The 56,421-nt window shown below is 42.0% G+C and overlaps 1 protein-coding gene across 1 annotated transcript; it reads left to right on the top strand.

Annotated features, from left to right (window-relative positions):
• Window positions 1-3,791: 3,791 nt before the first annotated feature.
• FAM169BP (Protein FAM169B) lies at window positions 3,792-53,362 on the top strand. The gene is made up of 6 exons (XM_002825878.3): window positions 3,792-3,927; window positions 4,982-5,070; window positions 10,221-10,398; window positions 40,697-40,879; window positions 51,420-51,511; window positions 52,832-53,362. Exons 1-6 carry the CDS (start codon window positions 3,792-3,794, stop codon window positions 52,949-52,951), a joined length of 798 nt encoding a protein of 265 aa, XP_002825924.3. The 3' UTR covers window positions 52,952-53,362.
• The last annotated feature ends 3,059 nt before the right edge of the window (window positions 53,363-56,421 follow it).

Raw genomic sequence — 56,421 nt, 5'->3', positions numbered from 1 at the left:
GACGGTGTGTAGAGCTGTTTCTAAAATGCCTTGAGTCATGTTACTCCCCATTGGCGCTGATGTCGGCTAGTGACTTCTGAGTGAATGAAGCCAATGTTTTGCTGAGATGGTGTTTGCAGCCCAGTCTCCTCCGTATTTAGATCTTGCCTAGCTACCCCTGCCGCTTGGGATGCCCTGAACATGGCCTGGGACTTACAGGGTGCTGTGCCTCTGCTCCCGGGTTGCCTGCATCAGCCTTCCCCACCGTCTCTGTCTGTTGAAACCTCACCCAGTGATGCAGAGCTGGTGGAGTTTCTGGGAATGCTTTCCCAATTCCCCTCGGCAGAGTCGACCTCCTCCTCTAGGTCCTCGTGAAACTCGATTCCAGCACCGATCACTCCCTGCCCTGTACTGGAATAGCTTATTTAGCTCTCTCGTTCTCAGTGGGCTCCCAACTCCAAGAGGCAAGGATGGAGGCTTAATCATCAGCTCTCAGGGCCCAGGACAGCACCCATCACACCGTGGAGAACTCAGCCATGGAGAGTTGAATTCAGCGGATCATGCGTAGCCTCGGGTGAATCCAGGCCTCTAGGAATTAGCCTTAGGGACCTCACTGTCTTAACTTCTTTTGGAGACCTTGGAGTGTCATAGAATAAAATCCATTACTGACATCTTCCTTGTGGTCCATGTCACCTGCCACTCAGGGACAGGAAATTGAATTGGCGTGGTGAGGCTGGCTCTTCACAATGCCCTTCCGACGGCTCTCAGCATGGCACATCTCTCTCTGCAGGTGTCCAGGCTCTTCTCAGTCCTTAGGTGGAGGAAATGATTGATCAGGACCATATTTTTCCTTTTTAAAAACAAGGATGTTGTGACTTTCATTTTCTAACCTTTGGAGGTTGCTGGCTCCAGGGTCTCAGCAGTGATGCCCTGAGGCTGGCTCTGTGGCACCTGTCAGCACCCCAGGAGCCGTCATTTGTCCTTGCTGAGCTGGGGATTGCCTCTCTCCAAGGGCCGTGCCACCATGTCTCCCTCCTGTGTTCTCTGGACGAGGTATTATACTTCACTGATCAAAAGCTACTGCTCTCCAGAAGGCTGATTCTATTTTTCAGGAGTTGGTTTTGAGGGCAGTTTGTTTTTAACTGTTACATGTGATTGGACTTCAGTTTCATTGTTATGTATAGCAGTTTAAGATGAGTTTTGAAAAGAAACAACAACAGTTCAGTCTTATTTGTGACAACTTGTGTGACTAGTTACTGGTCTGCAGTGCACTGTGAAACTTGCAAGGTACCACATAAACACCGAATCATAACACATTTCTTGTTTGAAACTGTATTAGCAAATTGAACATCTGTATTACAGCAATACAGCATATTAGTAAATTCAACAGCTTTTATTGATTCACCTTATTAAGCAGGAAAATAATCCTTATAGCTGATAAAGCTCCTGGAAGTTCTAGTAGGTGCCATTTTGGAAGTGAATTGAGTTGAATAAATGAAGGCAGATGTCAAACATTTGATTGGCTCTTTGCTCCCAGCTGGCTCTATCAATTTTGGAACCATTGTCAGAGATGATATAATTCACCCATATGAAACTGACAAGGTGGGTTAGATGCTGTTGGTCTCTAGGGAGGAGGGGCTGGCTATGCAGAGTTAATGTTTAATACCTGACTAATGCCACTTGTATTAGTCAGGGTTCTCTTTTTTAGTTTTTATTTTTTTGAGATGGAGTCTCGCTCTGTCACCCAGGCTGGAGTGCAGTGGCGCGATCTCCGCTCACTGCAAGCTCCGCCTCCCAGGTTCACACCATTCTTCTGCCTCAGCCTCCCGAGTAGCTGGGACTACAGGCACCCACCACCACACTCAGCTAATTTTTTGTATTTTTAGTAGAGACAGGGTTTCACTGTGTTAGCCAGGATGGTTTCGATCTCCTGACCTTGTGATCCACCCGCCTTGGCCTCCCAAAGGACTGGGATTACAGGTGTGAGCCACCGCGCCTGGCCTAGTCAGGGTTCTCTTAGAGGGACAGAACTAACAGGATATATATAGGGCATATATATATATAGGATATATATATAGGATATATATATATATGAGTTCATTAAGAATTTTATATATATACATAAAGGGGAATTTATTAAGTATTATATATATGTATAAAGGGGAGTTTATTAAGTATTAACTTACATAACCACAAGGTCCCACAATAGGCTTTCTGCAAGCTGAGGAGCAAGGAGAAGCAGTCCGAGTCCCGAAGCTGAAGAACTTGGAGTCCGATGTTCGAGGGCAGAAAGCATCCAGCATGGGAGAAAGATGTAGGCTGGGAGGCTAGGTCCATCTCTCCCTTTCATGTTTTTCTGCCTGCTTTATATTTGGTGGAAAGTGATTAGATTGTGCCCACCAGATTAAGGGTGAATCTGCCTTCCCCAGCCCCCGACCCAAATGTTAAACTTTTTTGGCAACACCCATACAGGCACACCGGGGATTAATACTCTGTATCCCTCAATCCAATCAAGTTGACACTCATTATTAACCATCACACCACTGTAGCTTGGTCTTCACAGAGTTTTCTACTAAAGTTCCTTTAGTAGCAGAGAGGACAGGGAGAAAGGCTGTGGCAGCTGACCCCAAGTGGTCCACAACATTTGTTTTAAAATCTCGAGGCTTATGTGAAATGTTCAAATGCTTTTGTTTTCTACTCCGTGTTCACACTTTCCTCCAAATCTCCATCTAAAAAGGTTTGACTGGGAAGAGGCCTCTTTTATAATTCTGTGGATTCTGGAACCCTCAGGCTCAAATACTGGGCTTCAGAAGCAGATATAAAAATGATGATCAAAGGGGTATAAAAAAGACACCAGAAAACAACCAAAGTAACTTTGGTGTTTAAAATGTGATTCTTATACATTTTAAAATAACGAAAAGAGTAGAATCAGATTGTTTGTGACACAAAGGATGTAATGCTTGAGGGGACAGATACACCATTTTTTGTCTTTCCTTTTTTTGTTGAGACACAGTCTCACTTTGTCGCCCAGGCCGGAGTGCAGTGGTACAACCATGACTCACTGCAGCCTTGACCTCTAGGACTCAAGTGATCCTCCAGCCTCAGCCTCTCAAGTATTTGGGATGACAGGCATGTGCTACCACACCCAGCTAATTATTTTGTATTTTTCACAGAGATGGGGTTTTGCCATGTTGCCCAGGCTGGTCTTGAACTCCTGGGTTCAAACAATCTGCCCACCTCTGCCTTCCAGAGTGCTGGGATTACAGACGTAAGTGCCCTGTTGGATACTCCATTATTACGCATTGCATGCCTGTATCAAAACATCTCAGGTATCTCATAAATATATACATTTACTGTGTGCCCACAAAAATTAAAAATAGAAAAAAATTAAAAAGGAAAAAACTTTAAAAAGAAAAAAATGTAATTTTTAAGAAAGGAAAGGAAAGTTGCTGAGTTGAGACAAGGGGCAGAGACCATGGTCGGATTTAGAGCGACCACGCAGTAGGGATGGATTGGCAGGGGAGACTGAGGTGGGAACCGGGCGATGGGCTGTCTCAGTCGTCAGTGGAGATGGTGGTGGCCTCACCCAGCTGAGATCTGGGGCTGGAACCAAGAGGACAGATTTTGTTATGAGGCAGCAGGAGGAACTGATGGGACATGGTGATGCCAGCATGAAAGGAAGAGGAGAAACCAACTCATTGATTAGTAGACACTGAGCACTTCCCGTGTGCCAGGCCCTGTGCTGGGCATTTCAGTCCCGATCCTTGTGGGAACTTCGCAGCCACCTGGGGTGATCGGTTTGGGCAACTCCGATGAGGAATGTGGGGCTTAGTGAAATTGGAGTCATGTCCAGGTCTCCCCTGCTGAGCAGTGGGACCCATGTCTACACTTGGAATGGTTCCGGGGATGCTTCTGAGGCAGAGTCAGCAGGACTTGGAGATGCCTGGGGTAAGGGTGGGGGGAGGAGGGGAGGATTTCCCTACCCTTCTCCTGTAGATCTTAGCCCAGGGACCTTCTCATCCAAAGACACCCCCTCCATCCCATGTGATTCACCCCATTCTTAACACCAGACCCATCTCCAGCCTCTTAGAAGGAGCACTGACTTAGGAGTCTGGTGGCCCAGGGCTGAACCCCACCTCAGCCCCTTCTAGCTGATTGCCTGCAAGTCATTTCACCTCTCAGACCTTCAGCCTCCTCCTTAGAAAGATGCTGGTAACAGTTTCATGGTGAGAATGAAAGAAACTCATGTAAAAGAAGGCAGCACCAAGCCCAGGGCCAAGGTGATGCTGAATACACAGGTATTAAATCAGTTTGTTTAATGCGCTTAGCCCATGTTGAATTTTACTAAATTGGGGAAATTCTGGGCTGTGACACATGGTTGGACTTTGATAAGTGTTTTTAACGTGAAAAGAGTTGGCCGGGCACGGTGGCTCATGCCTGTAATCCCAGCACTTTGAGAGGCCGAGGCGGGCGGATTACTTGAGGTCAGGAGTTTGAGACCAACCTGGCCAACATGGCGAAACTCTGTTTCTACAAAAAATACAATGATTAGCAGGGTGTGGTGGCTCACGCCTGTAGTCTCATCTACTTGGGAGGCTGAGGCAGGAGAATCACTTGAACCTGAGAGGCAGAGCTTGCAGTGAGCTGAGATTGTACCATTGCACTCTAGCCTGGGTGACAGAGCAAGACTCTGACTCAAAAAAAAGTAATTCTTACCCATTGGATTTGTCAATATTGGTGTGTATCCCATTGTGTCCCCAAACATTGGGATATATCCTGTTTTGGCATCAACAACAGGCCACCTTTGAAACATCTGTGAAGCCCCCTTCATGTGAGAGTGGTCACTCTTTCCTGGTCAGGAAATTCAGCTCTAAAAATATCACCTGCTTTCCCCACAAATCATCTTCCCTTTGCACCTTGTCAGTGGCTCTGTGCTTTGAAGCTGCCCCTCTGTTGGCCAGTTTGCTGTGTGCGCATCATCCTCTTTTGGCTTTCTCTCTAGTTGTGGCTGTTTACATAAAGGAATCCTGGTGGTCCACGGAGGAAGATGCACTAAGAACCTCTGATCCTGCGAGAGAAGGGTTGATGAAGGTGAGTTGATGCAATTTTAAATGAACGTTGTAAAAGAAGTTTTAAAAGTCACAGTGCTTACTTGATAATTTGATAATTTAAAGCAGTCTAGCCATGTCTTCATTTCCTAGTACCACAGAGTACCACAAAACAGAAATGTATTGTCTGACAGCTCTGGAGGCTGGAAAGTCTGAAATCAGGCAATCAACAGGGTTGTTTTCTTTTGAGGGCTGTAAATGAGAATCTGTTCCTGGCTTCCCTCCTAGCTTCTAGTAGCCTCAGGGGTTTCTTGGCTTGTAGATGACCTTCTCCTTGTATTTCCACATTGTTTTCTATATGTGTGTCCGTCTCTGTCAAAATCCTCCTTTTTTATAAGGACACCAGTCATATTGGATTAGAGACCACCTGAATCCCCTCATGTTGATTGACCAGCAGACTCTATTTCCAAATAAGGTCACATTCACACAAGTGGGGGTTAGGACGTCAACAGCTTTTTGGGGGTGACAATTCAATCTATAACACCCTGCTAGCAAGGAAAACAGCACTCAGTGCCATGTATAACAGATATGTGGCTACTGATAAGTCTATTTTACTTTCCTGAGTGGCTCCTCATGTCTAAGTTTTAAAACTTTAATATACACCATATCTCTGTTGAATGGGAAACTTCTGCTTAGCGCATTCAGGTAACGTTTATTGGCTCTTTGCATGAGTTAGAATTGTAGCAGATATTATCTTGTATGTTACCTGAGACTCTATAGGGATTATCTAATGTCAGAACCTTCAAGGCATTTGTTTTGCAGATGAACACATTGAAGCTGAGTCACACAGCCAGTAAATGATTTAGCTGGGTACAAACATCTGTCTCCTTGACATCAGACCTTGTGATCTTTGAAGAGCTGTGCCTCTGTTGAGCAGTTGTAAAGCAGAGACCTGGGATGGCAGGTGTGAAGGCAGGAGCCAGAGGAGCTTCTCAGAGGTCTAGGTGGCATCCTCTTGGCTGAACTTTGGCTGGGGCAGAGGCTAAGGAGGAAGCCAGTACCCAACTGAGAGTTTGGACTGTGTGCCTCACATTCACCCATTTTCATTTAATTGGTATATTTATCTTAATTCCATAGGTGGGAAGAAGGATGATGCTTCCCTGCAGTCTTGAAATGTGTGATCTTGTTTACAGTTGTCTGGAATGCCATTCGGTTCCCTTCATAGAGCCCTGTAAATAATGAATGAAATATCAGTATTCTTTCAGGTTCAGTATGGAGAATGGCTAAGAAACAAAATACAATTAAAAGATGAAGAAAAAACGTCAAGACCTAAAGTTCTACAAACAGAGAGGGGAAATAGTCCCAGGCACAACACTTCAAAGATCTCCAGCCTGATGTCAAGGAGATGGAAGTTTGTATCCAGCTACATCACTTACTGGCTGTGTGACTCAGCCTTGATGTCCTCATCTATACAACAAATACCTCGAAGGTTCTGAAATTAGATAATCCCTATAAGGGGTCTCAGGTAATGTTCCCAAGTTGTTAATCCAGGTTTTATTTTATTTTTATTTTTTTTCCTGCTGAGCAATTAAAAAAATTAGTTCTTGATTTTTTTCTAAACAAAAGCTTCATTAAGATAGAATTCACATATCATAAGCTTCATTCTTTTAAAGTGTACAATGCAGTGACTTTTAATATATTCACAACATTGTATATCAATCACCACTAATTCCAGAACATTTTCATCATTTTAAAAAGAAGCTTTCTACCCACTAGCATCACTCCTCATTCCTGTCTTTCCCCAGTCCCTGGAAACCATAATCTGCTTTTTGTCTCTATGGATTTGCCTATTCTAGATATTTCCTATACATGGAATCATACTACAGGTGGTCTTTTGTAAACAGCCTCTGTAACTTGGCTTAATCTTTTCAGAGTTCATCCATTGTAGCATGAATCAGTACTTCATTCCTTTTTGAGGTGAATAATAGTCCATTGTATGGATATACCACATTTCGTTTATCCATTTTTCAGTTGATGGACATTTGAGTTGTATCCACTTTTTGACTATGATTAATAATACTTCTATAAGCATTTGTATGGAAATTTTTGTGAGGATACATATTTTCAGTTCTCTTGAGTATATATCTAGGAGTGGAATTGCTGGTCATGTGGTAACTCTATGTTTCATATATTGAGGAACTGTCCAACTGCCTTCCCCAGCAGCTGCACCATTCTGCACTCTCAACAGCAGTGTCTGAGGGTTTCAGTCACTCCATATCCTCACCAGCACTTGTTATTGTCTTTTTAATGTTCTCCATCCTAGTAGGCGTGAAGTAGAATCTCACTGTGGTTTTAATTTGCATTTCCATGATGGCTAAGGATGGTGAACATCTTTTCATGTGCTTATTGGCCATCTCTAGATCCTCTTTGGGAAAATGTTTATGAGGATCCTTGGCCCACTTTTTAATTGGGTTATTTGACTTTTTACTATTGGGTTTTTTGAAACCCAATGCATATGAACTATTGAGAGTTTTTCATATGCAGGGTTTCATGTGCAGAGTTTTTCATATGCATAATCCTTATCGCATATATGATTTGCAATTTTTTTTCCCATTCTATGAGTTGTCTTTTTTAGGTCTCGTTTTAATCGACTCAGTAGATATTATTTTGAAAAGGTTTTTCTTCCAGCACATTAGAGATGGCCTGAGATTCAGCAAGTGAGCATGATGTACCCAGTGTGGTGCTTGGCATCTTGGTTTGCGTTGCTGCCCCAGCTCTGGTGCTGCAGGTGGGCCAGGTGGCCACTTAATGACTGACTGTTCTGAATGCTATGAAGGATGTGAATGGCTCCTTAAATAATTTTTTCAGAGCAAGAGTTGTTACTTCCTTCATTTGTCATCTCTTTTTCTAAGTGTAAATGAGAAAACCCCTACATTTTCTGACAATGTGGCCTATATTATGAACAGAAAGAAACTTGGGTGTTATTTCCACTTAATGAACCATGTTGTAAAGATCTATCCTACCCCAGTTGTACATAGGAATATTTCTCCTCTGTTTGTAGAACTTTAGGTCCTGACTTTTTTTCTTTTTCTTTTAATTACGTTTTGTTTCCTAGCCAGCTCTTCTTCACAAATTACCAAAAACACCCCACAAGATTTCTTAATGTTTTTCCTGTTAACTTAATTAGTGGTCCTAATGAGGGATGTGAACTGGAACTTAGTTTTGTGTTTTCAGAAACATTTCTGAGTCAAAATCACATGTCACACGTTTTCCTCCCCAATAATGAAACTGGACAAATTAAGTACATTTTCTTTCTCCTCCTTTTTCTCCTGCCAGTTTTTGATTGGATATTTCCCTTCTGCCAGATGCAATCTGCTTTTGTCTTCTGGCTTTCTTCTGAACTTTTTGGTTTTATAAGTTGAAAAATATAACCTCCCCCACGACACCAATCTGGTTTTGTGACTAGCTAGTTATTCTTAACGTCTGAACTTGATTTGGCTGCCGCTGTCTGAGATACAAAATGTGATGGCTTCTCAGAGCCAAGCTAGTGTGGTTTTCACTAATCTTTTTCTCATTTAAGACTTAGCTCCAGATGAAGGTGAAATATTTTACATTCTGGCCAATTCGTGAGTTTATTGGCACTGAACAGTTCGTGCCATTTGCTGCAAGCTGCCTTATTTTTATTATCAGAGCATTTGAAAAACATGCAAGTATTTTAGAGACCACATGAAGGATCTTCTCCCTTGACTGGAGGGGGAAACCAAGACTCAAAGAGGTTGTGAGTTGCTGAAGATCTCCCAGCAAATCCAGGGTAACAACCCACAAACCACAAATGATGACGATGATAATCCAAGGGTCAAGTATTAAATATAAAACGAAGTATTAATATTTGTATTATCCCCTTTCCCCAAATCTCATTTCTAATGGATGAAGATGAAGAACGAAACCGCTGGCTGGACTGGAAAGCCCCAGCCTGTTGTTTTGTGCATGCCTCTGACAGACCCCTCGCCCAGCTGTCTCAAATCCTCTTTGAAATGAGGCAGGGAAATCAATACATGTAATCACCCTCTTTGAGCTTCAATTTCCCCACCTATGAACCAAGACCTCCCCAGCAGGTGGTGAGAATCAAATGGTAGCATGTAGGTGGATGTCATGGACCAGTTAGTGGCCTTGTTGATCTGGAGGTAATGCATAGGATAAAGTGACAAACACGCACGCAGAGGCTGTCACCTAGCAGTGTTGCAGAGTAAATTCCAATACAACAGCGTTGTCACTTCGTAAATAGCTGATTGGTTTCACCTCGTGCCACATGTTAGCAGTTGCTCGTGACTGTCTGAAGGGCTGCGTTAAGGAGGCTTCTGAGACCGTGTCCACGCTTAGCTGGACAGATAGGTCTGCTCTGAATCCAGGGGGGGGAGACCTTGGTTTCTGCCACCTATTTGCCATCCGTGGGCTACACAAATGCAGAGCATTTTAACAGGCAGGAGTGTGAAGTCATTTTGACTTGCGAAGGGGAAAGCTTCTAACTGTGTGGGCCTGACTTTGACCACAATATAATTTCCTTGCTTGTGATAACTTTGCTACAGGCAAGAGATGGTTCCATTTTACAGCCTTAGAACGGGGTATGCCCTGAGTCCCTGTAATTCTCTGGGATTAGGACACCAGTGTGTGCTCTAAATCTGTCACAAGCCATTGAAACAGATCATTGCTTTTGGTGTAGCAATTGATCTCCCACATCATTTACCCTCCTTCTGACAGCCAGAATTCCAGGGCCTGCTGTCATGAAAATGGCAGATTGGGTTTATTTCAGGACACATCCAGCAAGTCAGTTGAAATGAGTTGCCCCAGCCCCCCAGTGTTAATTTCCTGTTTTGTTACCATGTGATGGATTGTGCTTTGTCGTCTCACATTCCTGGTCCATGGCCCTGGGGACCAGGGGCTGCCCCTGGCAGCGTTCTCTGCTCCTGGAGGCCGCATGGTGCGAAAGGTCAGTCGTGTGGAAGCCTCTGTGAGATGCCATGATTCACGTTTTGGCTCTTTGAGCACAAAATGAGTCTTCGATGGAGGAACTCACACCTGGCCCCAACGTGTGGGTCACATCCAAGCGCAGAATTTATTGCATATGATTTTCCTCTCTTGTCTCACTTGACTGTCGTTGTTCTTTTTCTTTCTTTTTTTTTTTTTTCTTCAAAGGTTCAGTCATTTGGGGAAAGGATTGTGCTTTTCATTCTAAACGCCATTATTTTTGGAAGACTGGAGAGAAATTTGGATGATGATGACATGTTTTTTCTACCTCACTCTGTGAAGGAACAAGCTAAAATCCTATGGAGACGTGGAGCGGCTGTTGGGTTTTACACAACCAAGATGAAAGGTGAGGGATGCACGGCCACCACTTCAGGCTGGACTGAGCGGGGCTCTCTAGGGGTCTGCCTGGCCTGGAGGGCTTCCTCAGCACCAGCTATGTGGAGAGAATCTTCTAGCACAGGAAGTATCATGGATTAAGTTGGGTGTAAATAAACCCCACGTGTGGATCCCATTTCCACCACATTTCTCATCTCAGTGGCAAACGTGGTGAAAAGCATGTCCCTTTGATTTCCAGGCAGTGCCATGTCCCCTCTAAAAAATAACTAATTGTAATTAATGGTATAAAATTTCATTTCTTTCCCTCAGTGTTACTAGTTAGTTGTCAGGAAAAATACCACTGCTAATAGCTGACATGTGGAGCCAAAGCAGCTTGGATGCCAAGATTTATAGACATTAGAAGAGAGGGAGTCCGGCTGTGATAACAAGGTTACGGTGAAAGTCTCTGGCTTGAGGGGCAGTGACCAGCGCTAAGTGTGGGACTAGTACCATTTTGCTGAAGTGATTTGTCTCTTCTTTTTTTAAATTTTTTTTTTTTTTATTTTTTGAGGCAGGGTCTTGCTTGATGTCGCCCAGGCTGGAGTACAGTGGCACGATCATGGCTCACTGCAGCCTCAACTTCCGGGCTCAGGTGATCCTGCCGCCTCAGCCTCCTGAGTAGCTGGGACTACAGCCACGTCTGGCTAATTTTTGTATTTTTTGTAGAGATGGGGTTTTGCCATGTTGCCCAGGCTGGTCTTGAGCTCCTGAGCTTAAGCCATCTGCCTACTCCAGCCTCCCAAAGTGCTGGGATTGCAGGTGTGTGCCACTGTGCCTGGCCACTGGTTTTCTTCTTTAAAGTTGCTTTCTTTTTTTCATTCTTTCTTTTCTTTTTTTTTTTTTTTTTTGAGATGGGATCTCTTTGTCACCCAGGCTGGAGTGTGATGTTGTGATCATAACTCACTGCTGCCTCCAATTCTTGGGCTCAAGTGATCCTCCTGCCTCAGCCTCCCAAAGTGCTGGGATTATAGGCATGAACCGCTGCGCCTGGCCTCTTTATTTAATTTTTAAAGGCTGCCAACATCTCTCACCTAACTAATTCCAGCCCCATCATTTGGTTGTCAAAAAGTTCTCAATTTTAGCAAAAATTAATCTTCTCAGTAAACTGCCATGGATGTACTATGAGTTAGATGTTTTTCTCGGGCGCTAAAGAGGCTGAGTTTGGTTCTGAGCCGTGTTCACGCTGTGTGTATGCTTGACCTGTCCAGGATGCGATAAATTTGTGTTTCTCACTTTTTTGTTTTTTCCTCAGTGAGATACAGCAGTTTCTCATCCAAACCACTTCTTCATTTCTTGGTTAATTATTCGCAAAGTCAGTTGTAGCTGTAGCCCCTGTGTCTTTCAGCTCCTTTCCTCATGACAGTCTTTGTCCTCAGACTTTGATGCCCTTTCTCTTTTTTGAATGGTCATGTTCTTTCACCATTTAAGATAGACCAAGGGGCCTAGAGAAAAATTAAAATGAAAAGGAAGCTTTTTGTAATTCTTCTTTCCTGGGAGACTCATCAGTGGTCATTTTCTACCAAATGGCTGTTTTTGAATCTGTAACCAAATCATTTGTGGTGTAGACATCCTACTAATAATAACAAAAACTGTTAACAGATGCCAGCTTGATATGTGAAACCACAGGTAGGCGGCAGAAAGAGCTTGACCTTGGTCTTGCCTGGTCTTGCTGCTGTTCCTGGAGGCAGTGATACCAAGGGTCCTGATTCCGAGGAGGGATGCAGGGGTTGTCTGCAACTGCCATGCTCTTCCCCAGGTAGATTCAGGGCCTTGGAGGAGAGGGAGGACCTAAGGATGCTGAGCTGAGGCAGGTCAGGCTGGGCACTTGAATTCTGCCTTTTCATTTCTGGTGGATCCCACAGATTCAGTGAAAAGTTCCCTGAAGCTTCTTGTAAGGACACATTATTTTCATCAATGAACTGGTTTTTGAAGTGGCAACGGACTGTTAGTTACTCAGCAATTTAGTGGGTTTAAAAAGTGTCAAACATGCGTGGTGGCTCACGCCTGTAATCCCAGCACTTTGGGAGGCCAAGGTGGGCAGATTGCTTGAGTTCAGGAGTTCGAGACTAGCCTGAGCAGCATGGTGAAACCCCATCTCTATTAAAAGTACAAAAACTAGCTGGGCATGGTGGTACATGCCTGTGGTCCCAGCTACTCAGGAGGCTGAGGTGGGAAGATCACTTGAGCCGAGATCACGCCACTGCACTCCATCCTGGGTAAAAGAGTGAGACCCTGTCTTAAAAAAAAAAAAAAAGTATCAAACTTGTAGAAAATAAAATAAATGAAGCAAATGTATTTTTCAGGTTTTCATTGCCAATTTTAAAAATTATTACTGCCTTTTTATAAACATTTTTAGGGAGACACAATTAGGTTATTTCTGTGGAAGCTATATATATATATATATATTACCAGCAGCAATGTCTGAGAGTTACAGTTGCGCCACATCCTTGTCAGTACTTGATATTGTCAATCTTTTTCATTTTAGCCAGTCTATAAAGTGTGAAGTGGTGGCTAATTTTGGTTTTAATTCACATTTCACTATTTCACTAATGATGAATGATATTGAACATGTGCTTATTTGATGGTCATATAACTTGTTTGATGAAGCATCTGTTCAAATATTTTTGCCCATTTTTAATTGTTTTTTAAATTATTGAGCTTCAAGAGTTCTTTATATATTTTAAATAAGAGCTTTTTATCAGATATATGTTTTGAAAACATTTTCATTTTGATGACAGTGGCTTTCAAAGAGCAAAAGTTTTAAATGTTGATGAAGTCTAATTGATCAATTTTCATTATAATTTAGTTGAAAATATTTTCTAAAATACTTTGTGATTTCTGTGGGTTCTTTAAAAGTCAGTTTTTAGTTTCCAGATATTTGGGGGCTATCTCTGATGTTTTATTTTTTTGTTGATTTCTAATTTAATTTTGCTGCAGTAAGAGAATATAGCCTGCTATATTTTAATATTCTGAAAATGACTGAGAGTTGTTTTATGGCCTAGTGTGTGTGTGGTCTATCTTTGGGAACATTCTGTGGGGACTTAAAAGAGTATATTCTGCAATTGTTTGGTGTAGTGTTAGAACTGTCAGGTTATGGTGACTGGTGATGTCATTCATATCTGCAAGGGAGCAAGAGTGGGGAAGTGCCATGCTCTTTTAAACAGTTGGCTATCCAGTGTCATTTTCCTTCAGGCCAAAATACTTCTGATATAGGTTGGATATTTGTCCCCTCCAAATCTCAGGTTAAAATGTGACCCCCCCATTGTTGGAGATGGAGTTGGGGCCTACTGAGAGGTGTTTGGGTCATGGGGGCAGATCTCTCATGAATGACTTGGCACCTTCCCTGTGATACTGAGTGAGTGTAGCTGTATTAGTTCATACTAGAGCAGATTGTTTAAAAAAGCATGATGCCTCCCATCTCTCTCTTGCTCCCTCTCTCTCCATGTGACACGGCTGCTCTCCTTTGCCTTCCACCATGAATGGAAGCTTCCTGAGGCCCCACCAGAAGCAGATGCTGGTGCCATGCTTCTTGTACAGCCTGCAGAACCAGGAGCCAAATAAACCTCTCTTCTTTACAAATTACCCAGCCTCAGGTATTCTTTTATAGCAGCACAAAACAGACTAATACAGCTTCCCTTAGTATTTCTTATAGTGCCATTCTGCTGGCAACAAATTCTATTAATTTTTGTTTACTGAAAATGTTTTTATTTTATTTCACTTTCATATTTGAAAGATAGTTTATCCAGATACAGAATTATTAGAGATCACTTCTTTTCTTTCAGCACTTTGAATATTTTGTTCCAATATCATCTGGCTTTCATAATTTTGGGTGAGAAGTCAGTCATTCGTCTTATTCTTGTCCCCTCATAAACAAAGCATCATTTTTTCTTTGACTGCTTTCAAGTCATTCTCTTTAACTTTGACTTTTTTCTTGCAGTTGACTGTGATACATCTATATCTTAGTCCATTTGTGCTGCTATAACAAAACGCAAGAGACTGGATAATTTATAAACAACAGAAATTTATTCCTCACAGTTCCAGTTGTCTTCTTTTTCTGGGTTTGCAGCCATATGTATGTTAGGGTGCTTCATATTGTCTTACAGGCCTCTGAAATTTTATTTTTCTTGGAATATTTTTCTTTCTCCTTTGGTTTAATTTATCTTGGTCTATATTCAGGTTCATCTGCCATCTATAATCTGCTGCTAAGTCAATTGAAAAATTTAGTTATTGTACTTTTCAGTGCTAAAACTTGTATTATTGTGTATAGTTTTCAATTCTTTATTGAGATTCCCTATTTATTCATTTGATTATATCTTTTTCTTTAATTCTTGGAATTATTTTATTTTAATTCTTTGACTATATTTGTAAAGCTGGTTTGAAGTCATGGAATTATTTTAGTTATTTGAATATATTTGTAAAGCTGGTTTGAAGTCCTTATCTGCCAATATCTGGGCCTATGTAAACTCAGTTCTACTGACCACCATTATTTTTTTTCCTGAGTAAGGGAACTTTCCTGTTTCTTTGCATATTTAGTAATTTTTGGTTGAAAACTAGTCGTTGCAGCAACTGAAATTCTTTTTTGATTTCTGAGGATTTTAAGATTTTTGTTTTGGCAGGCATTGAACTTGCCTGGATTTAAACTGCACACTTCATCTTCCTTGTGATATGTAGCTGCTGACATCTGTTTGTATGGCTTCCCATGGCTGCTTCTTTAGCCCAGCCCTGTAGAGTTCTTCCCTGTACCTGCAAAGTTGGTGGTTCAACAAAGATCTGGACATGGATGTGACTTACCTTCTCTGTGATTTCCTTGCTTCTGCCAGATTTGGACTCTGTAATCTGACCCTTCAAACAATTTATTTGACTTCAGTCTTCTGCTACTACAGCTGCCCAAGTTGAGGAATGTCCTTGGTTAAGGAAAGTGTCAAAGTCACAGGTCTAATCCTGTGCAATTCCATCTTTCAAGAGTGGGTATCTCTCTGGGCTCTGACTTCTTTTTTGCCAGATCCCTTGGGGTCTGCTCCACTCATATGTCAACTAGCTATAAGGCAGATTTGGAAAGTTTCTGCTCTGAACTTGGGTCTCACTAATCCTGCGGTTCTCATGCTGCTAGGGCTTCCTCATTAAATTTCTGCACTTTTTTCCCATCCTGAATTCTGATATTTGACATGTTTAGCTGGTAAGGCTGCGGTTTTTCCTACAAATGTTTTTTTGTAGCCTTGCAGGTGGAATTAATCCTGTGGCTGGTAAGCTGAAAACTCACAGGTTCTACCTATTCCAGTTTTCTGAAAGCAAATTTTCCTCTGGCTTCTATCTGCTTTTGGATGCCTTGCAGTGTCTTTAAGTATTTTATTAAATTTATTTTTTAATAGTTATTATATATAGGGATTTGCATGACCACTTCGTCTCACCAGCGTTATCTAATATTCTATTCATGTATAGATCATGGAATTTTGTTCTTTGCCTTCCCATCTCTTCCTATAAGTTGAGAGAGGGATGTATTTAGATGAATTAAAAAATGGTTGCTATGCATGCAGGTAAATTAAACAAAAAGTAATTTTGATAGTGATTAGGTATATTTTATTATATTTTGTTATTTTACGTATGTAAGTTAAGAAAACTTGCCAGTGAGTACATGTAGTTTAATTGGCTATAGGAGGGGTTTATAGTTCAAAAGTTCAGAACAGTTAATGATGTTTCTCCAGTCTTGGCTCTGTCTTGGTGCCTGTCACAGTGTTATGTGGTGATGTTGTATTGATATTTGAGAGATGGGCACAGCAAATGGCATGCTTCTCCACTTTTCAGCACAACAGTTTCTCTTCATAATCTTAGATCCATATGATTCAGAATGTCTGTTAATTTAGCCTGGGCTTGGCTGAAGTTTATAATTTCATTCTGTGAGGAAAACAAAATGTACAAATTCATTGCATAAATAGGAGCACAGGGGCCAGGTTTTAACTACTGATATGGTTTGGATTTGTGGCCCCACCCAAATTTCATGTCCAGTTGTAACCCCCAGTGGTGGAGTGGGGGCCTGGTGGGAAGTGATTGGGTCATGGGGTGGACTTCCCCCTTGCTGTTCTCATGATGCAAATGAATTCTCAAGAGTTCTAGTTGTTTAAAAGTGTGTAGTACCTCCCCCTTCACCCTCTCCTCCTCCTGCTCTGGCCATGTAAGATGTGCCTGCTTCCTCTTTGCCTTCTGCCATTATTGAAAGTTTCTTGAGGTCTCCCCAGCCATGCTTCCTGTACAGCCTGTGGAACCCTGAGCTACTTAAACCTCTTTTCTTATAAATTACCCAGTTTCAGGTATTTCTTTATAGCAATGTGGGAACAAACTAATACGCCTATTGAAGAGTGTATATTGTTACTTTTCTTTCTTTCTTTTTTTCTTTTTTTTTTTTTTTTTGAGATGGAGTCTTGCTTTGTTGCCCAGAATGGAGTGCAATGGCATGACCTCGGCTCACTGCAACCTCTGCCTCCCGGGTTCAAGTGATTCTCCTGCCTCAGCCTCCTGAGTAGCTGGGATTACAGACACATGCCACCATGCCAAGCTAATTTTTGTATTTTTAGTGGAGATGGGGTTTCGCCATGTTGGCCAGGCTGGTCTCGAACTCCTGACCTCATGATCCGCCCTCCTCAGCCTCCCAAAGTGCTGGGATTACAGGCATGAGCCACAGTGCCCGGCAGAGTATACATTATTTCTAAGCATTTTAGCTATACCTTTTCTGTCTGCATATAACTTTAAATCTTATTTTTAAAAGTTATAGAGTAAAATTCACTTTTGGGGGGGGCTTTACAGTTCTGTGAATTTTAACCCATGTATAGGTTTGAATAACCACAACCACAGTGAAAATAAACAATAGTTTCATTACCTCCCCCATACACTTCATCCCCCCTCCCAATAACCCCAGCAACCACTGGTCTGTTCTCCATCACTACAGTTTTGTCTCTTTTAGAATATCCTATACATGAAATCAGGCAGTGTTTAGCCATTGGAGACTGACTTCTTTCACTTGGCATAATGCCTTTGAGATTCATCCACCATAATGTGTGTATCAGTAGTTTGTGTCCCATTACTGCTGAAGAGCCCATTCAGTTTTCAAACAAGTGAGTGCCTTTATATAGAACAAATAAGATATTTTCAGGTAGACCCCTCTTTGGACACATTTTGCTAATAGGGTGGTTTGAGTTTCTCCCTTTGTTTGATGGTTCTGTAATTGTCTTTCTTACACAATATTGACACTTTAGCCATTTCACTATTTCACGTTGAAATTTTCTCTAGGTAATCAAAATTGTGAGGTTTTACTTTAACTTTTGCTCTAAAACCACCAATTCCACAAAACTGTTAACATTCAAGGGACGAAAATACTCACTGGGGAGTGGAGAGTTGGCCAGTTTAAGGCAGAGCTAATAAGTATTGTGTTTTGTATAAAAATCTAAAAAGAACACCTTTGCATTTCAGATTCCTGAAAGCCCAACACAAATGATTTCTGAAAGTCCTTGAACAAATACAAGGGCAACACTTAAAAATATTAAACTAGGTGATTTGGAGCCCAGGCAAGCATGGGACCTGTGAGATGACAGTGACACTGTGGAGTCGGCCTCAGCCCTGCCTGTCACCAGGGCCTTCTGTTCTCTGCCTTCCCCAGAACCAGGCCCACAGGGACCTCCTGCACTGTTGTCCCATCAAGCAGGGACCCCTTGCCATCTTCTGGACTTTAGTAGAAACATAGCAAAAAATGGAGCGGCAAGAGTGCAGTGTTGTTTCAGGTACCGAGTCTGCCACCCAAAGAGAAGGGGCTTGCCACTGCAAGGAACAGAAGTCTACTCCTGGACTGACAAGAAGGGAGGGCACTGGAAGAGGGCAGGGGAAGTTTGTGAGGTGCTGTCTGGCTTCTAAGGCCGGGATGGGGACCCTGCAGCTGCTAGTGGGGTGCTACTCTGCTAGTCTCTTTGCAGACCAGCTTCCTTTACTTATGTTTCTTGCTCCCTTAGAATGTTGACTTTAGTTTGCTGTGATGCCAGACTGGCCTCTAACTGTACCCGCTTTCAAGGGCCAGGACCTACTGTAGTGCTAGTCCAGCTGGCCGGTGGATTGGTTTCTTATGGATGGATCATGGGTCCACATTTTGCTCAACTGTGGTCAGGTAGGCTGGGTGCTATGGATCAGAGATGGCCATCTAGCCCTGTCTCTTTAACTGAGGCTATGGTGGGGCAATTTTAAAGAGCTATGGGTTTGGCAGACATCCCATAATAATCCATGGAGGAATCCTAGTGGTCTTGCCTAAAAGTATTCTGGCCTCAACCTGGGCTGCAATACTCTTAGTCAAGATCACCAGGCAGCCCTTCGTTGACAACTCTAATTTTTAGAGCCCCGCAGAAGACACAGCTTTGAGCTGCTCATGTAGTATAGGATACAGGAATTCTCAGGCTCTACCCCAGACCTACTGAATCAGAAACTCTGCAGTGGGGCCCAGCGGTCTGTGTTAATAAGCCCTGCAGGTGATTCTCATGTACTCTACGGTGTGAGAACCACTGACCTAAGGCACACATTCTCAGCAAGGAGATGTTGCCTCCAATGAGACAGTGATTTGTTCTTGGGGAGCAAAAAAAAATCTTAGATATTTACAGTGGTTTGTGGCTTTTCAAAGATCAACATTATTTAACAAAGTCTTATTTTTTATTAGTATTTAATTTGGGGGATGGTGATTAGGAAAAAATGTCTTAAAAGGCTCCTTAAATTGGCCATAATGAAAACTGTTTAAGAAAACTGATCTAGGGTATATAACTCGAACTGGGCTTTCCGGCTGTGGAGTAGGCACAAGTTCAGCATTCCTAGGTAATGACCAAGCTCAAGCTCAACTGTTTTGCTAAATGACTGTAGCTGTTTATATTCTCACCAGCAGAAGGTTGGAGGCTTTGTTGCTCCTTACCTTTGTCAACACTTGGTATTGTCCAACGTTTTAGTGGTTGCTGATCTGATGGCTATGAAATGATATCTTATTTTAAAGGCTTTTTCCAATTGTTTCTAATATATAGTTTTTTTTTTTTTTTTTTTGAGATGGAGTCTCGCTCTGTTGCCCAGGCGTGCAGTGGCGTGATCTCGGCTCACAGCAACCTCCGCCTCCCAGGTTCAAGCGATTCTCCTGCCTCGGCCTCCTGAGTAGCTGAGACTACAGGTGCACGCCACCATGCCCAGCTAATTTTTTGTATTTTAGTAGAGACAGGGTTTCACCGTGTTGCCCAGGCTGGTCTCAAAGTCCTGAGCTCAGGCAATCCGCCTGCATCTGCCAATATATAGATTTTTAAGTATTGATTTTGGGTTTATCAGCCTTGCTAAAATCTCCTATTAATTCTGTAATTTGTTGGTAGTTTCTTTTGCTTTTTGTTTCTAATTTTTTTATTGTAGTAAAATACACATAAAATAAAATGGCATCTTACACAGTTTTAAGTGTACAGTTCAATGGTATTAAATATATTGATGATGTTGTTTAACCATCACCACCATCCATCTCCAGAACTCTTTCCATATTATAAAATGGAAACTGTACCCATTAAAAAATAACTCGCCATTTCACTCTCACTCCAGTTCTTGAAACTACCGTTTTACTTTGTGTGAATCCGATGATGTTAGGTGCCTCATATAAGTGGAATCACTCAGTATTTTTCCTTCACACTCAGTATTATACCGCTGAATAATATTCCACGGTATATATATGCCACATTTTGCTTATTGATTCATTTGTCAGTGGACACTTGGATTGCATCCATGTTGTAGCTCTTGTGAATAATGTTGCTGTAAACATGGGTATACAAATATCTCTTTGAGACTCTGGTTTAGGTATATACTCAGAAGTGGAATTGCTGGATCATGCGGTAATTCTAGGTTTCATTTTTTGAGGAACTGCCACACTGTTTCCCATGGTGGCTGTAACACCTTACATTCTTACCAACAGTGCACAAGGGTTGTAATTTCTCCCCATTTTTTCTAACACTTATTTTTTTATCGTAACCATCCTAATGGATGTGAAGTGGTGTCTCGTAGTTTTGATTTGCATTTACCTAAAGATTACTGAGCATGTTTTTACGTGCTTATTGGCCGTTTGTGTAACTTCTTTGGAGAAGGGTTTATTCAAATCCTTTGGCTGTTTTTGTATTGGTTGCGTGTATGTAATTAAAAAAAATTTTAATTTTACAATGTGAGAACCACTGACCTAAGGCACACATTCTCAGCAAGGAGGTATTGCCCCCAATGAGACAGTGATTTGTTCTTGGGGAGCAAAAAAAAAATCTTAGACATTTACAGTGGTTTGTGGCTTTTCAAAGATCAACATTATTTAACAAAGTCTTATTTTTTATTAGTATTTAATTTGGGGGATGGTGATCAATGTATTACAAATAAATATATTGTATAAGCCATTCCATAATCTATACATATTTCAAGACATCATATTGTACACCAAAGATATATACAATATTTATCTGTCAATTAAAAAATATTAATTTAAAAAATACTCATATTCAAATTGTGAATTTGTCTCAAATTCACACAAAGCAAAATGGTGGTTTCAAGAACTAGAGGGAGAGGGAAACAGGGAGTTATTGTTTAATGGGTACAGAGTTTCCATTTACAATATGGAAAGAGTTCTGGACATGGATGGTGATGATGGTTACATAACATTATTCATATTTAAAGTTTTTTAAATTGACAGATAAATATTGTATATATTTTTTGGTGTACAACATGATGTTTTGAAATATGTATAGACTGTGGAATGGCTAAATCAAACTAATGAATGTATGCATTACCTCACATATTTATCAGTTATTTGTAGCGAGAACATTTAAAATCTACTCTCGTAACAATTTTCAAGTATACTGTATGTTGTTATTAACTGTAGTCACCATGTTGTACAGTAGATTTATTAAGTTATTCTCCTGTCTATATGACATTTTATATCCTTTGACCAATATCTTCCCAGTTTCTCCCCACCTCTAGCACCTGGTAACCACCATCCTACTCTCTGCTTCTGTGAATTGGACTTTTTTAGATTCTACATATAAATGAGAGCATGCACCCATTTTTAAATTGGGTTATTTGTTTTCTTGCTATTAGGTTGTATGAGTTCCTTATATGTTTTAGATATTGACCCCTCATCCAATGTATGGTTTGCAAATATTCTCCCATTCTGTAGGTTGCCTTTTCACTCTGTTGATTATTTCTTTTGCTATGCAGAAGCTTTTTAGTTTGATGTAGTCACCTTTGTGTATTTTTGCTTTTGTTGCCTATGCTTTGGGATCATATTAAAAAAACCATTGTCCAGGCCAATGTCGTGGAGCTTTCCCCCTATGTTTTCTTATAGTAGTTTTACAAGTTTTGGCCTTACATTTAAATCTTTAATCCAGTTTGAGTTGTTTTTTGTATATGATTTGAGATAAGAGCCTAATTTCATTCTTCTGTGTGTGGATATCCTGTTTTCCCAACACCATTTAGTGAAGTGACTGTCCTTTTCCAATGTGTGTTCTTGGCATCTTTGTCAAAAATCAATTGGTTGTACATGTGTGAGTTTATTTCTGGGCTCATTGTTCTGTTCCATTGGTATACCAGTCTGTTTTTATGTTGATACTATGCTATTTTGATTACTATAGTTTTGTATATGTTTTAAAATCATAGAGTGTGATGCTTGTGGCTTTATTCTTTCTGCTTAAGATCACTTTGAGTATTTGAGTCTTTAGTGGTTCTATACAAATTTTAGGATTTTTTTTCTATATCTGTGAAAAATGTCATTGGAATTTTGATAGAGAATGTGTTGAATCTATAGATAGCTTTGGGTAGCAGGGATATTTCAACCGTATTAATCTTTCTAATCCATGAACATGGGATATATTTTCATTTATTTGTGTCTTCTTCGATTTCTTTCATCAGTATTATAGCTTTCATTGTATAGAATTTTATCTCTTTGGTTAAATTTATTCCTAAGGTATTTTGTTATTTTTTTGTAGCTATTGTAAATGGGATTATTTCCTTAATTTCTCTTTTGAATAGTTAATTGTTAGTGTATAGAAACACTACTGATTTTTGTATGTTGAGTTTGTATCCCGCAAACTTACTGAATTTGTTTATTAGTTCTAATGGTTTTTTAAATAGTCTTTAGGATTTTTTATATATAAGATTGTGTCAGCTGGGCATAGTGACTCATCACTGAAATCTCAGCACTTTGGGAGGCCAAGGCCAGGGGCTCACTTGAGTCCAGGAGTTTGAGACCAGCCTGGGTAACATAGGGAGACCCTGTCTCTACAAAAAAAATTAAAAAGTAATTAGCCAGGTGTGATGATGTGCCTGTTGTCCCAGCTGCTTGAGAGGCTGAGGCAGGAGGATTGCTTGAGCCTGGTAGGTTTAGGCTGCAGTGAGTTACAATCACGTCAATGCACTCCAGCCTGGTTGACAGAGTGAGACCCTGTCTCAAAAAAAAAAAAAGAAAGAAAAAGAATGAAAGAAAGAAAGAGAGAGAGGGAAGGAAGGAAAAGAAAGAAAAGAAAAAAGAAGAAAGGAAGAAAGAGAAAGAGAAAGAAAGAGAAAGAAAGAAAGAAAGACAAAGTAAAGGTTATGTCATCTGCTGCAAACAGAGACAATTTAACTTCTTCCTTTCCAGTTTGGATGGCTTTTATTTCTTTCTCTTGCCTCATTACTATGGCTAGTACTTCTATGTTGAATAGAAGTGGCAAGAGTGAATATCCTTGTTATTGATCTTAGAGGACTATCTTGCAGCTTTTCACTGTTGAATATGATGTAAGCTATGGATTTGCAGGTTGTTTTTATGTTGTTGAGGTTGAATAGTTCCTATATTTTCTAGATATTAATCCCCACCTTAGTCTGTTTGTGGTGCTATAACAAAATACCACAGATTGGGTAATTCATGAGCAATAGAAATTTATTTCTTACAGTTCTGGAGGCTGAGAAGTCTAAGATCAAGATACTAGCAGGTTCAGTGTCTAGTGAGGACCCAAATGAATCCTGCCATTTGCCTCCAAATGGCATCTTGTTAACGTATCTTCCTGAGGGGATGAATGCTGTGTCCTCACATGGTGAAAGGATGGAAAGGGGAGAAAAGGGCCTCCTTCCACTCACTCCCTCCAGCCCTTTCATAGGAGTGCCAATCTCATCCATGAGGCTGGAGCCTTCAAGGCCTAATCACCCTCTAAAGGCCCTATCTCTTAATACTATCACTTTGGTGATTAAGTTTCAATACATGAATTTTGGGGGACACATTCAGACCATAATAATCCCTTATCAGATATATTATTTGCAATTTTTCTCTCCCATTCTATGTGATGCCTTTTTACTTTGTTGATACTGACTTTTGATGCACAAAATTTATAAATTTTCATGAAGTCCAATTGCCTGTGTCATTAGTGTCATATTCAAGAAATCATTGCCAAATCCAGTGTCATGAAGATTCTGCCCTATGTTTTCTTCTAACAGTTTTATAGCTTTAGGTCTTACATTTAGGTCTTTGATCCATTTTGAGTTAATTTTTGTGTATAGTGTCAGCTAAGGGTCCAACTTCATTCTTTTGCATATGTATATCCAGTTTTTCCAGCACCATTCATTGCAAAGATTGTCTATTCTTATAGTTTCTTTTGCTTTTTAAAATTTTCTGTTTTCTGGCCGGGCGCGGTGTCTCACACCTGTAATCCCAGCACTTTGGGAGGCCGAAGCAGGTGGAATACCTGAGGTCAGGAGTTTGATACCAGCCTGACCAACATGGAGAAACCTCATCTCTACTAAGAATACAAAATTAGCCCGATGTGGTGGTGTGCGCCTGTAATCCCAGCTACTCAGAGGGTGAGGCAAAACAATCACTTGAACCTGGGAGGCAGAGATTGCAGTGAGCCAAGATTGTGCCATTGCACACCAGCCTGGGCAACAAGAATGAAACTCTGTCAAAAAAAAAAAAAATTCTGTTTTCTGATTATGGATTGAGTAATGCTCAGGGTCCAGCACAATGCTGAACTGAAGCAGCCTTTCTCTTGTAATCTTTAAATGAGGTACGTTACTGATATAGATTTTCTTATGTTATGCTACCCGGGATAAATCTGCTAGGTCAAGTGTTTTTTGTTTTTTTTTTTATTCCTGAGCTTTTTTTTTAATATTTAAAAAGTAAATCAAATTTTGTGGCACCTTATAAATTCATTCCTGTTATAATAATAAAATATGTAGAAATAAATGAAATTTTAAAAGGGAAAATAATATAAAGCTTTTCTCCAGGTGTGTCTTATTTTTGGATGGTGAGTGCATTATTTTTCATTGTTTTCAAGAAACATATAATTATTACAAATAGATATTATAAAAGCTTAGTTCCCTCTGTTAAAAATGATGTTTTTCTGGGCAGACATTAGCAAACTATGGTCTGTCAGCCAAATCATGCCCATCGCTTGTTTCTGTAAATAAAGTTTTATTGGCATATTGCTATGCCCACTCATATTGTCCTTGGTTGCTTTTGCATTTCAACTGTAGAGTTGAGTAGTTGCAACAGAGACTTTATGGCTCCCAAAGCCTAAAGCATTTACTCTCTGATCTTTACAGAAAAAGTTTGCCAACCCCTGTTCTAGAGAATGCAATTTAAACATTTTTTTTCCAAAAAATTATTTAATCTAAATTGGTGTAGTAGTTCTTGGTGGGCAGAATTTAGGAACATTCAGACCATTTACCAGTATCTTCAATGGATGCTTAACTGTGCTAGGTTTCAGGGGAGTCTGGCTCTAACCTCGTGAAGTGGGCCCAGGACAGACATAATAGCATGGTTGTAACTAAAAGGTAGTAATAACACTTAGCAAAATTGAACTCTTAGCCATTTCTGTATTGGATTTCTGTGGTTTAGGAGTATCCCAAATACCATCATAATTTGCACTCATTCTCTTGGACTAGCAACTGTTACTACTTGACTTGAATTTGGATTTTGAGAGCAGTTCTTCCTAAAATGCTCTACAGAGCCACAACAGCTGCAGCAGCCACCATCAGTATAATGTCTTAGAATTATCAGGACAAGACCTGGATGGGTGCTTCACAGCTCCACAAAAGAAATACTGCAGAAGGAAATTTGCTGAAAGCTGGGTCATCTTTGGCCAGGTGCTTGTTTATTTTGCGCTCTGACATCCACACCATAATTTTCCTGGTGGCCTGTCTTGATTCTCAAAAGCAGCTGGGCAGGGACATACGTTATGGCATTTGTCCTGCCACTTGTCTTTTTAATCTTCCTCCTTCCTGAGAAATCGCCTTTGTGAATTAGATACAGTTTCTTCCATTACTTTCTAGCTGTCTGCCCCTATCATTTCCTGGTGGGCCATCTGTGAATTCTGTCTTAGGTATTCCAAGAAGTCATTTGTATCTTCATTAAAGTAACCCTAGTTTTTCTTTTCTTTGTTTTGTGTGGGTTATTGGTCTTGTGTCTCCTCTAGAGCAGCTAGGTTAATGAGCAGAGAAAAACTAGCCTCCTATGGTGACCTAAATTAGCTTTGTATGCCTTGTTGAATCCAGTATGTTAATATGTGTTTATTTTTGTTTATGTTCACAAATGGCTACTGTTGACATACTCTTCTTGTCCTTGGTTTTTTCTTTTTCCTTCAAAGGCTATATTATACTCATAGACTGAGAGGGGGAATGTTCTCTTTATTTTTTGTTCTCTTGAAGGCGTTCTTGGAAGTTTGATAGAACTTATCTCTAAAACCATTTGTGCCTGATGTCTTCAGTGCTGGGGGATTTTAAGCTACTGATTTAAGGTTTTAATGCTCATAGGACAAGTTAGTCTTTTGGTTTTTTCTTGAGTCAGTTTTGGTGGGTTGTCTTATCCTAGGAATTTGTCCTTTTTATTTGTTTTCAAGTTTATTATCATCTTTTCTTTTCTTTTAAACTTTTACCACATCTGTAGGGATATCTCTTTTAATTCCTAATATGCTTTATATATTGTCTCTCCTTTCTTTCTTATTTTAGCAACTCTTGAATTTTTAAAAACTTCTTTTTGTTGTCTCTTTCCTTTCTATTTCATTAATGTCTATCCTTTTTGTCTTTTTCCCTTTATTTTCTTTGAGTTTCTTCTGTTCTTTTTGAATATTGTAAATTCTGATGCTTAGCGTGTTCACTTTCAGCCATTTTTGTTTTCTACTATCAGCATTCACGGTTAAAACCGACTCACACTACTGACAGTTTGGTTGGTTCACCCTGCTGTGGTCTTATGGGTTGCATGTTTTTGACTGGTCTGTACTTTGCCATACCTGCCCTCCCCTACTATTTACTATGAATTGTGGTCTCTTTGGATCTGTTCCCCTGACCCTTTATCCAGGACTAATTATCCTCATGTAACAGGCCTTTCTGGACATTTACCCGAGGGACACAATTTCATCTGATTTTGGATAGTGCACATTTTGGAATAGGCTTTAGTCTTCAAAGTGTTGTTAGGTAGAGAGACAACTTGTGTAGTCAGTGGAAGCAATTTTAGGCGTGAAGTAGAAGAAAAGGGAAGGGCACCAGAAGATCTTGTTCTTGGCTCAGTTGTGACCCCCAGCTACTTGGCGGCATGGGTTGGTCTAGGTTTGCTCTGGGATCAAAAGATGCCCCATGAGCTGAAGAGAGACATTGTTGGACAGTTGAGGCCAAGTCCCACGTCCTCCCTGTTTTTAACCTTTTTTTGACCCTGTCAGTTGCCATGTCTGTAAAATGGGTAGCATGGACGAGATCGTTGCTATGGTTCCTACCAAATATTCTGTGCTATGTTGCTAGTGTTTCCTTGGACTTTATGTTCTTATTATGAGTAGCAAGCCCATTTGAGCACAACCAGATTATTGCTTCAGCCCCTGTTCATGATTGGGTTTGTAATAAGAATCGGCTTTGGGAGTTGATGTTACAAGATGAATTTTATTTGACCAACCTGAAGGTGTGATCAGCGTTTATAAAAGGCTGCTGAAGGATTTTTGTTTCTTATTCTTCTTCTTCCTCTACCTGTTTATTTTGAAAGAATTTTAGATTTACAGTAGGGTTACAAAGATAGTACAGAAGGTGCCTGTTCACCCTTCACCCTCCATCCCCTAGTGTCAACATCTTCTATAACCATGGAATAATTATCAAAACAAAGACATCAATATTGGCTAATTTCCCACCAATGTCCTTTTCCTCTTCCTGATCCAGCATACCATGTTACATTTAGTCTTCAAGTCTCTTTAGTCTGCTCTTCCAATCTGAGACCTTTTCTTGGTTTTTCCTTATTTTTCACCATCTGGACACTTTTGAGAAGTACTGGTCAGGTGATCTATAGAATGTCCCTTAATGTATACTTGCCTGATGTTTTCTCATTATTAGACTGTGGGGCTTTGAATTTGGGAGGGAAGGGAAATACCTTTCTCCTCACATATCAGAGAGGTGGGGTGCATGATATGAATGTTACTACTGGTGATAACCCTGATCACAGTTAAGGGAGTGTCTGCTAGATTTCTTCACTGTAAAGTTACTCATCTCTTTTTTATAATTGATTTGTTACAATCTTTTAAAAAAAAAAATTAATCCATTGTATTTTTAAGAAATCAATTTTACTGGATATTTTTGAATAATTTTGAATAATTATTAATTGAATAATTCAATTTGTTGAATAATTTTTACATTCCATAAAATTTTCCAGTTATAAGTGTATAAGCCAGTGATTTTTGGCAAATTTAGAGAGTTGTGTAACCATCATCAAAATCCAGTTTTAGGACATTTCTGTCACCCCCTCAAAAGTACTGGCTGTTTGCTGTCAGCCTGTTTCCATCCCATCTCCAAGCAATCACTGATCTGTTCTGTCTCTACCAACTTGCCTTTCCAGGACAGTTCACATAAATGGAATGATAAAATATGCAATCTTTTGCATCTGGTTTCTTTTTCATTTAGCACAGTGTGTTTTCAAGGTTCATCCAAATTGTAACATGTGTTAATATTTTGTTCCTTTTTATTGTTGAGTAGTATTCCATTGTATGAATATCACATTTTGTTTATGCATCTATCATAAACAAAATTAGTTGATGGGTTGTTTCCAGTTTTAGGCTATTATAAATTACCCTGCTATAAACATTCACAAACATGTCTTTGCATAGACATTGTTTTCATTTCTTTTGGGAAGGTTCCTAGAGGTAGAATTGCTGGGTCATTGGGTAAGCTTATGTTTAACTTCTTAAATAACTGCCAAATTGTTTCACAAAGTGGCTGTACCATAACACATTTCCATCAGCAATAGATGAGGGTTTCAATTTCTCCACATCCTTGTCAACAGTTGTTATTGTTTTTTTTTATTATAGCCATTCTAGTAGGCCAAAAGTGGCATTTCATTGTGGTTATAACTTGCATTTCCCTAAGGACTTAGGATGTGAAATATTTTTTAATTGATAAGTAGCCATTTGTATCTTTGAGGAAATGTCTCTTCAGATTTTCTGTCGATTTTTAATAGGGTTGTTTATTTTCTTTTTATTGAATTGTAAGAGTTCTTTATATATTTTGAATCTAATTTTTTTATCAGAAATGTGATTTGTAAACATTTTCTTGCAGTCTATGGCTTGTTTTTCATTTTCTTAGTGGTGTCTTTTTTTTTTATTTCCATAAGTTATTGGGGGAACAGGTGGTGTTTGGTTACATGAGTAAGTAAACTGTGTATTTTGTGTGATTTTGGTACACCCATCACCCGGGCAGTAGACACTGCACCCTATTTGTAGAGTTTTATTCCTCACCCCCTTCCCACCCTTTCCCCCTGAGTCCCCGAAGTCCACTGTGTCATTCTTATGCCTTTGTATCATCATAGCTTAGCTCCCACTTATGAGTGAGAACATATGACGTTTGTTTTTCCATTCCTGAGTTACTTCACTTAGAATAATGGTCTCCAGTCTCATCTGGGTTGCTATGAATGCCATTAGTTCATTTCTTTTTATGATGGCTGAGTAGTATTCCATCATACATATATACATATCACAGTTTCTATATTCATTTGTTGATTGATGGGCATTTGGGCTGGTTCCTTGATTTTGCAGTTGTGAATTGTGCTGCTATAAACATGCATGTACAAGTATCTTTTTTTTTTTTTTATAATGACTCTTTTCCCCTGGGTAGATACCCAGTAGTATCTGGGTATCTGCTGGATCAAATGGTAGTTCTACTTTTAGTTCTTTAAGGAATCTCCACACTGTTTTCTATAGTGATTGTACTAGTTTACATTGCCACCAGCAGTGTAGAAGTGTTCCCTGTTCACCACAGCCACGCCAACATCTACTACTTTTTTATTATGGCCATTCTTGCAGGAGTAAGGTGGTATTGCATTGTGGTTTTGATTTGCATTTCCCTGATCATTAGTGATGTTGAGCATTTTTTCATATATTTGTTGGCCATTCGTATATCTTTTGAGAATTGTCTATTCATGTCCTTAGCCCACTTTTTGATGGGATTGTTTTTTTCTTGTTGATTTGTTTGAGTTCATTGTAGATTCTGGATGGTAGTACGTTGTCGGATGTATGGATTGTGAAGATTTTCTCTCACTCTGTGGGTGGTCTTTTTACTCTGCTGACTGTTCCTTTTGCCATGCAAAAGCTCTTTAGTTTAATTAAGTCCCAGTAATTTATCTTTGTTTTTATTGCATTTGCTTTTGGGTTTTTGGTCATGAAATCCTTGCCTAAGCCAATATCTAGAGGGGTTTTCCCAATGTTATCTTCTAGAATTTTTATAGTTTCAGGTCTTAGATTTAAGTTCTTGATCCATCTTGAGTTGATTTTTATGTAGGTGAGAGATAAGGATCCAGTTTCATTCTCCTACATGTGGCTAGCCAATTATCCCAGCACCATTTGTTGAAAAGACTGTCCTTTCTCACTTTATGTTTTTGTTTGCTTTGTCGAAGATCAGTTGGCTATAAGTATTTGGGTTTATTCTGGGTTCTCTATTCTATTCCTTTGGTCTTTGTGCCTATTTTTATACCAGTACCATGCTGTTTTGGTGACTATGGCCTCATAGTATAATTTGAAATCAGGTAATGTGATGCCTCCATATTTCTTCTTTTTGCTTAGTCTTGCTTTGGCTATGCAGGATCTTTTTGGTTCCATATGAAATTTAGAATTGTTTTTTCTAATTCTGCAAAGAATGGTGGTGGTATTTTGATAGGAAATGCACTGAATTTGTACATTGCTTTTGACAGGATGGTCATTTTCACAATATTGATTCTACCCATCCATGAGCATGGGATATGACTCCATTTGTTTGTGTCATCTGTGATTTCTTTCAGCAGTGTCTTGTAGTTTTTCTTGTAGAGGTCTTTCACCTTCTTGGTTAGGTGTATTCCTAAGTTTTTTTTTTTTTTTTTTGCAGCTATTATAAAAGGTGTTGAGTTCTTAATTTGATTTTCTGCTTGTTTGCTGTTTGTGTATAGAAGAGCTAGTGATTTGTATACATTAATTTTGTATCTGGAACCTTTGCTGAATTCTTCTATCAGTTCTAGGAGCTTTCTACAGGAGTCTTTAGGGTTTTCTAGGTAAACGATTATATTATCAGCAAATAGTGACAGTTTGACTTTCTCTTTACTGATTTGGATGCCTTTTATCTCTTTCTCTTGTCTGATTGTTCTGGCTAGGGCTTCCAGAGTCTGGCTATGTTGAAGAAGAGTGGTGAGAGTGGGCATCCTTGTTTTGTTCCAGTTCTCAGAGGGAATGCTTTCAACTTTTCCCCATTCATTATTATGTTGGCTGTGGGTTTGTCATAGATGGCTTTAATTATATTGGGGTATGTCCCTTGTGTGCCGATTTTGCTGAGAATTTTAATCATAAAGCAATGCTGAATTTTGTCTAATGCTTTTTCTGCATCTATTGAGATGATCATATGATTTTTGTTTTTAATTCTGTTTATGTGGTGTATCACATTTATTGACTTGCACATGTTAAACCATCCTACATCCCTGGTATGAAACCCACTTGATCATGGTGGATTATCTTTTTGATATGTTGTTGGATTTGGTTAGCTAGTATTTTGTTAAGGATTTTAGCATCTATGTTCATCAGGGATTCGGTCTATAGTTTTCTTTTTGGCTATGTCCTTTCCTGGTTTTGGTATTAGGGTGATACTGGCTTCATAGAATGATTTAGGGAGTGTTCCCTCTTTCTCTATCTTGTGGAATAGTGTCAATAGGATTGGTACCAATCCTTCTTTGAATGTCTGGTAGAATTCTGCTGTGAATTCATCTGGTTCTGGACTTTTTTGTTGGTCATTTTTAAATTACAATTTCAATCTTGCTGCTTGTTATTGGTCTATTCAGGGTATCTAATACTTCCTGATTTAAGCTAGGAGAGTTGTATCTCTCTAGGAATTTATCCGTCTCTTCTAGGTTTTCTAGTTTATGCACATAAAGGTGTTCATAGTAGCCTTGAATGATCTTTTGTATTTCTGTGGTGTCAGTTGTAGTATCTCCCATTTCATTTCTTATTGAGTTTATTTGGATTTTCTCTCTTCTTTTCTGGGTTAATCTTGCCAATGGTCTATCAATTGTATTTATCTTTTCAAAAAACCAGCTTTTTGTTTCATTTATCTTTTGTATTTTTTGTTCGTGTGTTTGTTTCAATTTCATTTGGTTCTGCTCTGATCTTTGTTATTTCCTTTTTTCTGCTGGGTTTGGGTTTGGTTTGTTCTTCTTTCTCTAGTTCCTTGGGGTGGTGTGACCTTAGATTGTCTGTTTGTGCTCTTTCAGACTTTTTGATGTAGGTGTTTAGGGCTATGAACTTTCCTCTTAGCACTGCCATTGCTGTGTCCCAGAAGTTTTGATAGGTTGTGTTACTATTGTTATTCAGTGTGAAGAACTTTTAAATTTCCATCTTGATTTCATTTTTGACCCAGTGATCATTCAGGAGTGGATTATTTAATTTCCATGTATATGTATATGATTTTGGAGGTTCCTTTTGGAATTGACTTCCAGTTTTATTCTGCTGTGGTCTAAGAGAGTGCTTGATATCATTTCAATTTTTCTTAAATTTATTGAGGCTCATTTTATGGTCTATCATATGGTCTATCTTGGAGAAAGTTCCATGCACCATTGAATAGAATGTATATTCTGTGGTTGTTGGATGGAATATTCTATATATATCTGTTAAGTCCATTTGTTCCAGGGTATAGTTTAAATCCATTGTTTCTTTGTTAACTTTCTGTCTTGATGGTCTGTCTAGTGCTGTCAGTGGAGTATTGAAGTCCCCCACTATTATTGTGTTGCTGTCTATCTCATTTCTTAGGTTTAGTAGTAATTGTTTTATAAATTTGGGAGCTCTAGTGTTAGGTGCATATATGTTTAGGATTGTGATATTTTCCTGTTGGACAAGACCTTTTATCATTATTATAATGCCATTCTTTGCCTTTTTTAACTGCTGCTACTTTAGTTTGCTTTGTCTGATATAAGAATAGTTACTCTTGCTCGCTTTTGCCTGAAATGTCTTTTTCCACCCCTTTATCTTAAGTTTGTGTGAGTCCTTATGTGTTAGGTGAGTCTCTTGAAGACAGCAGATAGTTGGCTGATGAATCCTTATCCATTCTGCAATTCTGTATCTTTTAAGTGGACCATTTAGGCCATTTACATTCAATGTTAGTATTGAGATGTGAGATACCACTCCATTCATCATGCTGTTTGTTGTCTGTATACCTTGGTTTTTTGTTTTTGTTTTTTAAACTGTGTTTTTGTTTTATAGGTTCTGTAAGATTTATGCTTTAAAGAGGTTCTGTTTTGATATGTTTCCAGGATTTGTTTGAAGATTTAGAGCTCCTTTTAGCAGTTCTTGTGGTGGTGGCTGGGTAGTGGCGAATTCTCTCAGCATTTGATTGTCTGAAAAAGACTACATCGTTCCTTCATATATGAAGGTTAGTTTCACTGGGTACAAATTTCTTGGCTAATTGTTTTGTTTGAGGAGGCTGAAGATAGGGCCCCAACCCCTTCTAGCTTGTAGGGTTTCTGCAGAGAAATCTGCTGTTAATCTGATAGGTTTTCTTTTATAGGTTACCTGGTGCTTTTGTCTGACAGCTTTAAAGATTCTTTCCTTTGTCTTAACTTTAGATAACCTGATGACAATATGCCTAGGTGATGATCTTTTTGTGATGAATTTCCCAGGTGTTCTTTGTGGTTCTTGTATTTGGATGTCTAGGGCTCTAGCAAGGCTGGGGAAGTTTTCCTCCATTATTTCCCCAAATATGTTTTCCAAACTTTTAGATTTCTCTTCTTCCTCAGGAACACTGATTATTCTTAGATTTGGTCATTTAACATAATCCCAGACTTCTTGGAGGCTTTGTTCATATTTTCTTATTATTTTTTCTTTGTCTTGTTGGATTGGGTTAATTTGAAGACCTTGTCTTTGAGCTCTGAATTTCTTTCTTCTCCTTGTTCAATTCTATTGCTGAGACTTTCCAGAGCATTTTGCATTTCTATAAGTGTGTCTGTTGTTTCCTGGAGTTTTGATTTTTTTTAATGCTATTTCCTTGAATATCTATTTCCTGCCTTCACTTCTTGTATCATTTTTTGGATTTCCTTACAATGGGCTTCGCCTTTCTCTGGTGCCTCCCTGATTAGCTTAATAACTAACCTCCTAATTTCTTTTTCAGGTAAATCAGGGATTTCTTCTTTGTTTGGGTCCATTGCTGGTGAGCTACTGTGATTTTTTGGAGGTGTTAAAGAACCTTGTTTTGTCATATTACCAGAGTTGGTTTTCTGGTTCCTTCTCATTTGAGTAGGCTCTGTCAGAGGCAAGGGTTAGGGCTGAAGGCTTCTTTTGTCTCATGGGGTGTTCCCTTGATGTAGTACTTTCCCCCTATTCCTATGGATGTGGCTTCCTGAGAGCCAAGCTGTAGTGATTGTTATCTCTCTTCTGGGTCTAGCCAGCCAGCAAGTCTACCAGGCTCCAACTGGTACTGGGGGTTGTCTGCACAGAGTCCTGTGATATGAACCGTCTGTGGGTCTTTCAGTCATAGATACCAGCACAGTATTTGGGGTGTCTCCCGGGTCCTGCAGGAGCAATCTGCTTCCTTCAGGGAGTCTGTGGGTCCTCTCAGGTTTCCTGATTTATTCCTGCAGTTGTTCTGGAGCAAAAATTTACAATGCGAGCCTCCACACACTGCTCTGTCTGTCCCAGTCAGAGCTGCAATCTAGTCCTGCCTCCCGTCCGCCATGTTCCCCAGTGGTGTCTTTTGAAACAAAACATTTAAAACATTGATGAAGTTAGGTTTGTCAATTGATTGTGTCTTGGGTGTTGAATCCAAGAACTCTTTGCCTAACCCAAGGTTGGGGAGATTTTTACTTTTTCTAAAAGCTTTGTAGTTTTAGCTCTTACATTCATGTCTATGATCCATTTTGAATTATTTTTTATGTATGATGTAAGGTAAAGGTCCAACTTCACTTTATAAAATACCTAATACATTTAAAAATATGAATAAGCTTTATTTTTAGAATAGTTTTTAGATTTATAGAAAAATTGAGGGGCAAGTACAGAGTTCCAATGTATCCCCTCCGCCAATCATTTCCCCTATTATTAACATATTGCGCTAGTGAGGTATGTTTGTTACAATTGACAAACCAATATTGACATATATATTAGTTTTCTAGGGCTTCCATAACAAAATACCACAGACTGGGTGGCTTAAACTAGGGGTCCCCAGTCCCCGGGCCATGGACCGGTACCAGTCTGTGGCCTGTTAGGAGCTGGACTGCACAGCAGGAGGTGAGGGATGGACGAGTGAGCAAAGTTTCATCTGTATTTACAGTCACTCCCATTGCTCATGTTACTGCCTGAGCTCTGCCTCCTGTCAGATCAGTGGCAGCATCAGATTCTCATAAGAGTGCGGACCCTACTGTGAACTTCACATGCGAGGGATCTAGGTTGTGCACTCCTTATGAGAATCTAATGCCTGATGATCTGTCACTGTCTCCCATCACCCCCAGATGGGACCATCTAGTTGCAAGAAACAAGCTCAGGGCTCTCATTGATTCTACATTATGGTGAGTTGTATAATTATTTCATTATATATTACACTGTAATAATATAAATAAAGTGCACAATAAACGTAATGCACTTGAATCATCCTGAAACCATCCCCTCCCTTTCCTGGTCCATGGGAAAATTGTCTTCCATGAAACTGGTTCCTGGTGCCAAAAAGGTTGGAGACTACTGACTTAAACAACTGAAATTAATTTTCTCACAGTTATGGAGGCTAGAAGTTCAAGGTCAGCGTGTCAGAAAGCTTGTTTTCTTCAGAGGCTTCTTCTCGGCTTGCAGATGGCTGCTTTCTCACTATGTCCATACTTGGTCTTTTCTCTACTTGAGTATTGCTGGTGTCTTTCTGTGTGTCCAGATTTCTTCTTATAGGGACACTAGTCCCTGTAAGAAGGTTGGAGTGCTGAACACCCTAATGGCCTCCTTTTTAGCTTCGTGTCCTCTTTTAAAGGCCTTATCTCCAACAATCTGCAAAGAAAGTATCTTCTGAGGTACTGTGGGTTTGTGAATGTTAGAGACACAAGGTTCAGCCTATAAGAATAGATTATCATTAACTGCAGTTCATAGTTTACATCAGAGCTTACTCCATGTTGTGCCTTCTATGGGTTGTGACAAATGTTTAATGGCATGTGTCCACTGTTGTAATATCACACATGGTAGTTTCGCTGCCTAAAATTCCTCTGTACTCTGTCTACTCATCCTTTTTACTCCTGGCCCTGGTAACCACAGATCTTTTTTTTTTGAGACAGGATCTCACTCTTGTCACCCAGGCTGGAATGCAGTGGCATGACGTTGGCTCACTGCAACCTCCACCTCCCCAATTCAAGCAGTTCTCGTGTCTCAGCCTCCCAGGTAGCTGGGATTACAGGCATGAGCCACCATGCCCGGCTCATTTTTTGTATTTTTAGTAGAGATGGGGTTTCACCATGTTGACCAGGCTGGTCTTGAACTCCTGACCTCAGGTGATCTGCCCACCTTGGCCTTCCAAAGTGCTCGAATTACAGGTGTGAGCCACTGCGCCCGGTCATCATGCCTCCCTAGTTTTGCCTTTTCCAGAATGTAATATACAGTCATTTGTCACTTAGCCACAGGGATATGTTTTGAGGAATGCATTGTTAGGCAATTGCATCATTGTGTGAACATGATAGAATGTATTCACATAAGACTTGATGGCAGAGCCTGCTGCACTCCTAGGCTGTGGAGGATGGCCCGTCATCTCTAGGCTACAAAACTGTATAGCTCGTTACTGTACTCATTACTGGAGGTGATTGTAACATAATGGTAAGTATTTCTGTATCTAAACATATGTAAATATAGAAAAGGTACAGTAAAGAGATTTAAAAACAGTATGCTTGTGTAGAGTACTTATGTGAGTGGAGCCTGCAGGACTGGAAGTTGCTCTGGGTGATTCAGGGAGTGAGTGAGTGGTGAGTGAATGTGGAGGCCTAGGACGATACTGTGCACTACTGTACATTTTAGAAACACTTTACACTTAGGCTACACTAAATGTCTACTGTTTTCTTCAATAATAGATGAACTGTAGCTTACTGTAACCTTTTTACTTTACAAAAACTTTTTAATTTTTTTAACTTTCTGACTCTTTTGTAATAACACTTGGCTAAAACATAAATACATCATGTAGCTGTACATAAATATTTTCTTATTCCATAAGCTTTAATTTAAAATTTTTTTTTTAAAGTTTAAAAACGTTTCTTGTTGGAAACAAAGAGACAAACACACTGGTTAGCCTAGGCCTACTCAGGGTCGGGATTGTCAATATCACTGTCTTCCACTCCCACATCTTGTCCCACTGGAAGGTCTTCGGGGGCAGTAACACGCGTGGAGCTATCATCTCCTAGGATAACAGTGCCTTCTTCTGGAATACCTCCTATAGGACCTGCCTGAGGCTGCTTTACAGTTAATTTTGTTTTTTTTTTTAATGAGTAGAAGGTGTACACTCTAAAATGACAATAAAAATATAGTATAGTAAATATATAAACCAGTATCAGTCATTTATTATCATTATTGGGTGTTATGTACTGTGCATAATTGTATGTGCTAGACTTTTTTTTTTTTTTTTTTTTTGAGACAGAGGCTTATTCTCTTGCCCAGGCTGGAGTGCGGTGGTGCAATCTCAGCTCACTGTAATCTCTGCCCCCTGGGTTCAAGCAATTCTCCTGCCTCAGCCTCCTGAGTAGCTGGGATTACAGGTGCACGCCACCATACCTGGCTAATTTTTAAATATTTTTGATAGAGATGGGGTTTCAGTATGTTGGCCAGGCTGGTCTCAAACTCCTGACCTCAAGTGATCCTCCCACCTCGGCCTCCCAAAGTGCTGGGATTATAGGCATGAGCCACCATGCCCGGCCTGTATGTGCTAGACTTTTATACGACTGGCAGTGTGGTAGGTTTGTTTACCCCAGCATCACCAGACACATGAATAATGTGTTGTATTACGACTTTATGATGCCTATGACTATCACTAGGTGACAGGAATTTTTCAGCTGTATTTTAATCTTATGGGATCTCCATTGCACATATGGTCCATTGTTGACTGAAACGTCTTTATGAAGCACATTACTGTAATTGGAATCCAATGGAATGTCATTGTTCAGTTATCTTCTTTCACTTAGTAATAATATGCCCTTATGGTTTTTCTACATCTTTTTGTGGTAATAACTCATTTCTTTTTAGTGCAGAATAATGTTACATTGACTGGATGAGCCATAGTTTATCCACTCACCGTCCGAAGTACATCCTGATTGCTTCTAAGTTTTATAATTATGAATAAAGCTGCAATAAATATTTGTGTGCAGGTTTTTGTGTGAACATAGTTTTCAACTCCGTTGAGTAAATATCAAGGAGTGTGATTGCTGAATCATAAGGTAAGAGTATGTTTAGTTTTGTAAGAAACTGCCAAAATGCCTTCCAAAGTGGCTGCACCATTTTGTATTCTGACAAGCAATGAATGAGAGTTCCTGTTTTTCCACATCCTCACCAGCATTTGTTGTTGTCTGTGTTAAAGAATTTGGCTATTCTAGGCCAGGTGTGGTGGCTCACGCCTGTAATCCCAGCACTTTGGGAGGCCGAGGCAGGTGGATCACCTGAGGTCAGGAGTTCAAGACCAGCCTGACCAACATGGCGAAACCCCATCTCTACTAAAAATACAAAAATTAGTTGGGCATGGTGGCACATGCCTGTAATCCCAGCTACTTGGGAGGCTGAGGCAGGAGAATCGCTTGAACCCAGGAGGCAGAGGTTGCAGTGAGCTGAGATCGCACCATTGCATTCCAGCCTGGACAATAAGAGCGAAACTCTGTCTTAAAAAAAAGAATTTGGCTATTCTAATAGGTGTGTAGTGGCATCTCATTGTTTAAATTTGTGATTTCCTAATAACATATGATGTGGAGCATGCTTTCATATGCTTAGTTGTAGAATTACAAAGAGGATTTTGATAGAGCTAGCATTGAGTTTACAGATCATTTTGGGAAGAATTATCGTAAGAATTGAGTCATCCAATCCATGCACATGGAATTTCTCTTCATTTATTTAGATCTTCTTTAATTTCTCTCAACAATGTCTTGTAGTTTTCGGTGTTCAAGCTTCTTTTATTAAACATACTCTTAATTATTTACTTCTTTTTAATGCTATTGTAAATTAAATTGCATCTTTAATATTAAAGCTTTTTAGTTTTGGAAGCCTTCACAATTACAAGAACATTGCTCTCATCTTCTATATATTGAAATAATATAATTGCAAGCAAGTTGGTATTGTCATTTCAAGCGCATCAAGCTTGAAATCCCAAATATTTTATAGTTACTGTCTCAAGAGAAATGAGCTTCCTTATGGGCCGTAGATTATTTATTTTTAAATTCATTTTTGGTATGAAATAGTAACTGCTTATTTAGCTAACAATTCTTTTGCTTGACATTTTAGGCTGAGCTCAGCTGGGTGGTTTTCTAGTCTAGCTGGGCTTGCTGTGTATCCATGGTAACCTGCCTGTCAGGTGGCTCTGCTGCTTGGGGCAGGCGAGACATTCCCTGGGACCGCAGCAGTCCCTGGGCCATATTCCTTTCATGGTATCAGGTCACCCTGGGCTTGCTTTTGTGGTGTGTTGCAGGGATCCGAGAGAGAACACAGGCACACTGGACCCCAGGAGGCCTAGGCTTAGAGTGATGGTGCTGTCACTCTGCCTCATTCTGTTGACCAAAGTGAGTCACAAGGCCAGCTGGAATTAAAGGTGAGGGGAAATTGATCCCATCTCTTGATGGGAGGAGCTTCAAAATCAGATGCAAAGGGGCATGACCATAGGAAAGAAGTAATCGTGGCCATTTTTGCAAACAGTTCACCATGGCAGTGTGTATCTTTGCAGTTCAGTCTGGCTGATTAGAATTGGAGTCATTTTTGTTTGTTTGTTTGTTTGGGAAATTACCCACTTCTGAATCTTGGCAGGGACAAATACCACCACTTCCAACAGAAGCTGAAAATGCTCCGTATTTGTTTTCTTCTTCCATTGCATCTAGGGCATGGGCACCTGTGCAGTTTAGAGGTGAGGAAGGTGAGCTAGTAGGCCCAGTGTAGAATTGGTGTTCTAGTTAGGGTGATGACAGAGGTGCCTGGCTGAAAGGCCACGTTCTCATTGCAGAAATGGCAACTGTGCTGGTGTTGACTTTGGTTGCAATACAGTTAAGTTGTGGGTGAAAAGCGGGCATGGTGCCAATTGTCACCTCTCTGGCTTTGCTGCAGCAGGGCCGTCAATATTTCATGAGAAGCAGGGCCTGGTGCTGCATCTATTTGGGGTAAGTGCATTTTGCTATAATTGGACACGGTGAGCCCTTGCTAGAGTTACTGAAACAAGTGTGTACCCTAGAGATGGGTCGAATTGGTCTCTTCAGGTTTCACTTCTGCAGGGAGATGGTTGATGTTGCCAGATACTCCTGGTTGGCTCCAAGTGTCTCATTGAACAGTGTGCAGTGAAGGGAGGAATCTGAGAAGGGTGCTGCCTGAGTGGCCTCACTCTGCCTAGTCTCCCAGGTTCACCTTTCATTTCAGTCCAGTGGTCTTGTATCATGTGAGTTTGTAAAGAAAGCTGATCAGTCAACTGGAGAATGATCTGCTATTTTAGCATCACTTGTTTAGCTTGTGTAACTGACCATGTTTCCAGGAGGTACCCATAACTCTGGCTGTGCAGGGGCCCCACAGGGTCCTAGTGGGTCAGCCACGAGCCCAGGGGACAGTGTGTGTCTCTTTCTTTCTCTGCAGGCAGCCTGTGTGGTGACGGCACCGGTGCATGCTACCTGCTGCCTGTCTTTGACACGGTGTTCATCAGGAGGAAACACCGGCGCCGAGGCTTGGGAACAGCCATGCTGCAGGACTTCTGTGAGACATTCCCAGAGGACGAGGCCCTGGGGGTCAGCTGCCCGATGTCTCCTGCCATGTACCAAGGTAAACCCCCCTTGTGTCGTGCAGAAGCATTTGGGTAAAGGTGATGGATAAGACATGTGCATTCCAGGGGATTCTGCAGGAGGAGGCCCTGGGGAGCCCTCGTGGGCAGGTGCAGGCCTTGGCTTGGCGGCACGCACGTGGGGTTTTCCTTCCTTCTGAGAAATCTCTGGTTGCTGCAGCAGAAACCAAGACTTTATGTTTGATCACAAGAAGTGAACTCTCCCAAGCTGGAAAATAAGTGGATTCAGAAATAATCACAAACAAATTGATGAGCTCAGAGAGGAGGGAATCCGGAGAGCTGCCGCCAGGCTGCGGGCTGCGGGGCTTTGGAGTGCCTTTGCTCTTTCACTTGACGCCTGTAGTTCCTCACTTTGCCCTTTGAACTAGAAGCCACGGGAGAGCCCAGGAGCTGAAGGGAAGGCAGGGACCGGGTAGAAAGGCAAGCTCTGAATGGGCTCGGCTTTCCAGCGCCTCTGTAGCTCTCTACGCACAAGATGCCTCCCTCCCATATTCTTTATCCACGTTTGCCAGAGGAGGATGAAACAGCTCTGATGTGAAACATCACACTCTAAGGTGATGAGGGTGGGAGGCTCTGGAGAGCATGTCTCTGAGTCCCCTTCTCCCCCATGAAGCACACACACCCTACTTTGTGCCCTGCCCCTGTTCTTGGTGTGCGGCTGTTTTTGAACGCTTAGTATGCAGTTTCTGGTGTCTTTCTGGCTCCAGGGATAGGAGAGAACAGTCAGGAAAGGCAAGGAAGCTTCTGTTGCTGTGAAGTCATAAAGAAAAGCAGGTAAAAACATACTTTTCCTCAAGTGGGTCTGGCTGTTTCTTTGTATTTTCAAACTCTTAGTCTGTTGTTAAAACTCTGAAGAGCCTTGAATTTCTGCAAAGAGCGCTTGAGACTTCCTGCACCGTGTGGCTCACTTTCAGGTGCAGGAGCATGCGGGGGCCCAGGCAGCTGGTCCTCTGTCCACACCCATGTCCTTCCAGGCCCCCTCCTCCTTCTTGCTTCAGGTGCAGGCCACCTCAGGGTTTTAGGAGGCTTTGGCAAGGGAGCGGAGGAGAGCCTTTTACTCAAAGGAACAGTGGACTCCAAGGCTAAGGGCTGGCTACTGAGCCTGGGCCAGCCTTGCTGAGACCCTGTAGGGCCCTGTGATCCCTCTCGTCCTTCCACTGTCTTAGCCTGCAAAGAAAGATCTGAACGTGCTGATTCTGACTCACGCCACTTCTCTCTGGGGTTCAGCCACCCAGGTGTGCCTGTCAGGTTTTTATTGAGTTCACTGATGCCTTCCAACTGGACAGGAGGGACTCCTGCCCTGGGCCCCATGCTTTGAGGCTTCTTTCAACTGCATCTCCCTCCAGGGGGGCGAGGACTCCATGGGCCCAAGAGGAGGTGCCCACCTGGCTCATGCTGCTCCTTCTAAACTGGCTTAGGGTGCCAGGACCCCAGGATTCCTGCCAGTGGCCACTGTGGGCCTGAGTGGACCTCATCCCTGGGTCTGTGCTCATGAGGGTGGACCATGCTGCTAGTTTGCACATCCTTAGAGCCCAGGGGCGGCTCTTCGGGGGGCTGTGGATGGCGTGTGGGGAGGACGGCCACATTTGTACTCACAGGCCCCTTGAGGTATCGGGGGCTGGGGTGGGAGGAGAAGGGGGTGGACTGCCGGCTGGGGGCCAGCTCGCTTGGTATTGCCACATTCTGGTGCAACACTCCAAGGAGTCCAAGAATTCTAAATTTGAAACGAGCTTCTCCTGTTGTTAGGAAGTTATATTTGTCAAGATAGGAGGGCAGAACGTGTCATATATAGCGCTTTGCTAACTTGGTTTGTACCTTTGGAAGACAGGCGTTCCTCATTTCACTGCTCTTCCCTTGATTGCACTTTGCAGATGCTGCGTGTTTTACATTTTGAAGGCTGTGGCAGCCCGGCTTTGAGCAAGTCTATCAGGGATATTTTTCCAACAGCATGGTCTCACTTCGTGTCTGTGTCATGTTTTGGTAATTTTCACAATATTTCAAACTTCTTCATTATTATTATATCTGTCATGGTGATCTGTGATCAGTGATATTTGACGTTACTATTGTAATTGTTTTGGGGCACCACAAACCACGCCCGTGTCAGTTAGTGAACTTAATCAATACACGAGCCTGTTCTGATTCTGCTTCCTTCCTTCTCTTCCTATTCCATGGGACACAACAATATTGAAATTAGGCCAATTAATAACCCTACAATGGCCTCTGAATGTTCAAGTGAATGGATGAGTCACATATCTTTTACTTTAAATCAAAAGCTAGAAATGACTAAGCTTAGAGAGGAAGGCATGTCAAAAGCTGAGGTAGGCTGAATGCTAGGTCTCTTGCACCAAACAGTTAACCAAGTTGTGAATGCAAAGGAAGACTTCTTGAAGGGAATGAAAAGTTCGACTCCGGTGAACATACAAACGATAAGAAAGTAAAACAGCCTTATTGCTGATAGGGAGAAAGTTTTAGTGGTCTAGATAAAAGATCAAACCAGCAACAACATTGCCTTAAGTCAAAGCCTAAACCAGAGTAAGGCCCTAACTCTCTTCAATTCTATGAAGGCTGAGGGATTTGAGGAAGCTGCAGAAGAAAAGTTTGAAGCTAGTAGAGATTGGCTCATGAAGTTTAAGGAAAGAAGCTGTCTCCATAACATAAAAGTGCAAGGTGAAGCAGCAAGTGCTGATACAGAGGCTACAGCAAGTTATCTGGAAGATCTAGCTCAGATCATTGATAAAGGTGGCTACACTACACAACAGATTTTCAATGTAGGTGAAACAGCCTTCTACTAGAAGAACATGTCATCTAGGACTTTCATAGCTAGAAAAGAGAAGTCAATGCCTGGCCTCAAAGCTTCAAAGGACAGGTTGAGTCTCTTATTAGGGGTTGATGTAGCTGGTGGCCTTCAGTTGAAGTCAGTCCTCATTTACTGGTCTGAGAATTCTAAGGCCCTCAAGAATTATGCCAAATCTATTCTGTCTGTGCTCTAGAAATGGAACAATAGTGCCTGGATGACAACGTGTCTGTTTATAGTGTGGTTTATTGAATAATTTAAGCCCACAGTTGAGACCTACTGCTCAGAATAAAAGATTCCTCTCAAAATATTATTGTTCTTTGACAATGCATCTGGTTATCCAAGAGGTCTGATGGAGATGTACAAAGAGATTAATGTTGTTTCCACGCCTGCTAACATAATATCCATTCTGCAGCCTGGGGATCAAGGAATAATTTCAGCTTTTGAGGCTAGTTTAAGAAATATACTTCCTAAGGTTTCCATAGATAGTGATTCCTCTGATGGTTCTGGGCAAAGTACACTGAAAACCTTCTGGAAAGGATTCACCATTCTAGATGCCATTAAGAACACTCGTGATTCATAGAAGGTCAAAATATCTACATTCATGAGTTTGGAAGAAGTTGATTCCAACCCTCATGGATAACTTTGAGGGAGGAGTCCAAGACTTCAGCAAAGGAAGTCGCTGCAGATGTGGTGGAAATAAAGAGAGAACTAGAATGAGAAGTGGAGCCTGAAGATGGGACTGAACTGCTGCAATCTCATGAGTAATCTTGAACAGTTGAGGAGTTGCTTCTTATGGATGAGCAAAGAAAGTGGGTTCTTGAGTTGGAATCTCCTCCTGTTGAAGATGCAGTGGACATTGCTGAAATGACAACAAAGGATTTAGAATATTCCATAAATTAGTTGAGAAAGTAGCAGCAGCAGAGTTTGAGAGGATGGACTCCAATTTTGAAAAAAGTTCTACTGTGGGTAAGATGCTGTCAAACAGCATCACATACTTCAGAGAAATCTATTGTGAAAGAAAGAATCAATTGTGGAAGAAACTTCATTGCTGTGTTATTTTAAGAAATTGCCACAGCAACCCCACCCTGAGAAGCCATCAACCTTGAGGCAAGACCCTCCACCAGCACAAAGATTATGGCTTCCTGAAGCCTCAGATGATCACTAGCATTGTTTAGCATTAAAATATATTTTGATTAAGGTATGTACATTGTATTTTTAAGACAAAATGCTATTGCATGCTTACTAGACTACATAACTTTTACATGTATGCACTAGGAAACCAAAAAAGTTGCGTGACTTGCTTTACTGTGATATTTGCTTCATTGTGGTGGTCTGGAACCGAACGCACAGTATCTCCGAGGTCTGCCTGCACTTAGCATTGCACTCTGTAGGTTTCCATCTGTGTTCTTCCCTGGGGCCCCCCAAATGTTAAGAAGAGGGCCTAATGGGGTCCTCATGGGCACCTGCAGAACCAGGAGCAGTTTCCCATTCACCTGGACTCGGGACATTGCCATGTGAAAATGTTCACCCATGAATGTTGGCATAAAAGTCTGGGAACATTGAGTGGACTCTGGAATCCAGGAGGGAGCAGATGATAAGCTTGAAGGTTCTTTGGGAGGGAGGAAGGATGGTGCAGGAAGAGCAGCCAGGGTGGATGGTGCTAAGGACTGAATTGGGCCTCCCACTCAAATTCATATGTTGAAGCCCTTGGTGTGACCACATTTGGAGATAGGGCCTTTAAAAAGCTAATTAAGGTTGAATGAGGTCCTAAGGGTGGGCCCCTAGTCTAGTATGACTGGTGTCCTTGTAAGAAGAGAGGCACCAGGATGGATCCAAACAGAAACAGCCGTGTGAGGATGCAGGGAGAAAATGGCCATTCGTAAGCCAAGGAGAGAAGCCTCAGGAGAAACCAACCCTGGGCCACCTTGATCTTGGACGTCCAGCCTCCATAACTGTGAGAAATAAATTTGTTGTTTAAATCAGTGGTCCCCAACCTTTTTGGCACCAGGGACTGGTTTCGTGGAAGACAATTTTTCCACAGATGGGGCAGGGACAAAGGGTTGGTTTCAGGATGATTCAAGCACATTACATTTCTTTATTGTGCACTTTATTTCTATTGTGATTACATTTTAATATATAATGAAATAATTATACAGCTTACCATAATGTAGAATCAGTGGGAGCCCTGAGCTTATTTTCTTGCAACTAGATGGTCCCATCTGGGGGTGATGGGAGACAGTGACAGATCATCAGGCATTAGATTCTCATAAGGCATGCGCAACCTCACATGCGAAGTTCACGATAGGGTCTGCGCTGTTATGAGAATCTAATGCTGCCGCTGATCTGACAGGAGGCAGAGCTCAGGCGGTAACACAAGCAATGGGAGCAACTGTAAATACAGATGAAGTTTTGCACACTCCTCCACCACTCACCTCCTGCTGTGTGTCCTAGCACTGGTCGGTGGCCCAGGGGTTGGAGACTCCTGGTTTAAGCCACCCAGTCTGCAGTGTTTTGTTAGAGGAGCCCTAGTAAATGAATGCAGATGGGAAGGGTGGAGATGAGAGCTCCTCACCAGGAGGAGCCGGGGAGGTGGACGTGTCCATGGTAGACAGGTGAAAAAGTGGTTTGAGTGCAGCAGGGATTCCAGCAGAGATCAGGGGGTGGAGGGCTGCTCGAGGACTGGAGTGGGCTGTGTCTGAGACCCAGAGAGCTGGCACAGAGTGAACCAGGGTGAGGTGGGGGACTTCCTGACTCACGCTGCATTCCCTTCTCCCAGTCTGTAGGCAGTTCCTGCTGGTCTGTCCAGAGGAGCGAGGACGCCTGTGGGAGGTGGAGTCCCGGGGGGCCTGGGGCCAGTGCGCCAATATCTGGCTCAAGGTTCAGCTTCACCAGGCAAGGCTTCCAGACTGAGAAGGACTGAAACACTGCTCTGTGTCTGTTTATTTCTGGTTTCAATACTAGTGTGGATTTACAGTGATCTAGTGAGACCCATATAGATGTTATTTCTGTTGTGGTAAGAACAAAGGAGGGGTGGGACCTGGGTGGGGACATCTTATCCTCCAACGTTCCCCTCCTGAGTGAAGCACAGCTTCCCGTCCTTCTTGCTCAAAAAGATCACCCCCATTTTAGCAGTTAGGAGCTCCCTGGGACTAAGGGACTCCCCTTTTACAATTAGATAGATTATTGAAACATGTAAGAAGATTGGTTTCCTCTGACTAGCTGAAGATGAGTTGAAAACACGATTCTGGACAGGTGATGAAAGGTAATGTGTGCACTTGGTTGAAAACTCAAAAGGGTTTACTATGACAAGCAAGTCTTCTATCCTCCTCACCTCTGAGGGGACTGCACACATAATGGCAGCATCGTAGAAACAAGGTTCTGCAAAACCGCTGCCTGGTCTTTTTCACGGCAGCATAATATGATGTTGCGTGGACGTGATATCATTTATTTCCCTGTTGACAGATGTGCATTCCATCTTCAGTTTCTGGTTGCTGAGACGGTGCCCCAGTGGCAGTTTGCCAGTGGGGTTTAGTGGAGGAAGCAGGAGAACAGAGCCTCTGGTGGTGGGTTTCCAGGGGAGGCAGGGGGTGGGAAATCCTTTAATCAGCCAGATGGGAAAGCAGGCTTGCAGTGTCTGGATTTCCAAGTTGCTTTTCTTTTTTTTTTTTTTTTTGAGACAGAGTCTCGCTCTGTCACCCAGGTTGGAGTGGAGTGGTGCAATCTTGGCTCACTGCAACCTCTGACTCCTGGGTTCAAGGGATTCTCCTGCCTCAGCCACTCGAGTAGCTGGGACTACAGGCATGTGACACCATGCTTGGCAAATTTTTGTATTTTTAGTAGAGACGGGGTTTCACCATATTGGCCAGGCTTGAACTCCCGACCTCAGGTGATTCGCACTCCTTGGCCTCCCAAAATGCTGGGATTACAGGTGTGAGCCACCGTGCCCGACCCCAGGTTGCTTTTTTGACAGTGAACTTTCCACTTCTCGCAAGTGGGGAATGGCTGCCCACGGCAGGCGCTTCTCAGCTGAGCACTAAGAGGTGAGGCCAGGCCAGGGCTGGGGCAGCGGACACCTCCAGGCTTCAGGTGCTGCCATGGGTGGGAGGTGAGGGGGGACAGTTAATTTAAATTAACTGTCCAAAATGAAAGCCCTGGCTCTCCTTCACTCCTGGAGTGGGTGCTCCCGTCAGCGTCGAATGCCATTTCTGCGGCTGCAGGTGGCTCATTAGGGGGTTGACAGGCAGCTGAGGTGCCAGGCTTTCTCTCCACGTGGTGACTGATCCACCTTAGGTGTTGACAGGTGAGCGTGCCTTGGAGTTTATTGATGATAATAGTGATCAGTTTTGCTTTTATGCTGGAAGGCTTAATGGATCTTTACAGATATTAATGGGGTGACCAGGCACCGGGGAAGGAGGCATGGCAGGGCGGGGCTGTGCTGTGATCCTAATGAGGTGGTTAAGTGACTTGCCCTGTGGCACTGAGTTAGGAAGGAAGGGAACCGGTCGGGTCCCTGGGCACTGAGCTGTCTAGCTGTGCGAGTTTATGGACACGCTTCACAAATGAGGCTGTGGGGCCTCGCACAGCCTCTGTGCTTGGATGTTTCAGTTCCTTGGCTGGGAATGGAAAAAGAAAATGCATTGCATATTGAAATGTGGAAATCGCACGGGCCACAGGTGTGAGCAGGGACGAGGATGTTTTCTCCTAATTGGGGAGATGGCTTCTCTTGGAGAATCCCACTGGGGCTGTTTCAAGAGCTGGGAGTCGGTGTGGTCTGGGCAGAGGAAACTGAGCTGGAAGTCAGATGCCAAACATGTCACTTTAATTCACTCTGAGATTCACCAACTCTCATTTTAAAACAGCAAATGAGGGGACTTGCACAGAGAATGTTCCAGAAGCATGCTTGAGTCCCTTGAAGGAAGAAGGGTTATCATTATGATTAGGATATAATTAGATTACTAAAACTCTTTAATTAAAAAAATAGTTCTAAGTTATGGTCTTTTCACTGCCTGTATAAATCATGGCTAGTTCCCAGTTTCACCCACATCTTCTTTCCCCTCGAGGGCCCGCAGTCAGGATTTTAATTCACTCAGGAAGGTTTTCAGCCAACCGGCTTCAGCTTGCAACCATTATGACAGTTAGTGCTGACATCTCAGGTTTTTTTCAAGTTGGTGAGTTGGGGCTGCAAATGTGATCACAGATTAGCTCGGTGCTCTGCAGTTTCTCGTCTGTTTCTCTCTTCATGGAAATCAGCAAGTGTTAGTGGATTAGAACTTCTTAGGGGTCACCGAACAATACAGATTCCGGAACCTTCTCTTCCCTGGGAATCTCAGTAGGCCATTAACTGGATGTTAGTCTTAAATTAGTCAGTGATTCTTAGAGTTGCTTTCTTGACTTGTTCTGTTTTTTCAAGTTTTATCTGTTCTCCCTTCTTTTTCATGACAGTTATTTTGGAGGTATCCTATAATTTTATGTACCATAGAAATAGAACTGTAAGCAAGAAGCCCAGTGGAATCAATTGCTTCTTGCTCTAAATAAGGCATGAACATTTCACAACATTTCAAAGGGAAATTAACTTGTGCTCCTTGCAAATGTTTTAAAGACTATTTTTGAAGCAGCCTGATTGGTGGGCCAGGTCTTTAAAAGTTTGTGCGATCTTGGCTGTTGATAACATCTGCAGCTTATAATGGCCCTGAAAATATTTACAGATTATGCAGACCTTTTGAGGGAAGGAGTTTGTGGGAAATTTCTTTCTTCCTACACTCAGTTACAGACAAAGCCTTTGAAACTTGACCAGTAGGATCATAATTGCATCTGATGTTATTTCCCGGTCAGCCTGAACATGCCTTAAGTTTCTTTACCAGAGAGAATGAAACTGAATATGTCAACAGTGAAATGTTCTTTTACAAAATTGTTACTGGGATCAGGAAATCATTGACCACTGCTTTAAAAATTAATTTTTTTCAATCTTTAAGTCATAGTTTTGCTTTCGTTCTCCAGCTGAATTTTTAATGGATTCAGTTTTCATCCACAAATACTTTTATTTGTATTTAATTTTTAAACCAGAAGGATCTTTGCATCAAGAGATGTGAAAAATATGAGATGGGAAGCGGGGGCTACTTTTCTGAAAGTTTGATGCCCAGCAAACTGCAGTTCTGACCTTTTTTTTCAGTTTGTTCTGGTGACTCACACGTTATAGAGTACAATAGCAACAGCAATTTTCTGGTGGTGCAGTGTGCTGGGAAGTGCTGGGGGCAAAACCACCACACCGGGTGTGTTTTTTTCTGTCGAATGCTGCTCTTTGACAGGTTGTGTGGCTCCCCTTAGTGGCCATTGTCATCTACTGCAGCGTTGGATGATAATTTACCTCTGTGATTAGTGCTCTGATACCTCCAGGTGTGCTTCCAAATTAGTAATTAGTGCATTCATTTTTAGAGATTTAATGAACCTCAATTAGGAATTAAATACAAGTAAACATTTGATAGCTCACAACACATAAAAACGTTAGGAAAGGTGGAAAATTAATAATGGGTTATCTACTTCATTTTCTCATTCATTCATTCACATATTCCTTTATTTGTTCATTCGCTAACTGTCAATGGGGCATCTACAGACATGCCAGGCACTGTCCTAGATGTTAGGGATGCAGTAGTGAATAGGGCTGACCTGGCTTCTGAACTTATTTACCAGCTAACTACGTGGGCACCTACTACTGTGTGATATAAAAACTATATGGCCGAGAGAACTAAAGTGTGCTGGTATTTTTAAGTGCCCACAGTTAAATTTTGCCAAACCAAATTTTGCTAATTTATACAGTTCTGTAAATAAATTTAAAAATTTACTTATATAGATAACAACTAAATAATTCATTTGTTCTTTAGTAAACAAAATGTGTTACATAGGTATTTTCAGCTGAAATGCAAAACTGTGTATTTTTTTTAGGGATCTGAACACCACACACACACATATGGATTTGGGGGTGTGGGGTGGGGAGGTGCAAAGGAGGACAAGAAAGTCATCCCTTTCCAAGTCGGTACTGATTTGGTAGGAGAGGAGGGAAATTCACTGAACGTGGGTGATTATGACCTCTCTTGTGAGCAAAACCACCAGTGAGCAAAAAGAAGGATCCAGGACTAGAAATGGAAATGTGAGTCCACTGAATGCCAGAATCGATGGAAGAACAGATCACAATTCCAGCTCAGAAATGCTTGAGTGGAACCATCACTTTGCATCTCCTGACACCTGGCAGGTATTCCTGTCTTCTGGAGAGCATTGCAGCAAATGGCAAAATGAAGGTCAAGAAGATAGAACTGACCCAGCACTTTGGGAGGCTGAGGCAAGAGGATCACTTGAGGTCAGGAGTTCGAGACCAGCCTGACCAACATAGTGAAATCCCATCTCTACTAAAAGTACAAAAATTAGCCAGGCATGGTGGCAGGCATCTGTAATCCCAGCTACTCAGGAGGCTGAGGCAGGAGAATCGCTTGAACCCAGGAGGTGGAGGTTGCAGGGAGCTGAGACTGTGCCACTGCACTCCAGCCTCGGCTACAGAGGGAGACTCCATCTCAAAAAAAAAAAAAAAAAAAAAAAAAAAAAGAGATAGAATTGGGTCATGGCTATCAACATATTTGCAAGGTCTCCAGTATACTATTTCCTCTTTTGATTGCCCAGCCCCTTGGGAGCCACCCTCATTTGCTTATCCTCTTTCTCTTGCTTGGGGAGGGCAGCACACCCAGGAAATTCCGAGGACATGAGCCGTCATGCGAGGACTTCTCAGAATGACAGACCCAGACAGTCTGCCCCTGGAGACGGCAGCAAGGTATGGTGATACTATATCACCCCATGAACCTCTCACTTTCCTAGTGATCAGGTTGTCCTTGCTTAGTGAAGCCGTGGTCTGAACCTGCCAGGCAGCTTCCCAGACAACTCGGCTGTGGGCTTCTCGTGGCAGCGGGGGCCTTGGTCTAGGCTCAGAATCTCCGGGCTATCATGGGAGGGGGGTGTTGCGCGGAGAGGCCTTTGTAATTAGATTTTTTATGGTTCTCTTCTCTAAACTAGACAAGCTCTAACGAAACCAAAATGGAACAGAACACATGGGAATTGGCCGTAACCTTGCATCGTTAAGGAAATATTGAAAAATCTGAATTTCAAATTTTGCCATGGACCAGTGTCTGTCAAGCAGAACAAAAAGCAAGACAAATTTGTCTTTCTTTCCTCCTCCACTGCGAAAGCCCAGATTGCTGGGATGGAGTGAAATTAGGTATTAGGTTTTTGTATAATCCAGAGTGACTGTAGAATAGAATCTTGAGGGAATATTAAGAATATTTCTTAGTAGCTTGCTGTCATTCAGTATTTTATAAAATTTTAGGTTTTCCTGGTTTTCTTGTGGTTAAACCAGACTCTTGCCCACACAGGGTATTGTGAAAATGTCCATTCTCTGGTGCCAACGGGTCTTTACTCTCAAATCTCTAAAGAGTCCAAAATTACTTTAAACTCACACTTGTACATCATGGACAAATACTGCTTATTTTGGAAAATATATTGCTCTGAAATAGAAGATTCAACAATGAAAGCAGAAAATATCCCAGTAAGTGCTGGATTGTTTTAGAAAGCTGCTTCCTGTCTGACATTAGCTCTAGCCATCTGGCAGATGAGGGCTTTCATTTTCTTTGGTTCACCATGGAAAGATGGGCCAACCTAAGACCCAACAGGCACTGAACAGAGCGTTGTACTTGGCCTTTTCCGCTGATCCTTGACTTTTCTTTTAAACCTCTGTTAGAGGAAGCAGAAATGTCCAGGGTACTATAACGCCCATGGGTGTGGACCTGGGGGAATTCTGCACATTTGAGCACGGGGTGCCAGCTTTGAAAGCAGTGCTTCCTTCGCTGCCCTTTCTCTAGTCTCCCCAGGCTGGGCTGTCCTTTAGTTCCTTTCAGTAAATATGTGCCCTTATGCACAAAACCGATTTCCCCATGGCTGGCTGGAGCGTTTGAACCTGGCCTATTCTGAATCTCAGCAGGAAGTGCAGGCACAAACCAGACAGGACACCTCTATGTCCTGAACGTCCAGCCCCAGACTGTGCGGGACGACCCCATTGCCAGTTTAATTGGAATGCCTGTGGATTCTTTTCTGACTTCAGGAGAGGATGCGTGGAGAAGAACTGGAAGACACAAAGAATAATCCAGAGTGTGGAGTGGAAGAGGAGGATGCCGGGCTGGTGGGGCAGCCACCGAGCAAGCTTACAAGGCCCAGTCCCTGATGTCTCCAGACGCCCATCTGGGCCAGGTCCAGAGACCTGCCTGCGCTCCCGAGATTCGGGTCTGAGACTTGTGTGGCTGGGAGCGCACCTTCCCCAGGGATCTTTGAGGCGCCAGCGACCCCATGGGCCCCACCTACCTGTGAGGTGGGCTCAGGCTCTAGAATACCTGAGAACGTGCTGCGCTCAGCATGTGACACCATGCCACAGTGAGGAAATACTTCCCTAAGTTAATTGTTGACAGTTCCTAAACGTTTCAGAAGCTTACTCGTTAAAACTAATGTGGTTTCTGTTTCTCAGGATAAATTGGTGGGACTTCACCGGAACCACAGGGATGTTTTACTGAATGTACCTCTTTCCTTATAGAAGTTTAAAGATGCTCAGGAAGGGGCCACACCTGTTCTGTCTGGGCTGTAGAAACCCATTGCAGGTTTGTGCATGCCAGCCCTGCTATTGCCATGAGACCACGGACACCAAAGGGGTTTGCAGGGGTACATGTGTCCTTTCCGGGGAGGCTTCAGCCACATCAGGAGTGCCTTGAGGGCAGGGGCAGTGGCTGGATGGTGCCTACTGTAGGCCTGGAGCTCTCTTCTGGCCTGGTATACAGAACGCGCTCAGAGAGCTTATATGGGAAGTGCTGGGTAGGAATTTGGGCAGATGGTGCTTCTAGAATATTGGTGGCCTTGAGTGGAAAGGCTTGTGGTAGTAAAAGTAACTAAAAATGATAGCCTGGCTTGAATGTGACATTGGCTTCCCCCTTCTCAAATACTGATGGAGCCCTGTTTGGTGGCTTGTGTATGGCCACTCTTTGGATGCAGAGACAAGGACCTGCTCTTAGGCCCCAGGTCCAATGGGCTAGGTCCCAGGGCCGCCTGCCCTCCTCAAGGGTGGGGCGCAAATCCAGGCTGCTTTAGGGAGCCCAAAGCCTGCTCCCTGAGAGCTGGGGTGGTGCTTTCTCTGCAACTGGGCCCAGCCTTGCTGATTTCAGTAGGATTTTTCCCAGAGAAAGCTGGCCAGGCCCTCTTGAGGCAGACGACCCAAGTTCTTGTCCCTGCTTTTGGGAAAATGCAAATCCAATCCCACTGCCGGGGACATCCCAAACCCCTCTGTGCTCATCACTGACTTTGTAGAAGCCAGGGGCCTGCTACCATGGGCCCTGCTGCCTCTGCTCCTTGCCATTGGAGTTCAGCTGTAGGGTTAGCCCTGGGCTGCCTGGTTACTTTGTTGACAGAAGAATAGGGTTTTACCTTTTTAGGATGTAATAAAGCCCCTCCTGTGGCCTGGTGAGGAGACTACCAACAGTCCAAGTTCTGGGAATATATCATCTGTTCCCTTGAGCAGTCAAAGGACACACATGGTGGGACCTGTTATTTATTCATCCATGCACCCAGCTGTCTATCTCTCTGTCCGTCCATCCGTCTATCCATCCATCATCCATCCATCCATCTATCCATCCATCCATCCAATCCATCCATCATCCATCCATCCATCCATCCATCCATCTATCCATCCATCATCTGTCCATCCTCCATCCACCCATCCATCATCCATCCATCCATCCATCCATCCTCCATCCATCTTCCATCCATCCATCCTCCATCCATCCATCCATCCACCCACCCATCCATCATCCATCCATCCATCCATCCATCCTGCATCTTCCATCCATCTATCCATCCTCCATCCATCCATCCATCCATCCATCCATCCTCCATCCAGCCATCCATCTATCCATCCATTTATCATCCATCCACCCATCCATCATCCATCCATCCATCCTCCATCCATCCATTCATCCTCTATCCATCCATCCATCATCCATCCATCCATCCATCCATCCACCCATCCTCCATCCATCCATCCATCATCCATCCATCCATCCATCCATCCATCTATCCTCCATCTATCCATCCTCCATCCATCATCCATCCATCCATCCATCCATCATCCATCCATCCATCCATCCATCCATCCATCTATCCATCCATCCATCCATTGTGTTGTACAACAGATATTCAGCATGCTTTCTCAGGGACATGCTCTGTGCCGGGGACAGGGGATATAAGTGAGGTATGGTTACTGGCTTCAGGAAACTCTCTTCTCTTTGGAGGAATCTCTTCTGGAGTGTTCCACTGGAGTTTTCATCTCTCTTGCACCTGTTACAAAGATGGAAGGGTCTAATTGACTAGAAATATAGTTTAGAGCTTCATATGGAGACATCGTGAAGCCTGCCTCCCCTCTGCCCCTTACACTTGGGCTCTCTGTGCAGGTGGCACAGACCATAAAAGGAGAGTTAAGTCTACAGCCTAGAGGGTGCCCTGTGTGTGGTGTCAGATGTAACCTTTCACATGGGATGTGTGTGCTGTGAGCATTGTGCTATTTGAGATGAATAGTTAGTATTTTGTGTTTACATGAAAATAAATGTTTAAAAATGTCTCAGGGGTTTGATGAAGTTACTGTTCAATAAAAGAAACCTCTCAGGGAAGAACAGCTGATGTATTGATGGCTTTGTTTAAGGGCATATGAACTGACCACACAAGTTAGAAGGCAATGCTGTGGAACTGAGAGCAACCTCCTGCCCAGTCCATGCCAGCTGTGAGGCCTTGTGCAGGGGTCCCTTCCAGCAGTGTGTGCAGGACTGCCCATAATGCACATCTTTGTGTGTGTTGTGTTGTTTTTATTAAATCAATTTTATTTTTCGGTTTTCTGTGTTCCTGTCTCTTATTTTTTAACAGCTCTATTGAGATATTATTTACAAACCTTAAAGTTCCCTCATTTAAAGTAATAATTCAGGCCCGGCAAGGTGGCTTACACCTGTAATCCCAGCAATTTTGGAGGAAGAGGCATGTGGATCACTTGAGCTCAGGAGTTCAAGACCAGCCTGGCCAACATGATGAAACTCTGACTCTACAAAAGTACAAAAATTAGCCGGGTGTGGTGGCCTGCGCCTGTAGTCCCAGCTACTTGGGAGGCTGAGGTGGGAGGATTGCTTGAGCCCAGGAGGTTGAGGCTGCACTGAGTGGAGATCGTGCCACTGCACTCCAGCCTGGGCGACAGAGCAACACGCCGTCTCAAAAAAAAAAAAAAAAAAAATACAAGGTTGTGTGTGTACATATGTTTTCAGTTCTCTTGGGTACACATCTGAGAGTGGAATTTCTGGGTCATATGGTAACTCTATGTTTAACATTTTGAGGAATTGCCAAATTATTTTTCCAAGTCCCTGTACCATTTTACATTCTTATCAGCCAGGTATGAGGGTTTCTGCTTCCCTCATCCCAGCCAACACTTATTCCATCTTTTTTTTTTTTTTTTTTTTTTGAGACAAAAGTCTTGCTCTTGTCTCCCACGCTGGAGTGCAGTGGCGCGATCTCGCCTCACTGCAACCTCCGCCTGGATTCAAGCAATTCTCCTGCCTCAGCCTCCCGAGTACCTGGGATTACAGGCATGCGCCACCACACCCAGCTAATTTTTTG

Source organism: Pongo abelii, chromosome 16 (assembly GCF_028885655.2).
Source record: "Pongo abelii isolate AG06213 chromosome 16, NHGRI_mPonAbe1-v2.0_pri, whole genome shotgun sequence".
In the NCBI taxonomy this organism is placed as follows: Eukaryota; Metazoa; Chordata; class Mammalia; order Primates; family Hominidae; genus Pongo; species Pongo abelii.
The sequence above is the reverse complement of the archived record's forward strand: the minus strand, read 5'-3'. Positions and strand labels throughout refer to the sequence as shown.

Excerpts from the sequence above, each read along its gene's own strand:
- FAM169BP (XM_002825878.3), top strand. The coding sequence starts at position 3,792 with ATGAGGAATGTGGGGCTTAGTGAAATTGGAGTCATGTCCAGGTCTCCC. Across the intron at positions 3,928-4,981 it reads AGGACTTGGAGATGCCTGGG|TTGTGGCTGTTTACATAAAG; the intron begins GTAAGGGTGGGG and ends CTTTCTCTCTAG. Across the intron at positions 51,512-52,831 it reads CCCCTGGAGACGGCAGCAAG|GAGAGGATGCGTGGAGAAGA; the intron begins GTATGGTGATAC and ends TTCTGACTTCAG.